This window comes from Homo sapiens, chromosome 8 (genome assembly GCF_000001405.40).
Source record: "Homo sapiens chromosome 8, GRCh38.p14 Primary Assembly".
NCBI lineage: Eukaryota > Metazoa > Chordata > Mammalia > Primates > Hominidae > Homo > Homo sapiens.
Genome location: NC_000008.11, coordinates 58,247,374 through 58,319,462, shown reverse-complemented (window position 1 = coordinate 58,319,462; position 72,089 = coordinate 58,247,374). Strand labels below are relative to the sequence as shown.

At 38.9% G+C, this 72,089-nt stretch overlaps 1 long non-coding RNA gene across 1 annotated transcript, besides 1 other annotated feature; it reads left to right on the top strand.

The window, feature by feature from the left end:
- Nucleotides 1-47,361: 47,361 nt before the first annotated feature.
- On the top strand, nucleotides 47,362-63,692 carry LINC03133 (long intergenic non-protein coding RNA 3133). The gene is made up of 8 exons (NR_105005.1): nucleotides 47,362-47,593; nucleotides 47,916-48,182; nucleotides 58,710-58,938; nucleotides 59,439-59,715; nucleotides 60,187-60,414; nucleotides 61,618-61,676; nucleotides 62,295-62,369; nucleotides 63,370-63,692. It is a non-coding gene; the product is annotated as a long intergenic non-protein coding RNA 3133 (long non-coding RNA).
- Nucleotides 61,901-63,812: an enhancer, noted in NCBI's record as "VISTA enhancer hs1364". NCBI's record gives its function as "enhancer in: forebrain[6/8] | nose[4/8]" and the evidence as "EXISTENCE:transgenic organism evidence [ECO:0001131][PMID:17130149]".

Below are 72,089 nucleotides of genomic sequence, written 5' to 3'. Positions count from 1 at the left end.
CCGCTTAACATGGACCATCAGCCTGACCTTTAGGGTAAGTGGTTCCTGGCTTTCCTTTATAATTTAGTCACTTTTCAATTTTCCTCTTACCTAGATGTGACCCAGGCACCTCAGAGCCTGGAGAAGTCTCTGGCACATAGTAGATCTTTAAAAGATGCTGCTGGAGTGGATAAACTCCTGAGGATTGCTAATTTTACAGAGCAACCAGCAGTGACAATACAATTCTGAATCTTTCAATAAAATGGCAGAAAAAGCCAGGGAACATTATGTTTTCTTGTTTTTTAATCTCTGTAAACCTCCTTAAATCTTTTTAGAGTCAACACAGTATAATTTTTTTTAAAACAACAACAACGATAATAAGAACTACCATCGACTGTGTGCTTGGGAAATGCCTAATAAATAGCATTTTTCGTGTAGAATCTCATAAGTACAATCTCTAAGAGTAGGTGATACAATAAAAAACGTAAAACACTTTTGATATGTACAAAAGTTTGTTTTATCTTTTAGTAATTCAATTATAATTAAAACTATTATATTTAAATAAATTGTTGTTTTTACCCTTTGTTCATTTATTTATTGAATGTGCATTGAACATTTTATAAAGCCACTGACGTGGGCACACTAGTCCCTACCTTTAACAAACTTACAATCCAGTTGAGGAGGCAAGTCATGGGGCTCTGGAGCAGAGACAGCCCCTGGGCCCCACCTGGTGCGTGGACATCCAGTGTTCATCAAAACAATGCTGTGCAAACCCAGCTTCAGGACCCACATGGACCTTGGCGGCTCCTCGCAGCCTCACCTTTGAGTCATGAAGACTCCACTCAAACTGGCCTCCACCCGTCACTCGCACACAAAACTGCGGGCAGGTAATCGCACTTCCTCAGGCATCCGGAGGATGGCGCTGCTGCTCTGGAAATGGGAACACGCAGTGCAGGGCTCCTCCGGGGAAGGGCAGGCCGCGCTTAGGGGCCTTATCACATGCGCACCACGTGGCGGCCCCTAACCCTCTTCCCCTTCTTCCCCACCAACCCCAACCTCCCTTCTGCACCCGTGGACACACAGCGGTAGGGATTCCTTGCTGGCCACGCCATGCAGCCAGGAGTCCCAGAGGAGAAGGCAGGGACAGTCTCCCTGCCAGCATCCCTGTGCCTGCTGACCTCTGACATCCAGTCCATTTTTTTTAGGGCTACCCCTCTCCTGTGGCTGAATGGTGTGGTTTATAGACTTAGGTCCTGGTAGGCCTGAAACCCCAGGTTGGCAAATTTACACAGGAGAAGCGGAGTCCTCGGCGTGAGTACCTGGTGTCCTTTCTAAAGTGCACCCCCTTCTGTCAGCTTCTGTCCTTTAACCCAGTTTGACTTCTTCAAAGAATTTATCAAGCTAACATTTTATTATATATTTATTTGTTTCTTATGTTTTCTTTATGTGAATGTAAAGCCTATGACTTCAGTCATTTTCCTGATCAGGGAGCAATGCCTGGCATGTGGTAAGCACTCAGTAAATAGTTCTGAATGGAAGTGAATGCATGAATGTCCACCAGTTGACCCAATTCTCTCACACAAAACAATAGGGATAAGAATGCATATCTATTTTGCTCTCTGCTTTTCAGTCTTCATTTCTAACAGGCATTTTCACATATTATTTATTTTATGTGCTTTTCTTAGCTCTGCTATCTATTGGCTGTGTGACCTAAGCTAAGTTACTTTACTTCTGTGTGTCAGTTTTCTTATCCATAAAATGTAGATTACAGGGTTATTGCCAATGAAAGTGCCTAGAATAGTGCCTAAAGTGTGGCAACTACTTTGTTAAGTGATAGAGTTATTTTTCAAACAATTACTATATTATTCAATTTAAAATTAAAATTTAAATACTTAAAAGTATTCTATCATAAATATATTTACTTAATGAAGTACTTTTGTATGACTCTTAGGTTGTTTCCAAGTTGCTTCATGATCATAAATAATACTGTAATGTATTATTTATGTACATGAATTTTTTTCGTATCTGTATTTCCTTGGATCAGTGCCTACAAGTAGAATTGTGGCTACAACACTACACACTTCTGTTAGTCAGGGTGTGCTATCTGCTGTAACAAGTACACTAAAAATGGATAATGGTAAAATACAGCGAAAGTTTCTTACTCAGATTTCAATGTGGGTATTGCTAATTGCCCTCCTCTAAGCTGTACTGAGCTCTACCATCTTCAGGACATGGCCTCCGGGGTTATCACACTAATCTGCTTCAGGCCAGTGGAAGGAGGAACAGAGGTTGAGTGAGGAAGGCACATTCGTTATGCTCCTTGGCACAGAAAAGATGCTCCTCATATCCACTCTCATTCCACAGTGAGAACGATGCACATGGCCTTGCAGAGATGTCAGGGGAGCTAGGAAATGACTCTGGCTGGCTTAGCCACTCTACCCTATGGTAAAGGGAAGCATGAATTGTTGGTGGACTCATAGCTGTCTCACCCACAGCACATTTTTAATACTGTTGATAAATCATGTCAAATAATCATCAATCAACAAAAAATTATTATATCCACGTGGTACCCTAACGAGTCAAAATTCATATTTCTCAAAGCAGAGATGATGTAGTCAAATAAATATTTGTTAAAATTTGTAATATTTCTTTATGGTATTGCCCTCTTATATGAAATATACAAGTGTCAAACAATTAAATCCCTGTTTCCCTTAACGTTCTGAACCAAATTGAGAAATACACCCAAAAGTAAGGTGAGGATTGTAACATGGTAAATCCGGTGAGTTGAAGAGAGACTATGTTTGGGCCCAAAGTCAAAAGAGTGCTTTCAACTACTTCCTCTCCTTCCAATCTAGACTTGGAGGCTTGTTCCTGAAAAGAGTTATGTCTGAAGAGTGCCATTTGTGAGGGCACTTACCCAAAGGGCTGCCCTGAAAATGGCAGCCTAAGTTGTATTCATTAAGTCCAGGAAAGCAGAAGCCAAAAGAAATGGCTTCCAGGTCTATCCAAAGAAGGTGGGTCTGACTCCTGACCCAGGTATATTCATTGGCTAGGAGGAGGGGTAACTTAATAAAAAGGTGATGTACACCTTGAGGGTAGGACAGTATCCATAATGAGAGCCACTGGACTAGGCCAGGCATGAAGAAGGAATCTTGTGCCCAATTTTACCAATCATATAAATCATTACCCTTCCATTTGGAAGAATGAGATCTTAGAGGGTTATTAAAAATTTTTGAATTGGGAGACCATTAGGCTGGCGCAGCTCTGGCACTTTCAGTTCCTATGTGAGCAAGCTGAAGCCCAATGTAGACCATAAAACAAAACTAGAGACTTTACCAATCACAAACTGCTAACTAATTTCTAGTAGGTGCTTTCCATCCTAACCAATCCAATATGTTTTTTGTGTGTTTCTTCGACATGCAGCCTATTAAAACTTGCTGCCTTGCCGCTGCAGTGGAGGTCTCTGAACCTCTTCTGGTTCTGCATGTTGCCCAATTCATAAATCATTATGTGTTCAAATAAACTGTTAAATGTAGTTTGTCTAGATTTTTTTTAAAGGCGTGGATGCTTCCTCTCTAATACCTTGTGAACATGTAGAAGTCCCAATTCTATTAGCCAAGATGGAGGTAGGCTCCCTGTTCTGCTCACACTAATCCCTCTGGAAAAAGAAAGGGCACTGTCTCAAGGCTCAGGCTCTAAGAAAATAGCAGATCTCAGTTTCCCACATTGAATTGTTGAGAACTTAGTCATATGGCCGCACATAGCTGAGAGAGAGAGGCTGCGTAATATACCTTAGCTATTACTGCAGGGAGGACCACCGAGTTCTTGGCTCTTGTATAAATAGAAATTAACACCAGTCTAAACGTAAATTTTTCTCAGGGAAGTTTTAATAGGCTTGTGGCTCGAGTCAGGGAAAGAGGTCCTGACTCCCTGAAGGGCTTGGCTCTGGTCATTTTAAGGAAGTTGAGGTGGGAAAAGGAGCGACATGCAGGCCTGTAGAGGCAGATAACCTTTAGCACCTGTGCAGTTTGATAACATGTCTTTTCATGGGTCACATGTCTCATAGCATGTTAATCTCCACCCCTGTGTGTGATTTTTAGTATTATAATGGGATTATAATGCAGAAAAACTCAGTGAAAGGTCAGTGCTGGAGTCCATCCTGTCTTGAGTCGGCTGGATCCGGTCCGGTTCTTATCGGGAATGCCAGAGTCTCGCTTCGGTAACCTTGGAAGATGGTCAGGTTCAGGGATGTTTGACTCTTGCTTTAGCAACCTTGAGGGGCATTAGTCAAGGAGATAAATGGTTAGACTCTTCCTCTGATGGTTAGAAATTTAGCATAATCAGCAATGTTAGGAAGGGACAGCTTTCTGCTATGTGACTTGGGTCATCTTGGGAAGGGAGGAGGGAGTATACCAGATGTATGAGGCCATGGGATCTCGGTGCCTGTGTCTCTTCTTTGCCAGGGCTGAGTGTCTTCTCTATACTATCTTGGCCACATGCTCAAAGGTGAGAACAGATTTTGGTGGATGCTCATCTGCTTCATCCATCTCCTTAACCTCAATACCATCCTTACTCCTATCTCATTGATTTACCCTTCAGAGTTTCCCTTCAGCAAATTCTGCCCACTCAAGATTGGCACTGTAGTGAGAAGAAAGACAGCATTGCTCTTGAATCTTAGAGTAGCTTCAGTATCGCTTCAAGATTGGGGATGGTGTAAACCGGAGGATGCTGCGGCGTGTTGAGTCCCTGGTGTATCTACTAGATTGGAAGGTGTGGACTGTGTTTGGCAGGCCTGTTAGTCCTTTCCTGTTTTTCTATCTCTTTAACTTACAGGTGTGTGGTCTGGAAATGCTCAGTGCCATAAGTCAGTTGCCTCACGATTCATCTGTGGCCTATTTGTCAGCCATGAAAATTCCTGGAAGAACTGAGAAGTGGTCATTTACTTACTAGCACATTCTAATGTATGCATTGATAATGATTTAGATGAAACCTGTGGTAATTAAGAATTTATTAAAAGCTGGGCAGTCAATTCCAACCAGAATTCTTGGCATGACTAGGGAATTCCTGAGAAACTTGTAAACAGAATATGGCCTTTGCTCTCAAGTAGCTTAGAATCTAAGTCAAATGAATGGTATATGGAAAGTGTGGAAAAATAGCCTGTTTTATAAATTATAAAGCACATAATCTGCCCCTACCTGAAGGTCTCAAATAAGGCTAATTTGTTTGTACTTTTCTATTTTAACTGGGAACAATAGCCATGAAAAATTGTATGCCCTTGAGCATTTCAACCACTCACACAGATGTCTCCAAAGATAAGATTTTATTTTGGGCAGAGGATGACTGAATGATTTGTAAGCCTCAGGCCCATGTTCAGTAGGATAAGCTAAAAGTGCTAGATATATTTTAAACTGTGAAATAAACTTTTATGATTTTAATTTGGAATCATCCCCCAAGCTTATTCCAAATATCTCCATCATGAAAATTAAATATTTCATCTATGAGTAAAGTTACTTCCTAAATGTAATTTCTTCTAAAAACATAAATCTCATACTCAGCACACTTTTCAAAGCTATTTAAAATGGTAAATCCTCTCAAACATCAAACAATGCTCACAGGCATGTTGTCATTGACTGTCCCAATTACAACCTTATGCTTCATCAGTAAGGACCAAATCTATCTTACTTCTGCCAGAGAACAGGTTGTGGTGAACTCATTCACAGATGCTGCTGATGAAACACTGGGTTAACTGTGACTTGTGTTGTGTGTGGGCAGCTCTACTGTGTGTCTTCAGACTCCAGAGCCAATCTAAAGGCACAAACCAGGGTGGAGCAAGAGTCAGGGGCACAGTGAAAAAAATGCAATCCCATGAAGCCTCTGCTTCCCGTTAAGACCCAGAGTGCTTTGTTCTGACACTCAGGACTAGAAAATGCCTCTATCTATGGTCGTACTTGACTTTGAAGCCATGTCAGAATATTTTAAGAAAGCGTGTTCAGTGGGAAGAAGGAAACTTTTGGAGTGTGTCAAAGGATAGACTAATGGTATAACTTAGGATGACATGGAACATATTTGGCCCACAGTTTTCCAAATATTTAATGCAATTAGTGTTTCAAAAGATGTCTTGTTTGTACACAAGAAAACTATTTGATATTTTTCTTGAGTAATTAAATTACATTATACTTATGTAGCATGTAACAATATATTGAATCTTTTGTTCCATTATCCAAAATTACTTACTGAATTTTAGAAAATGAATTAGTATTGGACTATTAAAAATTTGAGCAATATTGCAGCCCTCCTTAACAAACTTTGGTCACTTTTCAAATAATAGTGTTATCTGTGCCATATATGTACTCAATTTTGAATTATTTCTAGGGCGCTGTTAACACATGAGAAATATGGGATTTACATAAGTTGAATTACATAACATTACAATTGGTGACCATGTAGTTTACTATTCAGTCTGGGATACTTTTGAGAGTAAAAGGGGACAGAGTAATAATTATACTGAGACAATAGACATACACTGAGACTGTCCTGTTCCATCTGGAACAGGAGTCACCCTTTACTCTTTGTGTCAAATTACTTTGTCTGCATGTATGAGATGACTGACTTGGGTTAGACCAGGGGTCTGTAAACTATAGCCCACAGGCCAAATCCAGCTTGATGCACATTTTTGTAAATAAAGTTTTATTGGAACACAGCCACATCCATTTGTTTGCATATTTTCTGTGGCTGCTTTTGCCCTATACTGGCGGAGGTGAGTTATTACAACACAGACTGCTTGGCCCCCAAAAGCCAAAATATGTACTATCTGGCTCTTCACAGGAACAATTTTTCCTGTCCCTGGATTAGATAATATCTAAGAGCCCATGCACCTCTAACATTTTGTGATTATCATTCTTGTTACTTTAACTCATATATTGTTTGTCGAATAAAGAAATAGCCACATTTAGCAGATTTTACTTCAAGATTGCTAGGATAAGCCTTGGTGCAAAGCAGCTGTGAGATATGTAAGCCCAGAAGTTAACCTGGTGTGGATTTGCTGATTTTTTTCTGGGAAGCTGTGGTGAGGCACAGTGCGTGGGATGAAAGGTAGATGTGGATCTGAGAGTTGAGGGTAGAACTCTCAGAGTCCTGGAAGAAGATAACCTAAACAACTGGGCTCAGAAGGATCCCATGATCTCAAGGGCTCTGATAAGTATGTCTCTCTCATAAAATGTTAGAGCTGCATAGGCTCTTAGATACTATTTAATAGAGGGACAGGCAAAATTGTTCCTGTAAAGAGCCAGATAGTACATATTTTGGCTTTTGGGGGCCAAGCAGTCTCTGTTGTAATGACTCACAAGTAAGTCCTAGGGCCACTAGGGTACCTGGCAGTCATTCATCAAACTTAGTCTCTTATCAGGCCATGTAGATTAAAAAATCCTATATGTCATGAAAACACATGGACACAAGGAAAGGAACAACACACAGCAGGGCCTGTCAGGGGGTCAGGGGTAGGGAAAACATCAGGATAAATAACTAATGCATGTCGGGCTTAATTCCTAGGTGATGGGTTGATAGATGCAGCAAACCACCATGGCATATGTTTACCTATGTAACAAACCTGCATGTCCTGCACATGTATCCCAGAATTTTAAATTAAATTAAATGAAAAAAAACAAGAATAAAAAAGATCCTATATGCCGTGCTCATTGATTTAAATTCAAAAACCTTTTCTTTGTTCTAAAACTTTGTGTTTGAGTTCTAATCTTCTGAATGCACTTAAATAATGGGATTATTTTTCCAAGTCTGAGCCTTGAATAACTCAGTGTCACGGAGGTAGGTTTGTATGTGCGTCGGTAGCAGATCATGTAGATCCTTGTATAGGCTTTGGCTTTACTCTGAGTGAGATGGGGAGCCACTGCATGGGTTCATATGGAGAAGTAACACATCTGACTTATGTTTTAAAATGCTAAACACAGCCAGTATGTGGCAACCAGAATGAATGGAATCAAGATCAGAAGCAGGTAAGGGAGAAAGTTATTCAAGAAGCCAGGTCAGAAATGATATCAAATTGGATGAGGGAGGTGGCAGCTGAGATTATAAAAGCAGGTACATTCCAGGTATTTTTGGGAGGTTAATTTGATAGGTGCAGAGTGATATGGGGGTGTAAGTGCAGAGGAGAGTCAAAGATGACTCCAAGGCTTTGGGCCTGAGCAACTTCTTCCATGGGGCTGCCATTTACTGAGATGGATAGAATTTCAGGTATCCTCCATGTTTAAAGGAAAGAAATATCAGAACCTCTGTTTTGGAAATGTCAAGTGTAAGATGCCTACTGGACATCTAAACATTGGAGATGTTGAGAAAATAATTGGATATATGAGTTCAAGTTGCAGGATAGAACTCTGACTGACCTGGAATGAATGTATTCCAGTGGAATAAATATGGAATGAATGTATATTCATTCCAGGTCAGTCAGACTTCTACTCTGATTGATATGTGTGTATATACACACACATATATTTCAAGGAATCAGCATAAATGATATTTATGAGCATGAGACTAAAGATCACAAAAAGAGTAAGTGTAGGTAGAAGTTGGAGACCTAAGCCCTCAAGGCAGAATCCAGAAAAGGTGATTAATGCACAGTGGCGGGTGAGGGAGGAGGAATATCAGGCATTGTGGAAGCAAGGGAAGAACTGTTATCAGTAGGAAGCTGTGATCTGTCTCAAATGCTACTGATGGGTCCGGTAACGTGAGAACTGGAAAATGACCACTGGATTTAGCTGGGAAGTCACTGATGATGACAAGAGCAGTTTCGGTGACACAGTATGGATGAAAGTCTGATGCGGGTGGGTTTAAGACAGAGTTGAAGGAGAGAAATGGAAGTCTTTGGGAGTAGACAATTATTTTGGCTCTCTAGCCAAAGACCACTAAGAAACACTATAGCTGAGCAAGTTGGGTTCATTGCTCAGTGAAAGGGGAAGATGACACATCAGGCAGAACAGTGGCATCTCAGAAAGAGATGGGGACTTGGGGAAGGTTTGTAGAAGAGAATCTTTGTTCTGGATTGGAAGCTGTCCAGAAGCAGGGATAACTCTATGACTGACTATCTTAAATGTTAACAACAGAGCAGGAAGACTAGAGTGAGTCAAAGCCATAATTAGTAAAGAAGTAGTGGTCACTCATATTAGGAAAGAGGGTGTTTGGCAGTTTTGTGGTTTGCACAGTGACCTTGTTGTTTTTATCTATGCTTAGACAAAATTGTGAAGTGGTCTTGTTTTTTGATTCACTTCGTCATGGTCACAGAGTGACCTTGTCTGATGTGATGTTCTGTGACATTGTTTATGTTCAAAGGGGGAACAGCAAGGTCTAGCTGTGAGTGATGGTTAGTGGACCATCACTGAGCAAGGGCTCAGCGGGACTCAGCAGGAAGGGCTGAAAATAACTGAATGTTATTGTGATCCTTTTCTTGCTAAAAAAATGCACATGCTTGGTTTTGTTTTGCTTTCTGTGTCATCTTTTCAACTGTCAGGTTTCATGTTTGGGGGATTAACATTTACTGAGGACATGGCTTTGCAAGTTTCATAAATTGAGTCTACATGTTGTGCAACAGGCTCATTAGCTTTCTTTGGTCATAGAAGAAAAGATATTTGCTTCAAATTGATCAATAAAACATCTGAGAATATTTACTTAAATATATCAAGGTCCAAAATCTTTGGTTGTGTGCTCTTCTAAAACCGTGTTCTCCACTTTCTTCCTTATTGCAATTCTTGCTTGTGAGAGATGTGCTACATTTCCTGTGTGAGTGGTAAGTAAAGGCACTTAGGCTGTGGGTTAGTTTCTATTAGCTGTACTAAATGTTATTGAATATTGAATAGTTTCTTAAAATGGTTTTTATTAAATTAACTGGTGATACCATCACATTAATAGTAATTCTGGAAATAGAAAAGTTTTTATTTTCTTAATATATTTTTGTGCGTTTGGTGAGAGAATGTAAAAACTATATTCAAAAAGTAAGAAAGTATAAATTTGCATAAAATTAATTCCATGGAAGGCTTAATTTTGTCTCTCACAGTTTAAGTGATTTTTTTTTCCAGCAGTTTTCTGGTTAGTTGAACCAAAAGAAGCTACCATAACAACTGTGGTTATTACCACCGATATAATGGTGGTACCAGTATAAAGGTACAATGAAATTTTACAAAAATGAAAAATTCACAATGTGAAAACAAAGTATCCTTCATACTTTGTTTAAAGTACAAACAAATCTAGTTGCCAGGTGCCCTAGTGACCCTAGGACTTGTCAGAGCCCTTGAGATCAGGGAATCCTTCTGAGCCCAGTTGTTTAAGTTATCTTCTTCCAGGACTCTTGAGAGTTCCGCCCGCATATTTCATACTTGAAAGGCTCTTCTTCCAGCCATCTAGGACCCATTTCTAGATATATCTGTGGTTATCAGCTTCTTTTATAGCATTCGGAGATATTCAATGCTGCTACAAGAATTTACAAATGTATCCCTTTTCCTTTACACAAATAATCTGTGTTTGTACTTTCACTTAACAATATTTCTTGGGGGATTTTTCCATTACAACATACATAGAGCCAACTCATTCTTTTAGGCCGTTAGCAGTGATCAATTTTACAAATATATAAAGGTTATTTTAATAATCCCCTGTTACTGGAAAGTTAGGTAATTTTCAGTCTTTTCCTATCACAAATGATTCTTCATTGAATAATCTTATACATACACTATGTATCCAAGGGACAAATTTCCAGAGGTAAAATTTCTGAGTTAAAGGTCATTGACATTTTAAAAATTAGTAGCTATTATCAAATTTGTATGTATAGAAATTTTATCAATTGCCACTCCTACTAGCAGACTACGAGAATACCTGTTTCCCATACTACTACCTAAGTGCTATATGAACAAACCTTTTGGTTATTACCAATCTGTTGAAAGAAAAACATTAATCTAATTTTATTTTTCTTTTGGATTTCTAGGCTTTTTCTTCTTGCTATAAAACTGAATTGTTATGTTAGATATTGATATGGTTTGGCTCTGTGTCTCCACCCAAATCTCATCTTGTAGCTCCCATAATTCCCACACGTTGTGGGGGGTGGGAGATAATTGAATCATGGGGGTGGCTCTTTCCTGTGCTGTTCTCATGATAGCGAATAGGTCTCATGAGATCTGATGGTTTTAAAAATGGGAGTTTCTCTCCACAAGCTCTCTTTTTGCCTGCTGACATCCACGTAAGATGTGACTTGCTCCTTCTTGCCTTCTGCCATGATTGTGAGACCTCCCCAGCCATTGAACTGTAAGTCCAATAAACCTCTTTCTTTTGTAAATTGCCCAGTCTTGGGCATGTCTTTATGAGCAGCATGAAAATGGACCAATACAGTAAATTGGTACCAGGAGTGGGGCATTGCTGAAAAGATACCTGAAAATGTGGAAGTGACTTTGGAACTGGGTAACAGGAAGAGGTTGGAACAGTTTGGAGGACTCACAAGAATACAGGAAAATGTGGAAAAGTTTGGAACTCCCTAGAGACTTGTTGAATCGCTTTGACAAAAATGCTGATAGTGATATGAACAATAAGGTTCAGGCTGAGGTGGTCTCAGATGGAGAAGAGGAACTTGTTGGGAACTGGAGCAAAGGTAACACTTGTTATGTTTTAGCAAAGAGACTGGTGGCATTTTGCCCCTGCCCTAGAGATTTGTGGAACTTTGAACTTGAGAGAGATGATTTAGGGTATCTAGTGGAAGAAATTTCTAAGCAGCAAAGCATTCAAGAGTTGACTTGGGTGCTGTAAAAGGCATTCAGTTTTATAAGGGAAGCAGAGCATAAAAGTTAGAAAAATTTGCAGCCGGACAATGTGATAGAAAAAAAATCCCATTTTCTGAGGAGAAATTCAAGCTGGCTGCAGAAATTTGCAAAAGTAATGAGGAGCCAAATGTTAATCCCTGAGACAATGGGAAAAGTGTTTCCAGGGCATGTCAGAGGTCTTCACAGCAGCCCTTCTCATCACAGGCCTGGAGTCCTAGGAGGAAAAAGTGGTTTGGTAGGCCAGGCCCAGAGTCCCTGTGCTGTGTGCAGCCTAGGGACTTGATGCCCAGCATCCCAGCCCCTTCAGTCATGGCTGAAAGGGGCCGGCATAGAGCTTGGACCATGGCTTCAGAGGGTGCAAACCCCAAGCCTTGGCAGCTTTCACATGGTGTTAAGCCTGCAAGTGCACAGAACTCAAGAATTGGGGTGTAGGAACCACTGCCTAGATTTCAGAAGTTGTATGGAAACACCTGGATGTCCAGGCAGAAGTTTGCCACAGGGGTAGGGCCCTCATGGAGAACCTCTGCTAGGGCAGTGTAGAAGGAAAATGTGTGTTGGGAGCCCCCACACAGAATCCCTACTGGAGCACTGCCTAGTGGAGCTGTGAGAAGAGGGCCACCATCTCCAGACTCCAGGATGGTAGATCCACTGACAGCTTATGCCGTGTACCTAGAAAAGTCACAGGCACTTGATGCCAGCTTGCAAAGGCTGCCAGGAAGGAGGCTATACTCTGCAAAGCCACAGAGGTGTAGCTGCCCAAGACCATGGGAACCCACCTCTTGCATCAGCGTAACCTGGATGTGAGGCATGGAGTCAAAGGAGATCATTTTGGAGCTTTAAGATTTGACTGCCCCACTGGATTTCAGACTTGCATGGGGCCTGTAGCCCATTAGTAATTTTAGTTGAGTTTCTCCTATTCAAACTCATGGTAAGTTTTTCATTCATTCAGTTCTTTTCTTTCTTCTTTTAGTTGTGTTTCAGAATACTGTCATATAGATTTTGAACAATTCTTGTTAAGCATATCCCTATCCCTGTTGTGTTGGATCCCTTCTTCTGTTAGATTCTCTTGTTGTTGTTTTTATATATGATAGCTGTTTATTTCCATGTACTAATTTTGTACGCTGTCATCTTACTAAACTTTTTTATTATTTGCAATAATTTTTAAGTTATTCTCAAGTATTTTCTAGCTATACAGTTATATCACCTATGAATAATGATTATTTTATTTACTCTTTTCCAGTTGTTATACATATTAATTGCTTTCTTTTTTGATTGCTTTGGCTGGTACTTACCAGCTTGTTAAATAATAGTGGCAGGAGTAGACATCCTAGTCATGTTTCTGAATTTAAGGAAAATGTATTCACTATTCATAGATGTGCATGTGTGGGTGTGTATACACATACATATATCTATTTTAAGTAAATACCTATTTATATTAGATATTAAAAAAACCCTTGTTCCAATTTTTTTTAAAAAAGGATATCAAATATTTTTTGGATGTTAAATTTAATAAAATGTTTTTACAGCCTGCATCTATTGAGTTTATTCTTTTTTTTGAGACATGGTCTCACCCTGTTGCCCAGGCTGGAGCGCAGTGTCATGATTTCTGCTCACTGCAACTTTCACCTCCTGATTCTCCCACAATACTCCCATCTCAGCCTCCCAAGTAGCTGAGGTTACAAGTGTGTGCCACCATGCCTGGCTAATTTTTGTGTTTTTAGTAGAGACAGGATTTCACCATGTTGGCCAGGTTGGTCTCAAACTCTTGGCCTCAAGTGATCCTCCTGCCTCAGCCTCCCAAAGTGCTGGGATTATAAGAGTGAGCCACCGTGCCTGGCCCAAGTTTATTCTTAATGAAAATAATCCTTGTATTAGTAGCATAAACCCCACTTAATCAGATGCAATATTCTTTTACTTGTAAGCATGGATTCTGTTTGTTAAATATATTTTATAAGGTCTTTTTCATGAACATTTATAAGTGAGATTGATCTCTAGATTTATTTTCTAGTGTGGTTTTTATGGGTATCAAGATTTAAGAAAACATTTTGCTTAGAACAATTGGGAAGGTCTTCTTTATGTTATATGCAGGAACAGTTTAAAATCACATTAGAATTACCTGGAGAGTTTGCAGAATTCCCCTATGAAAACACCTGTGCCTGGTGCTTTTTAATAGAAAGAAGCCTCTAGATTATTTCCCTTATTTCTTCTATGAAAAATGATGTATTTATATTTTTGCTATATATCCTGAGATCAGTGATAGTAAATTATCTTCTTCCAGAAAAATATACATTCTGAATCTTAGAGTTTGGTTTTCTGAGTTTGTAATTGACGTTTGGTTTTATTGTATTATTGGCACGTATACTTAAAATGAAAGGGAATTCTCTTTACAGTATGTGTTTTAGTAACTAAAGCTATCTGATCATGTCATTTAAGTTTTTTAATGTCTTTGGTTTTATCTATCTGATAAAAATTAAAATCAAGGGAACTGATTAAAGACTCCCACTATTAATTTTTTCATCTATTTTTCATGCATTTTATCTGTTTCATTCATCTTATTGCTGTGTTGTCTGGCAAATAGGTACTCATAAACATCAGCTCTTTGTTGTGGGCTCTATGTTTCATCAAGTTAAATAGTATTTTAATTTTGTTGTTGTGTGAGTAAGTTTCATTGTCTTTCTGTTTTGTTCTCTGTAATTTTAATACTACTGCCAATATTATGACTTCTTAATTATTATAGCTTGAAAATAACTCTTCATATCTGGTAGAACAGTTTCCACCCTACCCTACCCATGTCAATAATTTTTCTTTGAAAATTTCTTCTCTCTTTTTGGTCATATGCTCTTCAGTGTAACTTTTGGGAGCAAATTGTCATGTTTCAAGATGTGTATATTGGAATTTTATTTAGAATTACATTATATCTATGAATCGCTTTGGGATCAATTGATAGCTTTACAATATTAGGTATTCCTGTCTATGAATACAGATCATCTCTTCAATTTGTTAAGTCTTCCTTAATGCCTTTCAGTAGCATTTTCTAACTTGCTATGTGTGGGTCTAGAGCATCTTTTTTTAGGTATATTCCTAGGTATTTTGTTAATATTCTTGCTATAATAAATAGTATCTTTCAAACTCATGTTTTCTAATTTGTTGTTGCTGATATGTAGAAACATGATTGACTCTTATACTGGCTTTTAATTTTTCCACTTTGCTGAGCTCTCCTCATATTTCTAAAGTACCATACTATCTACAAATAATTACATTTTTATTCCCTCTTCTAGACCATATGCCTTTTCCCCCTTTTTCTTGGCTTTGTGCTGGCTAGAACCTCTACTTCAAGCTGACTAGGAGTTATGTTAGTAGACATCCTTGTTGTATTCCTGATTTTAAGAGTTTGCTTATGATATTTTCTCATTTAAATAACACTTTTTAAAATAGTGTACTTTATCAGGTTAACAGGCTCTCAATTAATTAAACATTTTAGTTATGTATCGTTGTCAAATCCTTCAAATGCTTTCTTTTTGTCGGCTTTAACTGATTTTTAAAAATTCACTTTATAGACAATGATGAAATTAGTATATTTCAACTAAATCTATCTTTCTCGAACTTCTCTGCCACTGATTTTTAGTTGATATTATTTAATGTTTGCCTTTGTGTTTTAAAATATACTTATCCTACTTTTAACTTAGTCTTTTTATCTCTTTTGAACTTGTTATATTAAAGATGAGAAAGTCTGTATACTTAAACTACCTTCCGTGTTCTCTTTATTCTTTTACCAAATATTTTTATTTGTATTTATTCATCATCAGTCTTTTAACAGTCACATTTCATTTTGTAACTATAATCTTTTGATTTATTTCAGTATTCAGGTAATACTTACATTATATTACAGTTAAATAATCATATCCATTCCCTTTCCATCGTTTCTACTTTCACCTTTTAGCTGGCTGAAATATATCCTCTAGTACTTTTTCAAGAAGGGCCCTTTGCAAGTATGTTACCGCTTCCTTTTTTCTTTAAATCAGTGTTTAGCTGGGTGTAAAATTCTTGGTTTAAAGTTTTTTCCCTTAAGATAAAGTTAGTTTATCATAGTTTTAAATTTTAACAGTGGATATTATTCTGGAGAAATCTGAGGGTAGCCTGGATTTTTGCAATTATAGGTGTGAAACGGTCTTTCTGCCTAGATGATCAAAAGATTTTTGAGTATGTGTCTTATTCTTTATCCCCAGCATTTTATTTTGAAACATTCCAAAACTACAGACGATTTGTAAGAATAGCACAATGAATATCCATATATCCCTCACCTAGACTCACCAATTTTTAATATTTTTGTCACATTTGCTGTAATGTTTTTGCTGTCTATATATAGTGTCCACACATGCACTTTTTTTGGTTGAATCATTTGAAAGAAAATCAAAGATAGAAAACTATACCCGTAAGTACTTCAATATACACCTACTAAAAATAAGGATATTGTGCATAACCACAAGACTAATATAATGTTCAAGAAATTTAACATTAATGACAAAATATTTTCTAATAAACAGACTATTTGTAAAGATCTGTCAGGAAAGACATTTCAGATGCCTACTCTGTAATCTATCCTGGTGGCTAGCAACTTCTTTTAAGACAGTGAAGCTTCATATTTCAGATCTATGGCTCATTGAAAATTCTGATTCTCCTGAAAAATGTCTGTGTGGGAAATGACACACTCAGGACTTCATGTGAATTTAAAAGGTCCACAAAACCTCTGAGTCCATGTGTGAAAACACCTCTTGGGAGGAGGAGGGCCATGAACTCCAGCTGAAATTTTCTTAATGCCCCACCTAAATTCTTGCTTTTTGTTTATCTACCATTTCAAGATCATGGTACTTAGAAAAGATGGAGAGAAATTGCTCTTATATCCACCAACATTTTGTTCTCATGCTTCTTGCAGGGAATGTGGATTCTGCTGCTGCTGTTGCTTCTTTGCTTCTTCCCCTCCCGGCTTCTGCTTCTCTTCTTTTCCTTCCCTCTTCCTTTTTCCCATTTCCCTCTCCCTCCTCCTGCTCTCCTCCTTTCTTTCCCCTCCACCTCCTCCTCCTTCTCACTTTTCTTTTTCTCCTTTGTATAATTAATATATGGTTATACATAGTAAAATGCACAGATCTTAAAACTGTATAATTTGATGAGTTGACGAATATAAACAATAAGATCACCAAATCAGTATAGAGATGCAATGTTCATCATTTTAGAAAATAGAATCAATTTCGCACGTCTCCAGAGGCAACCACTATATTCATTTCCGCCCTTAGAGATTCTGTTTTTGTTTTCTCAAACTTCAGATAAATGGAATAATAGCATACGAACTCTTTTTTGTCTGGCTTCTTTAGCTTAACACAATATTTCTGAGATTCATTTATATTGTTATAAATATCAGAAAGTCATTTCTTTTTATTGCTGGATAGTATTTCATTGTATTAATAAAACACAATATGTTTAACCATTCTTCTGAGAATTTGAGTTGTTTCCAGTATTTTCATAGCTAATATTAATTAAGCTGCATTTGACTTCTTGTGTAAATATTTTTTGTGTGAATATATATTTTTATTTTGGGCAAGTAAATACCTAGGAATTGAATTGCTGAATCATAAGATAGGTATATTTAATTCTAAAAGAAACTGCCTAAAATGTTTTTCAAATACTATCAATACTCCCACCAAAAATGTATTATATTTCCTGTGACTCTGCTTCCTCTTCAACATTTGGTATTACAAATCTTTTAATTTTAGCCAGTCTAGTAGGTATGTCGTGTTATTTCCTTTTGGTTTAAACTTTCATTTCTTTTATGACTAACAAAATTGAGTGATATTTTATATGCTTATTTTGCATTTATATTATTTACTGAATTTTCTATTCCAGTCTTTTGCCCATTTTTATTGATCTTTTTGAATTTTATTTTTAGAAGTTATTTATATATTCTGAAGACAAATTATTTGATAGATACACATACATGATAAAAGTGTGTATATTTATATATGTGTGTGTATATTTATATATTTACTATATATTTATGTATATATGTATATTTATATGTAAATATTTATATATTTAATATTTACATATAAATATACATATATGAATACTTATATATACATATATAAATGCATATATAAATATACACACATTTATATACACACATGTATAAATTCATACATATACAAATACATATATAAATATACACACATGTATATAAATGTATACACGCATATACACCCATGTGTATAAATGTGTGTGTATATATATACACACACACGTATAAGTACATACATATACAAATATAAATATACACACATGTATATAAATGTGTGTTTATATATAGTTGTGTATATATATATACACACACACACAAACACATTTATAAATACAGTGGCTTCTCATGTATATACACACACATTTATCTCATATATACACACACATTTATCATTACAGTGTTTTCTCATTATTTCTGGATTCAACATTTGCAAGTTTTTCTACTTGCTAAAATTTATTTGCTACCCTCAAATGAATACTTAGGGCACTTTTGTGGTCTCTTGCAAGCATGCTCAGATTTGAAAATCTTGAGTTATCTGATGTGCACTTTTCCAACTTAAGTCAAAAAAGTGATGCTCTGCTTTCTTGTTTCAGCTCTCATACTGTCAACAAGTGTCCTGTTTTGTGCCTATGTAGTGCCAAATTTTGTATTTTTGCCCTTTTCGTTGATGATTTCACTGTTTATCATGACACACAGCATAGTGCTCTCTAGTGTTCCTAAGCACAAGAGGCTGTGATGTTCCCCATAGAGAAAATACATGTGTTAGATGAGTCTCATTCAGGCAGGAGTTACAGTGCTCTTGGCTGTGACTTCAGTGTTACTCAATGATATATATTAAGTAAGCTGTTCTTAAGGAAAAACATATAAAACAATGACATATATTGATCAGTTGGTGGAAATATTGTGACCAGAGGCTTGGGAACCTAACCCTGTACAAGTCCTCAACTAATGCTGTCTCCTTCAACATCATTTTGTTACAGACCACAGGCTCTCAGGCTACCCTTGTAATGGAAATTAACATAGGGTCCAACAGATTTCCCGGACAAGGCTTTTATCTCCTGGCTTGTGCTGGAGTGCAAGGGAATCAGCAGAGTCAGCAGAGGCACAAGGATATTCCAACTGGTTCCCTGAAAGCAGCCAGTAGGGATTTTTCATTAGGCAAAGCATGAGAATTGATATCAGGGGTAAGGTATGCAGGCTGGGCTGGGGGAAGCACGTGAGAGTTAGGGTATGCAGGTTAGCAAGTCTGGTTCCGATGTTTCTCTTGAGTAATGGGTCACCTGGTGGTCTGGCCAGAGCAACAAGGCTGTAAATCAGTTGTTCAGCATTCCTTCCAAAGTGAGCACACTCTGCAACCTTTGTTCAGTATTTGGATCTCCTAAGGCCAGTTTCTGGAATTCTTTAAGTGGAAGGCATGGTTAAATATTATGACAGCACAGAAGACTAGCTATTTTCTTTGTGTGGTTAAAGCTTCAGGGCTAGCAGGTATAGTATAGGCGAGGTAGTGGTGTGGGTTTTGTGAGGAAAAGAAGGAAAAAAGAAAAAATACGTGAAGGAGGAGCTACATCCCTCTCCTGTTCTATCTCAGTTTCATTATAATGTTGATAAAAAAAATTGCTTCCTCCCTGGGACCACTGTCTGTGTGGAGTTTGCATGTTCCCCTCACATCTGTGTGGGTTTTCTCTGGGCATTCAGTTTCCTCTACATCTCAAAGCTGTGCGCTTAGGTGAACTGGCATGTCCACACAGTCCCAGTGTGAATGCGCTTGTGTGTGTGAGTGTGAGTATGTGTGTGTGTGTGAGTCCGCCCTGAAATGGGATGATGGGATGGCATCATGTCCAGGCTGGTTCCCACCTTGCACCCTGAGCTGCCAGTGTTACTGGAAAGGGTCCCAATTCAGACCCCAAGAGAGGGTTCTTGGACCTTCTGTAAGAAAGAATTCAGAATAAGTCCATACAGTAAAGGAATAGAAGAATGGCTACTCCATAGGTAGAGCAGTGGCATGGGGTGCTCAACTGGGTATATTTACAGTTATTTTTTGGTTAAATACTAAACAAGAGGTGAATTTTTAAAGAGTTTTCTGGGTAAGGGGTGGGCAATTCTCGAAACTGAGGGGTCCTCCCCTTTTTGACCATATAGGGTAACTTCTGGACATTGCCATGCCATTTGTAAACTGTCATGGTGCTGGTGGGAGTGTCTTTTAGCATGCTAATACATTATAATTAGCGTAAAATGAACAGCGAGGACGACCAAAGTCCACTTTCATTGCCATCTTGGTTTTGATGCGTTGAATATGAATTCTAAATTTCTCTTCAAAGAATTAGTATGTCAGTATGTTCAATTCTTTGCCTTCTACTTTTAACTTCCTCATGAAGCAACCTTTTTCAATTGCCTACCCCACCCTGACCCATCCCGATCACCTGCTCCACCCTAACTCATTCTGATCACCTGCTCCACCCTAGCTCATTTGGATTACCTGCTACCTGCTCTGCCCTGACTCCCGCCAAAGCGCTCACCCCGTCATTCTCTTTAAATTAGCCAATGGGAATTAGTTTAGCCTGTGCGGTCTAATCCTAGCCAACAGGGGAACGACACAGCAGCAGGGGCCCTGTGTGTCAGGGATAAGAATCCTTTCCCCTCTCTTGTCCAAATGTGTGACCACCATTGCTCCATCGGTGAGAGTGCACCCTTCTATAGAAGTACCTTGCCTTGCTGAAAATTAAAAAGAAAATTTTATATTCGAGTGCTATTTCTTTTGCGGCACCTTAACTTTATTTATAACAGGTGGATTTTAGCCAGCTTCTTTACCAAATCCTGTTTTATCAGCAGGGTTCTTGTGACCTGTATCTTGTGCTGACCTCCTATCTCATCGCATAGACTAAGAATACCTAACCTCCTGGGAGTATAGCCAAGTAGGTCTCAGCCTCATTGTACCCAGCCCCTATTCGTGTTGGAGACACCAGGATAGACTCTGCCCATCTGCAACCCTAAACTGGAACAAGTGAGTTAGAAAATGAATTAATGACTACAAATGATTGTGAAATAAATTTTCGTAAGTAGATGATGATCATCCAAATGCAGAACAATAAACAACGCAAGCCAACAGTGCTGTGAGCCACCATGTTTGCAATGGTTTTTGAACTGCATGATGGGAGGCGTTGCTCCTGCTAATTTTCACTTTGCAAACATTTATTTCTCGATTTAACTCACCACCGCTGTGACTATTGTTGCTTACTGCTTCACTAAAAATTGGGTAAGTCATTATCTTACTTGTTTTTATTAATATTTCTTAAATGTATGAATTGCTCACATTTATTTCAAAGGTTAATATTAGAAATATTTTGGGTCTTTATTTAGAAGTTTGGTGATGTTTTTGTGACTAGAAATATGTCATAGGAGTGAAACTCTTGTTTGTATCCATTAGCCTACAGTAGAATTGGTTTCGGTGTATGATTTTGTTTACAGTCCCAGTTTCCAAGAACTGTGAACCCAAAATATCCGAGACAGGTCTCAACCAATTTAGAAAGTTTATTTTGCCAAGTTTAAGGATGCGCTCATGACACAGCCTCAGGGAGTCCTGACGATATGTTCCCAAGCTGGTCAAGGCACAGCTTGGTTTTATACATTTTAAGGAGACATGAGACATCAGTCAATATACATTGGTTCGGTTGGGAAAGGCAGGAAAACTGGAAGTGGGGGAGGGAGCTTCCAGGTCATAGGTAGATAAGAGACAGATGGTTACATTCTTTTGAGTTTCTGAGAAGCCTTTTACTGAATAGACAATTTACATGCGAGAAGAGGGTAAATAGTCACTTATGCCTTAGTCTGGCTTAGTGATACATACTTGTCTCACAGGAGCCTCAGAGGAGTGACTGAGTTCTGTCTGTCCTTTGTCTGCAAGGAATTTCCTTGTGGGCAAATTGTGAGGGAGGTAAGTAGCTTTTTTTTGTCTTTGTAGCGATCTTATTTAGGAATAAAATGGGAGGCCGGTTTGCCTGACATGGTTCCCAGCTTGACTTTTCCTTGGCTTTGTGATTTGGGGGTCTCCAGATTTATTTTCCTTTCACGGAAACTGTGGAAGACTTACTGTATTCCCCTTAACAGTTCAGTGTTCATTAATCCAGTGTTTATGGTGACTTTATAGAACAGAACTACTCTGAATAATGACAATTAACTATATATATCTTTGTCTACCTATCTTTTATCTATCTAAATTTTCTACCAGTCTGTGGCCTGCCTTTTCATTAGCTTACTGGTAACTTTTGAGGAGCAAAAGATTTTTCATTATAAGAAGTACCATTGATTATTTTAAAATCAGTATTACTCTTTGCAATTTATCTAAGAAATCAAATCTTTGCCTATTTTTAATTTTCAAAGATATTCCCCTCTGCTTTCATCTAAGATTTTTATAATTTTAGTTTTACATTTGTATCACCAACCGAGTTAATTTTTGTGTATGGCGTGAGGAATGGGTCATGACACATATGGATGTGACCCTCCCAGCTTTTTATGCCATTTATGGAAAATACTTTTGTTTCCCCATTGAATTTCATGGGTGCTTTTGTTGAAAAGCAATTGACTACATTCGTGTAGGATTATTTCTGATTCAATATTGTTCTGTTCATCTTTTTTTAAATGCTTATGCCAGTAGATTACTATTATAATTACTCTACCTTTCTAATTAAGTCTCAACATCAACTTCTGTGAGCCCTTAAACTTTGCTCTTCATCATCAAGATTGTTTTGGTTATTCTGTATCTTTCCAATTTCCATGTAAATTTCAGTATCAGCTTGTCAATTGCTACAAAAACATTTACTGGAGTTTTCATTGGAATTGCATTGAATATATGGTTCACTTTGGGAGGAACTTATATCTTTACATGATTTATTCTTCCAGCCTATAGACATGATATAACTCTCCATTTGTTCTCCATTTTTAGAATTCTTTTCATGTTTTCCCCTGCAATGTTTGTAATATTCAGTGCATAGTTCTTGCTCATCTTGATGTAGGATTTGCCTTCTCAGTCACTTTGCAAGCCAGGGACCCGAGCTGGCAATGCCCTGCCCAGGCCTTCCTCGGCCATGCTAGTGTGCCCCAGATCACCTGTGTTATAGCTTGTACCCACATTTAGCGGTCCTGAGCTCTTTTATTGCACCCAAGAAGAATGAGGATATGCTGGACATTGAAGGGTAAGAAAGGTGGAGAAGAATGTTATTGAGTGAAGGAACAGCTCTCAGTGGAGAAGGGATGAGGGGGTGTTTCCCCAGCCCTGCAGTTAGGTGGCTCTCTCCTCCTGGTGTGGTTGGGTCCAGGGCTTTTTAGGGCTTCAGAGTAGGGGAGGGGCAGGCTGTAGATAGTATTGGAAGAGGCAGCATTTGATTGGTTAAAGGGCATGGAACAGAAGTTCTCACTCTTGGTTGTGGGTTTCCTCCAGGACCGGCAGTGAGGTCTTTCAGCCTTCAGGCTGTTATTGGCTTGAAGGTGGGGTTTCACGGGGACCCGGCCCTATCTGCCAAGGCATTTGGCTGCCTCCTGTCACTATCAGTCTGTTGTTGAATGTATTCCAAATGGCTATACCAATCAATACAAAAAAGTAACAACCAATGTCAGAATAGTAAAAAGACATCATTATCAGACTCTCGATTTATTAAGTAGTTAAAAAATTTTGATAAGCAAATATAAATACATTCTTAGAAACATACAACTTACAAAAATACAAAAGAAAATTAAAAATACAAATATTTGTATGTCTATTAAAGCAATTGAGTCTGTAATTAAAAATAGTTTTGTAACAGCCCAGTGGGTTCATCTTGCTGGCTGCCTAAACAGAGCCAATTTATCAAGACAGGGGAATTGCAATAGAGAAAGAGTAATTCACCCAGAGCCAGCTGTGCAGGAGACTGGAGTTTTATTATTACTCAAATCAGTCTCCCTGAAAACTCTGGGATCAGAGTTTTTAAGTCTAATTTGGTGGGTAGGGGACCAGTTTATCAGGGGTGCTGTTTGTTTGGTTTGGGGATAAAATCATAGGGAGTCTAAGCTACTCTCTTATGCAGAGTTAGTTCCTGGGTAGGGGCCAAAGAACTGGTTGGCAGGTCCAAGTGGGGCCGTTCAGTGGTTAGAAACGCAAAACTTAAATGGACATTTCAAAAGGCTGATCTTAGTTTCACAATAGTGATGTTACCTTCAAGAGTCTCTGTCACCCAGGCTGGAATGCAATGGTGTGATCTCAGCTCACTGCAACCTCTGCCTCCCGGGTTCGAGCAATTCTCCTGCCTCAGCCTCCCGGGTAGCTGGGACTACAGGCGGGTGCCACCACACCTGGCCAATTTTTGCCTTTTTAGTACAGACAGGATTTCACCATGTGGCTAGGCTGGTCACAAACTCCTGACCTCAGGTGATCCGCCCATCTCGGGCTCCCAAAATGCTGGGATTACAGGCATGAGCCACCGGACCTGGCCTAGGAAGGTGCGAATCTTATGACCTCTGGAATAATGGCTGGTAATATTTAGAATTCCAGCCTCTCTCATTCTAACTTGGTGGCTGGTGGCCTTTCATTTGTCTTACAAGAACAGTTTAACTTCAAACTGTAAACTAATTTCCGTCCCAAGGCTAGTTCAGCCTACACCCAGGAATGAACAAGGACAGTTTAGAGGTTTAAAGCAAGATGGGGTCAATTAGGTCTGATATCTTTCACTGTCATAATTTTCTCAGTTATGATTTTGCAAAGGTGGTTTCAGTTTTACAAGGCAAACTCTAGGCCAGAGGCTGTATTGGTGAATTCTGTCACTTATTAAAAGAATAATGCCAATTTAAAAAATAAATTCTTCCAGAAAACAGAAGAAAGAGAACTTCCCAACATATTATGCGAGGTCAGCATAATGCAGACACTAAAAATGGACAACACTTTATCATAAAAAAAGTTACAAGTCAATACCACTGATGAGTAGTGATGCAAAATGCTAGTCAAAATATAATCTAGTCCAGGCATGGTGGCTCATGCTGTAATCTCAGCACTCTAGAAGGCTGAGGCAAGAGGGTTGCTTGAGCCCAGGAGTTTGAGACCAGCCTGGGCAAAATAAGGAGACTCTGTCTCTACAAAAAAATTAAAAATAAAAAATTAGCTGGGAGTGGTGGTGCATACCTGTGGTCCCAACTACTTGGGGGGCTGAAGTAAGAGGATTGCTTGAGCCCAGGAGGTTGAGGAGGAAGTGAGCCAAGATCGCACCATTGTACTCCAGCCTGGGTGACAGAGCAAGACCCTGTCTCAAAACAAAAACAAAGCAAAAACAAAATGGAATCTAACAATCTATAAAAAATAAAAATGTGGCCAGGTGTGGTGGCTCATGCCTGTAATCCCAGCACTTTGGGAGGCCAAGGTGGGTAAATCACTTGAGGTCAGGAGTTTGAGACCAGCTTGGCCAACGTGGTGAAACCTATCTCTACTAAAAATACAAAAACAAATTAGCCAGGCATGGTGGTGTGCACCTGTAATCCCAGATACTCGGGAGGCTGAGACAGGAGAATCCACTTGAACCCAGGCGGCAGAGGTTGCAGGGAGCTGAGACCAAGCCACTGCACTCCAGCCTGGGCGACAGAGCAAGACTCTGTCACACACACACAAAAAATAAAATAAATACATAAAAAGAAAAATACATTAAAATAAAATTGGATTTGTTTCTAAAAATGCAAGGTTAATTTCATATTTAAAAATAAAATTCACCTCATAAAAAATATAATGAGAAAAAATTATATGATTATTTCAGTAGATGCAGAAAATACATTTGTTAAAATTCAACATCCAGTCATAATAAAGCCTATTAGCAAACTAGGTAAAGCAGGGAGCACCACTAACTCAAATCTTTGAATAAAAGAACTTCATTGTGGCATGTTAAAAGCTTTCTCTTTGAACCATGATGAAACACAAGTATGACTCAGTATGATCACTTTTAAAAACATTGTATATTGGTGATTCTAACCTGTGTGGTAAGGCAAATAAACAACTTAATTAATGAAATAAAAGTATAATGACTGGAAGGGAAAAATTAACTATTATTTATTCACAGATTACATATAAAAAGAACCTTAAAAATTAAAGAGAATCAAAGGAAATTAAAAAGAATCTGCAGATAAATCATTAGAATTAATAGATAATTTAAACAAGATTATAATTATATAAAGTCAATATACAGAATTAATTTCTGTTTAATGGTAACAAACAATAAGAAAAAAACATCAAAAGATGCCACTTGCAGTAGCATAACATACTAAATACTTTGGAGTAAAACTAACAAAATATGTGTAACACCTTTATGCAGAAACTGATTATTGGGGAAAAAGGAAAAAGTACTTATTTTTTTTTTAGGAATTCTATTTGTGTGAAAGATTCAATATTTAAATAAGTCATTTATTACTAAACTGATCTATACAGTCAAAGCAATTTTAATCAAAACCATTGTGCATGTGTATTTGTGTGCATGTGTAATTTGATGAGCTGGTTCTAAACTTTATATGGAAGTGTAAAGGGCCAAGAATAGTCCAATTATGACTGAAAAAGAACAAGGTAGGAGGACCTATGTTACTGGAAATCAAGAATTTTTACAAAGCCGCGGCAGTTAGAACAGGGTGAAGTTCTAACTGTGTGGATCACAGATAGCCTCACAGATCAATGGAAGAGAACACAGAGCTCAGAGGTCCCCCATGTATGATATGCACATGGGATTCATGACTAAGTGGAACTACAATATACCATGCTGCTCCCGCCTCTAAGAAGTAAGCACAGTGTCTGGTAGGCCTTGGCAGGTTCTAAAGACAGCATATTTCACATCTAATAAAACCGTTCCATCCTGCACACAAGGGGACACAGAGGGGGTCATCTCTGAAGAGCCAAAAGAGCAGAGGCCTCAGAAGCAGACATCCATGCTAAAGGACACATAGCCTTGCCACTTGGGTCATATGACCTAGCTGACTTGGCCTATCATAGTGAAGTCATTGGAGTCATTACCATAAATGAACCATAGTGAAGTCATTGGAGTCGTTACCATAAATGCTGTGTGGCATTTATGGTAATACTCACAGAGAAAATCACTACACAGATGCCTAGGAGTCTAGGTCAAGGCTGTGTCATATGCAGCAGAGAATTATAGGCCTTTTGATAAACAGCTCCAGGCTTGATACTGGGCTCAGGTTAAGATAGAGTACCTGACTGCTGGCAGTAACTGGCTGTGTTCCCCGAGGCTGCATAAGTAGGAAGCCCTGGCCCCATGTCATATGCCCCTGCCATACCATCGCCTCTCCCTAGTGCTCACCTGCCACCCAGTGAGATCCCTAAGAGCAGCTGATGGAGAAGGAAGAATCCCAAGGTTTGTTCATGGGTGCATTGGCTTGGAATGTGTGCGTAAGAAGAAAATGGATGGTGCTATATTGGCCAGCACTCAGGGATAGCCCAGAAAGGTGGCCATGGGAGAACCTCCCACCACAGGCAGAACATCCAGGCAGGCACCTGTCATCTGCTATTCTATTTTATTTTATTTTATTTTTTCTGAGACAAGATCTCACTCTGTCTCCCAGACTGGAGTGCAGTGGCACTATCATGGCTCTTTGCAGCCTCAACCTCCTGGGCTCAAGTGACCCTCACACCTTAGCCCCACAATTAGCTGGAATTATAGGCATGTGCTACCATGACCAGCTTATTTCTCTTTTAATTTTTTTGTGGAGACTGGATCTCACTATGTTGCTCAGGCTGGTCTTGAACCCCTGGGCTCATGCTCGTCTGCTTTTTGTGGAGTGAAAAACTGTCTGAACTTGTAAAACACATATGGACTCAGGAGCCATGGCAAATGGCCTAGCCAGCTGGTCAGGGACTGAGAGAAAAAAGATTAGAAGGTTGCAACTCATTTTGCTTTTCTTATTCCAATAGAGAATTTTATACTTTTATTTGTTTCACCATCAGGTCAACACAACTCAAAGCCCTCTTCTACTTAAAATAACTTCAGTGGAAAAAAAGACTTAAGAGTTGACTTTGTAATAACAATCCCCAGATTGTTTTTAGCCAGATTATTATAATTGTCAAATAAATATTATTAAAGAAAGCCAATTTACATTTACTGCTTCATCACATCAGATACTCATAATGCTCTATGAATCTCCTGTGTTATTTTCAATAACAAGATTATGCATGTGAGAAGAATAGACTTTTTCTTGTCCTCTGATGTCCTCTGGCTAGTCTCCAGAAGCAGAGGATATCTTGCTATTTATCTCTGTGACAAGGTAAATGCTCTAATCAAATACTCCTCTGAGCAGTCATGAGTATTTGTTCTCTGGTGGCTTTATAAGCAATGCATCAGAAAAATTTACTTATAAAGCAGGAACATTAAATTTTGGTTTATTACATAGCTTTTGGAAGCTAGAATATAAAATGTAAAATGAAGGAAAGGAAATAATGATATGTTGTTAAAACAACACTCAGTGTTTCATATTTTTACAATAAATTATCACCTTGATCTGTATGTTAATAACTAATAGTTTCTGATATTTGGAGTTTTTGTATCAGGAACATTTCTTGGCCTAGACCTGCACTGTCTGGCACCCACTAGCTGCCTGTGGCTACTCTGCACTTGAAACGTAACTTGTCTGAATTGGGTTGTGCTGTAAGTGTAAAATACAAACTGGATTTCAATGACAAAGTATAAACAAAAATGTAAAATATTATATTAATACTTTTTGTATCCATTACTTTGGAATAATATTTTAGATATATTGGGTTAAATAACATATATTATGCAATGTAATTTGATGTGTTTCTTTTTACTTTTTAAATGTGGCTACTAGAAAATTTAAAATGGCATATGTACCTCCCACCTGTGGCCTGCATTATAGTTCTATTGAACAGTGCTGGTTTAAAGTAATATGGTTAGAAAAATTGTCAGGATATCTGAACACATGGGTTCCATGAATAGTCTCTTAATTACAGATAATGGTAGGAGTTTGCATTAGAATCCTAGGTTCTGGAAACTCTAAAGGGTGTCCAGTATTTGTTTGGAGCTGCATAAGATCTGTGTTATTGAATAAGTGCCTATAATTGACATTAATTGTATTGTCAGTAGAGTAAACAAAAGCATAATGTATACTCCTGCACACATGGAGTTCCAATTATGATACTGTTAATCAACAGAGTATACATTCTTTTCAGGACCACACACCTATTCCAAAATTGACCACATAGTTGGAAGTAAAGCACTCCTCAGCAAATGTAAAAGAATAGAAATTATAACAAACTGTCTCTCAGACCACAGTGCAATCAAACTAGAACTCAGGATTAAGAAACTCACTCAAAACCGCTGAACTACATGGAAACTGAACAACCTGCTCCTGAATGACTGACTGCTGGGTACATAACAAAATGAAGGCAGAAATAAAGATGTTCTTTGAAATCAGCGAGAATAAAGACACAACATACCAGAATCTCTGGGACACATTCAAAGCAGTGTGTAGAGGGAAATTCATAGCACTAAATGCCCACAAGAGAAAGCAGGAAAGATCTAAAATTAACACCCTAACATCACAATTAAAAGAACTAGAGAAGCAAGAGCCAACACATTCAAAAGCTAGCAGAAGGCAAGAAATAACTAAGATAGAGCAGAACTGAAGGAAATAGAGACACAAAAAACCCTTCAAAAAAATCAGTGAATCCAGGAGCTGGTTTTTTTAAAAGATCAACAAAATTGATAGACCGCTAGCAAGACTAATAAAGAAGAAAAGAGAGAAGAATCAAGTAGACGCAATAAAAAATGATAAAGAGGATATCACCACCGATCCCACAGAAATACAAACTACCATCAGAGAATACTGTAACACCTCTATGCAAATAAACTAGAAAATCTAGAAGAAATGGATAAATTCCTCGACACATACACCCTCCCAAGACTAAACCAGGAAGAAGTTGAATCTCTGAATAGACCAATAACAGGCTCTGAAATTGAGACAATAATTAATAGCTTACCAACCAAAAAAAGTTCAGGACCAGATGGATTCACAGCTGAATTCTACCAGAGGTACAAGGAGGAGCTGGTACCATTCCTTCTGAAACTGTTCCAATCAATAGAAAAAGAGGGAATCCTCCCTAACTCATTTTATGAGGCCAGCATCTTCCTGATACCAAAGCCTGGCAGAGACACAACAAAGAAAGAGAATTTTAGACCAATATCCTTGATGAACATTGATGCAAAATCAATACAATACTGGCAAACCGAATCCAGCAGCACATCAAAAAGCTTATCCACCATGATCAAGTGCGCTTCATCCCTGGGATGCAAGGCTGTTTCAACATATGCAAATCAATAAACGTAATCCAGCACATAAACAGAACCAAAGACAAAAACCACATGATTATCTCAATAGATGCAGAAAAGGCCTTTGACAAAATTCAACAACCTTCATGCTTAAAAACTCTCAATAAATTAGGTATTGATGGGACATATCTCAAAATAATAAGAGCTATCTATGACAAATCCACAGCCAATATCATACTGAATGGGCAAAAACTGGAAGCATTCCCTTTGAAAACTGGCACAAGACAGGGATGCCCTCTCTCACTACTCCTATTCAACATAGTGTTGGAAGTTCTGGCCAGGGCAATCAGGCAGGAGAAGGAAATAAAGGGTATTCAATTAGGAAAAGAGAAAGTCAAATTGTCCCTGTTTGCAGATGACATGATTGTATATCTAGAAAACCCCATTGTCTCAGCCCAAAATCTCCTTAAGCTGACAGGCAACTTCAGCAAAGTCTCAGGATACAAAATCAATGTGCAAAAATCACAAGCATTCTTATACACCAATAACAGACAAACAGAGAGCCAAATCATGAGTGAACTGCCATTCACAATTGCTTCAAAGAGAATAAAACACCTAGGAATCCAACTTACAAGGGATGTGAAGGACCTCTTCAAGGAGAACTACAAACCACTGTTCAAGGAAATAAAAGAGGATACAAACAAATGGAAGAACCTTCCATGCTCATGGGTAGGAAGAATCAATATCATGAAAATGGCCATACTGCCCAAGGTAATTTATAGATTCAATGCCATCCCCATCAAGCTACCAATGACTTGCTTCACAGAATTGGAAAAAACTACTTTAAAGTTCATGTGGAACCAAAAAAGAGCCCACATTGCCAAGTCAATCCTAAGCCAAAAGAACAAAGCTGGAGGCATCACGCTACCTGACTTCTAACTATACCACAAGGCTACAGTAACCAAAACAGCATGGCACTGGTACCAAAACAGAGATATAGACCAATGGAACAGAACAGAGCCCTCAGAAATAATGCCGTGAATCTACAACTATCTGATCTTTGACAAACCTGAGAAAAACAAGAAATGGGGAAAGGATTCCCTATTTACTAAATGGTGCTGGGAAAACTGGCTAGCCATATGTAGAAAGCTGAAACTGGATCCTTCCTTACACCTTATACAAAAATTAATTCAAGATAGATTAAAGACTTAAATGTTAGACCTAAAACCATTAAAACCCTAGATGAAAACCTAGGCATTACCATTCAGGACATAGGCATGGGCAAGGACTTCATGTCTAAAACACCGAAAGCAATAGCAACATAAGCCAAAATTGACAAATGGGAGCTAATTAAACTAAAGAGCTTCTGCACAGCAAAAGAAACTACCATCAGAGTGAACAGGCAACCTACAGAATGGGAAAAAAATTCTTGCAATCTACTCATCTGACAAAGGGCTAATATCCAGAATCTACAATGAACACAAACAAATGTACAGGAAAAAAACAAACAACCCCATCAAAAAGTGGGAGAAGGATATGAACAGACACTTCTCAAAAGAAGACATTTATGCACCCAAAAGACACATGAAAAAATGCTCGTCATCACTGGCCATCAGAGATATGCAAATCAAAACCACAATGAGATACCATCTCACACCAGTTAGAATGGCGATCATTAAAAAGTCAGGAAACAACAGGTGCTGGAGAGGATGTGGAGAAATAGGAACACTTTTATACTGTTGGTGGGACTGTAAACTAGTTCAACCAGTGTGGAAATAAGTGTGGTGATTCCTCAGGGACCTAGAACCAGAAATACCATTTGACCCAGCCATCCCATTACTGGGTATATACCCAACGGATTATAAATCATGCTGCTGTAAAGACACATGCATACAGATGTTTATTGCGGCACTATTCACAATAGCAAAGACTTGGAACCAACTCAAATGTCCAACAATGATAGACTGGATTAAGAAAATGCGGCACATATATACCATGGAATACTATGCAGCCATAAAAAATGATGAGTTCATGTCCTTTGTAGGGACATGGATGAAGCTGGAAACCATCATTCTCAGCAAACTATCGCAAGGACAAAAAACCAAACACCGCATGTTCTCACTCATAGGTGGGAATTGAACAATGAGAACACATGGACACAGGAAGGGGAACATCACACTCTGGGGACTGTTGTGGGGTTGGGGCAGGGTGAAGGGATAGCATTAGGAGATTTACCTAATGTTAAATGACGAGTTAATGGGTGCAGCACACCAACATGGCACATGTATACATATGTAACAAACCTGCACGTTGTTCACATGCACCCTAAAGCTTAAAGTATAATAATAATTAAAAAAAACAAATTGTGATACTGTTTTTTCACCACATCTCCTGCCCGTCTTAAGTATTAACTCAAATTTTTATAATGATCACAGTTTGTATCTTTATTCTTTCATTCACATGCCAGAACCACCACTGTGTTAAGTGAGATTTATGGGAAGGGCTGAAGGGTAGTCAGTGAATAGGACAAAAGCAACAACCAAAAAGTGAAGCATGTAGCTCTAGTTCAACTGTAGATAATATAGAAACATAACTATCACCCAGGCACCCATCTAGAGAGCTAGAGTTCTCTTCTACTCTTCGCCTTCCTACCCTCCATAGTCAACATGCCTTCTATTCTGGCTCCTAAATAACTCTCACACCTGTTTCTTCTTCCTCACATCCATGGCTACTGCCTTGGCAAACCCCCTTATGACCTTTCCTGTTGCAGTGCCCATGGCTTGGATCCCTAATCCAATTTACTTTGACTCCTACTACTCATTCTTCAAATATGAACCAACTGGTTGTTTTTTTCCTAAATGGCAGTCTGTTCAACTCTTTTAAAAGTTCTGCAAAAATCCAGACTGCCCACATGATAAAGAGCATAGTGCTTAGAAAGCATTCAAGGCTTTTCCTTCTGGCCACCTTACACCACATTCTCCTCTGTGTAAACACGTTGGATCATTCTGTGCTCCCCTGATGTGCTGTGTCTGCCTAAACCACTGAACCTGTGGCCTAAGCCTTTGAACACTGGTATGTTTGCCAGGGATGCCCTCCCTTTTCTAACTACCTTCCACCTGGTCAATCCTATCATTCTGGAGGCGTTATGGACTGATTGTGTCCCCTACAAAAGCATATGATAAAGTCCTAACTCCCAGTGGGACTCTATTCAGAGATGGGGCCTTTAGAAGGTAATTAGGTTAAATAAGGTCATAAGGGAGGGGCCCTAATCTGATAGGTTAGTGTCCTTATGTGCAGAGACACCAGAGAGTTTGCTCCCCACCTCTTTCTAGCTATGTGAGGACACAGCAAGAAGGTGACCACATGCAAGCTAGGATGAGAGGCCTCACTAGAACCCAACCATACTGGCCCCCTGATCTCAGACTTCCAGCCTCCAGGACCATGAGAAAACAAATGTCTGTCATTTAAGCTTCCCAGTCTACAGTATTTGGTTATGGCAGTCTGTGTTGACTAATGCTGAAAGCTCTGCTCAAAACTCAGTCCCTGGAGAGTGTGCTCCAATGTCTGAGGCTGGGTGCCTTTTTTCTGCTTACACAGAATCCCTGATACTTTAATCAGGGTCCACACCGTATTGTTGTTGCTCTTATGTTTATCTTCTGTACAACTCTGTGAACTCTTTGAGGGCACAGAAAGCCTTGTATTCATCTTTGTTTTAACCCTTCAGCACTCAGTTTGTTTAATATTGCAAGAGGTGCAGGGTAGAGGTGATATTTTGTTGGTTGAGCATATAGGAGTGTTTTGTAAAGCTCTTCCAAAGCAAATAAATAGTGTTGGGGAGAACAAGTGTTTTCCTGGGTTCTCGTAAGTAATTTCCAGCTTGAAGCCATCTGGACAGAAGGAGCAACAGGAATCCTGCTCCAGGCAGCTGGTGTGGCTGGGGAGACCACAGTGAGCCCTGTTTCATGGGAAAGGTACCAGCCACCACACTTAGTTAATGGTTAATGCTCTCACGGAGGTGAATGTGGTGGGGTGGTGGGGGTGTTATCAAAATGAGGCATTCATGAAAAACAGATTTGCTCTCTTGTCCTGTGACCACAGATGCAAAAGATTAATGGCAAGCGAATAAGAAGGAATCTCTAGTTGTCAAAACACTTAAACCAATCCCTCAAAGAAACACCAGGGATTGTGTATTTCAGATGGCTTGGTTTCTACAAGCACTACTACAGTGGTTCAGGTTTCACACTTTCCCATTGCAAAAGTAGCAGGGGCCAGTTTTCACATGTTTCACCAGGGCTGTATCATTCATTTCTTCTCTCAGATTAGTTTTCTGAACTAAGTCAATTCTTTGCTATTTCACAGGAGCCCAGGTAGCAGAATATAATATAGTATATGCTCTTTATCTGTCTTTTCCTCTCCATTTGTGGCTAATTTTCCAGGTAGGTGGTGTTAAGTTGATTGTACAAATTAGACCTGGCAGATTTTGAGGGTGTCGTGGAGAGTTTTTGGGGTGGAGGGTAAGCATCTGAGGGGGACTGCTCAGTAGCCTACTGGAAGAGTTAAAAGCCATAGTTTATTCATCAGAATACATGGAATTGGATATAGAAAGTTCTGGGTTAGAATTCTGACTACTATTTACTTGCTGTGTGATCTTTGATAAGGTGCTTGACTTCTCTATGCCTGACTGCCTGTAAAAATGAAAAATAATGGTGCTTACCTTGTAGTGTTGCAAAGATGAGAGACAATATGCATAAAGCACTTGGTGAATGTGAGCACTCAATAAATGTGAACTATCATTAACAACTTCCCTGTGTGTTCATCGTCCTTGGAAGCCATTTACCTCTGTTGGCAAGGAAGAATTAAAGATGACTAAGGCATATTGGAATTCTGGGACAGTAAAGGACCTTAGGAGGCTGCTATTTTCATCTAGATTAGTGTCCAAATCAATCATGATGGATAGTTTTGATTCTGTTTTAATATCTCTGGAAATGGAGACTTTAACACTTTGTAAGGAACCTATTCTAGTGTTTCATCATCATAATGGTTAAGAAGTTCTTCCTTATAAGCAGCAGAAATCTATCTGGTTTTAATGCGAGCTCATTTCCTCACATTCAGCCCTTAGGGGAAAAGGAGAAAAGCTGTTGAGTCTCTCAGTTGAGAAAATCTTTACGTGCTGAATACCAGAATCATCACTCCTTTTCAGTTTCTCCCTGAGGCTAAATGACCACAGGGCCTGTAATAGTTCCTCATGGATACAGTTGCCACTGCTTTGCCATCTTTGATCCTTTTATTTGAGGCAAGTTTATTGCTTGGCATGTGGTTAAAAATCTGTCCTACACTTGGCAGAGCCAAACTATTACAGAATATAAGGGAAAAATGCATTCTCAAGCCTACAAAATATTAAAATTATTTTGATGGTATGCTAACAAATCCCAGGCTCATCATTATAAGCAGGAGATTTAGAAAGGATCCTGGCATCTTCTGTGATGAATCTTACTAATGTAGCATGGTGAGTAAGACATGAATTCTGGAATCACAGACTTAGGGTTGGAACTCCAGCTCCTCAGCTTGCTAAATATTTACTTCCCCCAAGCCTCAGTTTTCTCCTCTATACAAAGGGACAACACAAGTACTAACCTCATATGGGGTTCCCAAGGTGACCACGTGTTCCATTTATCCACGCATTGCTCATTAGCCCCAAGCTCCAGGCACGCTCTGCTGCAATGAATGACATTCTTCCACATCTCTCCTTCACAGTGAGCCCAGGGTCACTTTCCTCAGGAGAGCATGTGGAGGGATCCTGCAGGAGGAAACGTTCCCTGCTGCACAGTGCATCAGTTGGGTAAGGGTGAGGAATCTATGCAGCTCCACCTCAGTCTCATGGCCAGAATCTCAGCCTGGCCTGGTGGCCTTTCCATGCCCTACCAATATGGAGACCAGTGCCCTGAAGGCCGCCTGCCACACTGCACCTGATTCCTTCTGCAGGCCTGTGCATGGCTCCATCACAGACAGCCTTCCCTCTGAACACCCACACTGCTCGTAATTGCCTGTGCTCCAGAGGGCTGCTTTCTGCTTGCTGGGTCACAGCATATCAGCCCTAGTCAGGACAAACCAGCAAATTGTTCCCACTATTCAAGGACTGAACTGTGCTTTCTGCAGCAAGGTGTGAACCCCACAGCCCTTTTGAGTCTGTCCTTCCTTTTGTATTTTACCTAAGCTCTGGGGTACCATGCAGAGTGTCTTTGTAACTTGTAGTCACTCTTTTTTATTAGAGTTTAATGGTTTTTTAAATTGAACTTCTCCTGTTTAATTCCCCATATGGATTATCTCTCCTGATTGGACCCAGACTGATAAAATAGAAAAGCACCCCCTTGAGTCTCTGACTGCAGGAGGTGCCATGGACTGAAGGTCAGCCCAGCTGTGGTGCTGACACATCCCAGTGTCCATGCCAAGGCCCTGCTTCCCGAGGCTCCTCCCAGCCAGTAATGGGGCATGGCAGGGATAATAAGGCAGCTTGTTTTTGGGTGATGTGGGTGTCTATGATAGGCAACCTTGACTCGAGGACTCCTGATAGGCTTTCTTAAAAATTTGCAGTGTATTCTAAGACTTTTCCCACCCAACCTTCCTTTTTTCCCAATCTTGTCCACAGCAGTTGGACCTGCATTACCACCTCTCCCAGCTACCCCCGCCATTTTCCCTCAAATCTTTTCTCCCATAAATCTCACACAGATTTCACCCCATAGTGAGTCAGCTTTCCGGAGGACCCAAGCAAATACAGTTGCTACAGGAATTTATTCAGATAAAGCAAACAGTAGGTGCTTGTAAATGTTGGCTATGAAGTTGCTGAGGATGATGATCATTAGCCAAGGTTCAGAATCCCTGCCTACCAGGGTGTCAATGCTGAGTGACAAATCTTGGTTTTGTTTTTTGGTGAGGAAGTAATAACTCCTGTGCTGGATAAGCCCCTCAATGGCCTTGACAACTAAGCTCTTTCTCCTCTTGTCACTTTTACCTCTCAAGAATGTGCTGGGACAGCCACATCCTGAGATAAAGAAGAACAACACAGGCTCCGTTCCAATTCCTTAGAACTGGATGTTGTCCTGCGGTGCTTATTTGTCCAGCAAGTCCAGTTGCTCCTGCACATGAAACCCAGATCAGATCATGCTTTTGGGGTCCCTCAGCTGCAGTGCAGCATAAGACACACACAGTGGCCGGATGTGGTGGCTCACGCCTGTAATCCCAGCACTTTGGGAGGCCAAGGTGGGTGGATCACTGAGGTCAGGAGTTCAAGACCAGCCTGGCCAACATGGTGAAACCCTGTCTCTACTAAAAATACAAAAAATTAGCTGAGCATAGTGGTGACGGGCACCTGTAATCTCAGCTACTTGGGAGGCTGAGGCAGGAGAATCACTTGAACCCAGGAGGCAGAGGTTGCAGTGAGCCAAGATCATGCCATTGCACTCCAGAACAAGAGCGAAAACTCCATTCCCTCTCCCCGCCCCCAAAAAAAGACACACAAAGTGAGACTCAATCCACCCAGGGCAGTCTTCCTGAGCCTTGGGGGACTGGCTTGCCATAAATCCTAGGCTTCTATTGTCCCTTGCTGACTTTCTGTAAGTAATAAAGTTGCTCTGCTTAACACGTGTGAGTTTTCTGTCTCACTGGACCCATGCAAGTGGATTGATACTGATATATGATATTGGCAAGGTGTTTAGCATCTTCTTCTGGGACTGATATTGATGCACAGTGAACCTGCTTCATGTATTGTTCTTCTGATTACTATCCATCAGGGACACAGATGTGCTGTTTGATCACTCCCTAAGGGGTGACATTTCTAAAACTTTAAATTCATCTTCCTTCTCTGAATCTGACAATAAGCACAGTGCCAGCAAAAATCCCCAATTAGCAATTTGGAATTCTGTGTTTGGGTGTCTGTACTCATTAACATTTTATTCTAATAAATTGAAGAAATATGTAGTAACGTGGCAAGATATCAGCTTTGTATGCCACAGGCCACTCTTTTCATCTCATAAGCCTTTTCTAATTTTTGCACCTGTAATTCAAACCTAGCAGAGGTAGCATAAAAAGATATACAGGTTCTGATCCACTCTTAGGCTCCTATAATCTTGATCTGGCATCCCTAGATGCTAAGGAATTAGTGTTTTTCTATTACTATAACTGGCGAGAAAAAAATGTTAGTTGTTCATAACATTTTTAAAATTGGCTTTAAAAATCACCTATTTCAATGATTGTAATTCAGTTAATGGAATCTTTCCTCATCTTTGGAAACTGTATACTGATCTGAGAATCCCTTTTGCATGTGATGGAAAGAGTTTGTCCTACCACAGGGGAGGAAAAATAGCAGATAAGAAATCTGAGACAGGTGGTTTCATCCTGTTTAATGTGAGTTTGATACATGACACTGACTAGTTTATCATTCCCAAGACTTCTCCTCCTTTGGCTCTAAAATACTCTTCAAGGACCTAGGCCACTAAAGGATGTGCAATAGCTCTCCCTGCCCAATGCTGACATGATTTGTTGTATTTACCACCACTGCACAATATTCGGCATGCAGTGCTTTGGTGGCCTGTGTGTGTGATGTATGGTATGCCATGAATAACTGGTGCCAATTTTCAACTAAGGAACCGATTGCAAAAACTTTTACTGCAAGTGAATGAGGAACACTTTTATAAGGTTTGATTCATTTGATGCATTTGGAACTTTCCACATCAATTCAGAGGCAGAGCCAGAAAATGTGGCTAAACATTTTGGCTGATTCAATCACAGCCTAAGTGTCGTGATTGGCAATATATAATCTGTAACCTTTGATTCAAACAGCAAAAATTTAACCTCAGAGAGGTAACCTGAAGGGGGTGTGCTGTTAGGATAATTTATTCTTTCAGTTATATTCTTGTTTCAGCAGAAGAAATGAATTTGGTAATTGGGAATATTTCTAAACTTGTATGCTTAGACACATACACCATTAACATAAATGCTTCTTTACACTCAGGCCCTGGAAATAGTAGCTGTGATTAATATGCTCATCCATATGCTTTTTTTATAGCCTTTAAATGCAAAAGATGATTTTTAAAGAATTAAGCATGGATTGGAATTCATTCTGTAATCACATGAACAAATGGCATTTTAAAGGATATAACAGAAAAACATTGCACTAAGCAGAAATGGAAGCTAGGAAATTGATTTCTTATGACAAAGAGAAGCTTTTTGCCTCCTCATTTCAATGAAATAGGAAAAGGATCCTAAAATATGCAATATAATCAGGCTCCTTCTTGTCTTTGGCTGGAAGCCAAAACTATAGTTTTACATTGTCGCATGAGACTCTCCTCTCATCCTCTGCTCCCATCCTGCCCCTGTCCAAACCCACCCCGTGGTGATCCCCTCTCTCCCTGGCAGAAGCATGTTGGGCTTTGCAGGGACACCCCCTCCCCATGGCTTAACATGACTAGCACACAGCTACAGATGTTTCCAAGCCACACAGGAAACTGCTACCCTCTGGAAATTTACACTCTCTTCAGTTAGCTCAGCCTATGGGGAGCTCAGTGGGGGAAAAGAGTGGCTCAGTGATTCTCAAGTGCCTCTCAGAAGCCCACAAATGGACTTGTGCTGAAACATAGTTTAGATGGGCAAACCACATATTAAAAATGGAGTTAACAGAGTCATCCAGTAATATATTCCCAAACATATTCTTTCACAACTTATTTTATGCTTGGATAAGCCTGTGTGCTAGTTTGCTGTTAGGATGACATATTCATGCATTGCTCATTTCTAAAACATAATAAATTATAAAAGATACGTGTTCTTAGAAAGGTGTGAGTTAAAAGAAAAAAAGCTGAAAAGAAGTTTCTCAATTTAGATGGATAATATATTACAAATGGGGAATGTGTTTTTAAGGGATATTATTTTTGTCATATCCTGATATGAGAATGTATGTGATTTTTTGCTACATGGAGTGGGAAGGGACAGGCCAGACCTCACAGGAGAACACAGGAACAGACAGAAGTTGGAAACAAGGATCCAGCTACATGTGTGCAAATTCTAATCTGGGTTTGCAGAGAATAGTATCAGCTAAAAGTTTGTCAGAAGGTTTCGGCTGAGCCCTGCTCCCAGGTCTAGATGAGCTCTCTTTGTACCCTGTGGCCCTCATTTTATGACAGTCGTTGTGTTTGTCATTACCTGCCCAATATCAGTCATCCCTGGCAGATTGTAGTCCTCATGAAGGCAGGGCTCTGATTTGCCTGTTGCTGAATACTCACAACTAACATCTGCCCCCACATTGTAGGTGCTCAATCCATGCTGAATAAATGACATTAATATCAGTTTGGAGAGACTAGTGGCAATCAGTAGGGGAGGAGAGCAGAAGGACAGAGGAGAAGCAAGTTGCCTGCCCTCAGACAGGCCATGTGGTGGTAGCAGCCACCTGGGGCCTCTGGGAGGAAGCTACCCAAAGCACAGCCAGAAGTCCTTGCCCTGGGGATGTCTGGAGCTCCAGATGCAGGCAGGGGCTGCCTCCAGGCTGTGTCAATGTGATGGTCCAAGGCAAGGCCAAGTTTACAAGTGGAGTTTAAGGAGGTCTGGCTATGAGGGAATAAGGAACATGGAAGCTGGGATCCGAGCTTAAGTTGATGCTCTGCCTATAATGAGAAAACTTACCTATAATGAAAAAATTAGTGTTGCCACACTAATTATCAACTGATAGCAACAGTGATCTGTTTCCTCTGCTATGAGTCATGTCCCCATCCCTTATGATAACAAATGGGTCAGTTAGCCACTCCAGTTTCAAATTGCTCCATGGAAAAATGTTTACAGTAAAGCCTTTCTAGCCAAATAAAACAATAGCTTATTGTCTATTATCAAGACCATGTACAACGTGAAAAGAAAAATTACATATGGGAAAATAAACCATTAACCATGCTTGACTCAAGCATTCTTTTGAAGCCCCAAATGGGTCTGAGGTCAGTTCTTGCAGGGTCACCTTGGGAAAGTTGCCTTCTTTATCTCTATCTCCCATCTTCAAGTGCAAAGTTAAACCTTGGAATGCATCCTGAGAACCTCAGGGGTAAAGAAGCAAGACTGTGAAAGCATGCACAGCCCAAAGGTTGAGCCATATTCCCAAGGACCTGTGCAGGGGAGATCAGGCCCTGGCAGGACAGAGCACCTTCTGGCCTTGCTCTTCTGTGTACCGTTGACCTCTGCCATTCAGCCAGAGAGGAGCTGAGGAGAAAAGGCCCATTGCAGGCAAAGACAGAGGGGCATGGAGCCTATTCCTGTGCTCCTGGGTGCCTCCTTCCACAGCGACTTCTCTGAACCCATCTCAATCCTTGCCCCGTGTGGGCTCCCCTTCAGCGTCCAGGGGCTTGCAGCTTTTTGCTTGCCAACCTCGCTCTCCCTTTGGGACATTCTGCTTCTCATTCCTGCGCCAGGAACAATGCTGCTGTGAGTTGGATGAGAACGTGTTTGGGAAGAGGGTCCTAAATCAATGATGCTTCATGTCAGCACAAAAGTCACGTAACACTTTTTAGCCACTCTGCACCTCCTGGGAGCCCCCAGTTTTTTTTCAATGGGCTAGAACGATGTATCTAAGCCCCAGCCTGGAATACTCTCCTGTTTTGTTGTGTAGCAGACCCCTTAGCCTTCCTCAGCTCAGCTGTCATCTCCCTAGAAAAAGAAAGGTGGTGGGTGGTGATCTGAGTCTTGGGATGCTTGGCCGGCATTGCTGTTGGTGGTTGGTGATCCTGGCCCATGGAACTCTGCCCATCTTTCAGTGGACCCTGCAGTTCTGGCCACTGGGCACGTCAGTGCTCAGAGACACTTTCCCTCTTTCCCAAGTTCCACAAATATTGATGAAACCTTGCTACATGCCAGGCTCTATGGTAAATCTTAGTCATATTGTTTGAAGAACAGCAGCTGGGTCCCAGTTTCACACAATACCAGCAAGGACCCCATCTTTGCTATTTTAGCCCTGTAGATTCAAGGGGACAGATGAAAATGAGATTAATGTCTTGGTACTTTGATAAATGGAAGCTTGGATTTGATTTCTTTTCTTTCTTTTTTTTTTTTTGTTGTTTGTTTGTTTTAGAAAAAGAAAGGATTAGATATTTCTCACAACCAGAGCTGTGGGGTAAAACACATGCCTGCCAGAAATGTGAACTTTGTGAGGGCAGGACTTGCTCAGAGGACTTTCTCAAGTCCATGGCTGTTGTCCTATCACCAGAGAAGAGCCTGGGCCCCAGTAGGCCTCCAGGAGGTAATGTTTGAATGAATGAATGATGCAACATGTATTGAGAATTTGCTAAGTACCAGGCAGTATTGAAATCACTTTGCCATAGTAGTTCACGAAACCCTCACCAAAGTCCTCGGTGGGAGATGCTGTCATCACCCCATTTTGTAGAGGAGGGTCCCCTCCATTTGATAGAGGAAGAGGGAGACCCAACTAACATTCTTGAGATCCCATCAGCCTGACACAGCCAGGAGGCAGAGCTAGGTTGCCTGGTTTTGGCCACCTGATGTTGCCTCTGAGAAGGGGAGACTCCCCGAGGGTTCAGGATTTATTTTCCCATTCATTTGTTCACTCACTTATTCCACAAATATTGATGAACTCCTTCTATGTGCCAGACTCTATGGTAAGCCTTGATGAAACAGTTTGAAGAGCAGCTGGGTCCCAGTTTCACCAAGCACCAACAGATACCCTGTCTTCTCTGTGTCCTAGGCCTGGACAGCGCCCTGCACTTTGGTTGGCCATCTCCTATCTCTTCTCTTCAGGGACTCTCGCTTATTTATGCTCTTATTTTTGGTTATTTTACTGAAGGTTTTACCTCTTTTATATATTCATATACACACTCTTTAATTCTCCCCCTTCCTTTCCAATTTGTGCTCAGATACCTGAGGAAAAATCTCTTTCCAACACTTTTACCGAGAGCTGATACACATAAGGAGATCAATGGTGATGCACTCTTGTCAAGGGGCAAGAAATCCATATAAAATAAAGGGGAACAATACTTCAAAGTCCCTGTAATTTAATAAACAGATTATATTTTATTAATACTGTTTTACTAGCTCTGATTAATTTCTTCCTAGTTCAAGAACCAGCCTTCAAGATAAATAGTAATAATCTCAAATACAAATTTATTTTTTTTCTATTTTGTCCTATTTTTGTTCCATTTAAAATACACAGTATTTTGGTGACTCTGTGACTGGTCAAGGGTTTTAGGGCTCACCAAGTGTCATTTATTACATTTGTTGAATGGAAAAATATGTTTTAAATTTGAAACGCATGCCAGTAGCTAGCAGGATTTTTAACTCATTACAGAATAAATGTCGAAATTTATTTGGAAAGTCATGGTTATAAATCTACAAAATACTGGCACTTTCATGGTATTTTAAAATATCTTTCTTTCATGTATTAGTTCTTCTGTTTTCACATTCCGTGGACTTCCTCAGGCTCCCCATCCTAACAGCTGGGGCAACAGTAAGCTGTGGGAGAACATAACATTCTAGAATACGGTTTTATTTTTTTTTGAAATTTCAAAATGCAGTCTGCCAAAGAATGTCCCTAATGCCCTCCAAAAAGCAACAGCTGGCTGTGGGCTAGACTTTCTGAATTAATTCGAACCTGTATCCAACAAACCTAGTGTACAGAATTTTCTAGCTTTTTTTGTGTTTCTGTCTTGCAAATAGATACTTAGGAACTCTATACATTTTTGTTCTTTCAAAGTTGAAAGAATAAGCGGAATTTTTGAGTCTCAGAATGCCCACCAAGACATAGCTTTTATTTAACAAACAATTTAAGACAGGAGAGACACTGAAACAACAAAAGCTTATCTTCTGGAGTTGTCATCATTCCTTCTTTCCAGATGGATCCCAAAATATTTGCCAGGAATACTGCTTTATTTATGACTTAGAATAGGAATACATAGAGAACCATAACAATTGTCACTGCACTCAAACTATTTTCTGCAATTACCAACGGAAATAACAAAAACACTAGGAAACACATTTTCATCAAAATAGCAGATTTTTTTCTTTGTGAGCTGTAATTAGTCCCTGTGCCAATTTCCATTATCTGAATTGCATGCTAGATGATAGGCATTTTTTTTTCTTTCTTCTTTTTTTTTTGGTGAGAGGAAAATGAATGTATTAGCTCATAAACACATCCTGACCAGATTACAAATTAATTCCTCTGGAATTTATCAGTAAATAAGCAGTCTTTCCAAAAAAGAAGTCTATTTGTCCAGAAATGTTTACTTGGAAACATTAGTGTCCACTCTTCACATATCTACTTATATTTTTTGTGTATGTCTTAGCCCCTGCAATATCATGAAGAATTATACCTTCTCTCAATGTAATACACATGCCTTGCATGGTAACAGTAGTCATTTCAGGTAAATTAATTATTCCATTGCATGGCCAAGTGCGGTATAATCCCAGCACTTCGGGAGGCCGCAGTGGGTGGATCACTTGAGGCCAGAAGTTTGAGACCAGCATGGCCAACATGGTGAAACTCCGTCTCTACTAAAAATACAAGAAAATTAGCCAGCCATGGTGGTGCGTGCCTGTAATCTCAGCTACTCGAGAGGCTGAGGCACGAGAATCATTTGAACCCAGGAGGCAGAAGTTGCAGTGAGCCAATATCACACCACAGCACTCCAGCACAGGTGACAGAGCGAGACTCCGTTTCAAAGAAAAAAAAGAAAAAAAATTATTCCATTCCAGTAAACTAGAATATATAATCAATGTGGAAATTTTTGATTCCTTTCAAAATGTGTACACAAATGCTGATACTCCAGTCACACTTTTTACACTTTACTTTTTTTCACTTAAAAACACTGTACATTATGGCAATTGCTCCAAGTCAGTGTATATAGAATTGCTGTCTGCACAGTATTCCATTATTTGGAGAAACCACTGATACATCTAACCAATTTCTTACTGAGGGATGTTTATTATGTTGCCTGTTCTTGCTATGGCAAACCACGCTTCAAAGACTATTCTTTTCCATATTATTTTATACATGAATGAGTATATCTGCAGGCTAACTTCTTAACAGCCCTCCAGCAGCGATTCACACCCTTCTCTCACATGGAAATCACGCAGGCATCTGAGAAATACTAATGGCTGGGTTCCACCTCAAAGATTCAGATTGTCGCCTGGGCATTGGGAACTTTAAAGGTCTTCAGGTGATGCTAAGGGTTGAAAACCTTTGCCTTCAAGAGCCATCAGCTGCCCAGGTCCTGGCTCTGCCAAGAAGGATCTGTGTATCTCTGCCCTGCAAAAGCCAGGGAGCTCCCTCACTGAACTGTTGTCCACCTGACAAGTAAGAACCCGTGTGTCGTGGTAATTTTTTTTTTTGAGGCAGAGTCTCACTCTGTCACCCAGGCTGGAGTGCAGTGGTATGATCTCGTCTCACTGCAACCTCCGCCTCCTGGGTTCAAGCGATTGTCCTGCCTTAGCCTCTTGAGTAGCTGGGACTACAGGCACGTGCCACCATGCCTGGCTAATTTTTCTATTTTTATTTTAGTAGAGACGGGGTTTTGCCATGTTGGCCAGGCTGGTCTCAAACTCCTGACCTCTGGTGATCTAGCCACCTCAGCCTCCTGAAGTGTTGGGATTACAGACGTGAGCCACTGTGCCCGGCTGTGTCATGGTAATTCTAAATTGCATTTCTCTTATGACAAATGCAGTTGAAAATATTATATGTCTAAGACCATTCACACTTGCTTTTTTTGTGAGCTATTTCTTATTTGGGTCATTATACTGTTGTTCTTTCTCTTTATAAATTAAAGAAATTAGCTCCTTGTGGAAGGAAGTTTTGTTTGTTCATTTTTGTTTCATTTGTCATTGTCTTAACTTTTTTTGTGACATTTTTCTCTATGAGAAATAGTTTTATGTTATCAAGTTTATCAAAAAGTCCTGGCTTCTGAGTTGTGCATCAGACTGAGAAAGATCCTCCTTAGTCTGAGATTATTAGTATTTTTTTAATTTTATGACTTCTTCTAGAATTTTAAAGGTTTCATTTTTGACATTTAAACTTTTACTCATCGAAAACTGTGACATTTATTTTGGCATCAGTTGTGTGGTATGGATCCAACTTTATTATTTTTTCTAGATGCTCAAACACCATAAACTGAATTATTAATCCTCTCATTGATTTGAAATGCTACTTTCATCATATACTAAATTACTATATATACCAGTTCCATACTATTTTTTATTATATTAGAGAACAATGATAGAAATTTGTAATATGTTATAATAAATTATCCCTTATTACTCTTGCTTTTTAGAAATGTTCTGGTTTTTATGCTTTATAGTTTTCATTATTAATTTTAGAACCAGCTTTTCTAGTTCCAGAACAATCCTATTGTATTTTTATGGGGGATTATGTTGAATTCACTTAATTAGAACTGAGCACACATTCCATCATGGCCCACCTCCCGCTGACTTCTACCCTCATTTCTGTTTTCCCCCTTTTACTGAAAATTCCAGCTCTAACAGTATCCTTGAAGTTCTACAGACACATCATGTTCCATCTTTATCTTTCAATCAGCTGAGAGGCTTGGAGATAGGCTCACGGAACCCTCCCCTCTCCCAGCACCCTTCCCAGGTCGATGCCTACCCTCCCACTATCAGCTTAGATCTTCTCAGAAGACTTGGCAATTCCCCAAGGGCACCCTAACACATTGTGTTGCAACTGCCCGTTCACTGGTGTGAGAGAGGAAGGTCAAAATGTGCGTGCTCAGACTCAGGGGCAAAAAAATCATCAAGTGAAACTTTTTCTGTAAAGGACCTCATGTTATTTTAAAATTCTCATGTCACCTACAAATGGGTGGAAGAAAACCCTTGAAATTGCTATCCCGTGTATCACTTTTAATTTAAAAAATCTTGAAAATATTTAGTCAATTCAAAGCTCCATCTCCCTTCAGAGCTGCCTCTGGTCTCTCAGGGTTCTTCTCTTCAGGATCTCCTTGTCTCCCACAAGGCATCTGAGCCTAGGAGCACTTTGTGGTTGTAGCAAAAGGGGTCTCTGTTCTGAATCCTGCCTCTTCTGGGCATCCTTTGTTGTCCCTTGAGGTGTGGCTGGTGCCTTCTGCATGGTTTGAGCCTTGTGCTGGGGCTCAGTGCTGACTGTGCCCACACAATGCCCTTTGTGAGGTTTCTGCTCTCTGTGGCCTTCTTGTCCCAACCTCAGGCCTCCACATGTGACTTCTGCACCTCATCTCTGGGATGGTTTCAGTGGGTCCTAGATTGCTTTCTGTGCTCCCTGGGACAGTTGGTGGCACTCTGTGAGACTACTCTGAGGTACCCTTACAAGCTACTCTTAATTTTCCCCGCTGTTCTGCTTGTTGGACATGGCATCATGCTGCAATGTTAACAGTCTTTCAAAGCTAAGCGCGGAGGATGTGATTCCATCCCTGGCAGTTCTTAGATTCCCTGTAAGTGCCCAGGCTTCTTCACTCTCTGATCTTGGTCAGGTTACTTAACTTTCTCTTCCTGAATTTCCTCAGCTGTAAAATAGGAATGAAAGCGGTACTGAAATCATTGTGCCATTCTGCAGATTAATTGCCAGCACTCAATAAATATTTGCTCTTTTATTATTATAATTATTCTACTGCCTCCACTTTTAAGTGTAAGCAAGGATTACCTACAGAAGCTTCACCACCCAAGTCCTTATTAATTGATTTGTTATCTTTACTGATTTCTTTCAGCAAGTGAAAAAGATAGCACTTTTAAAAAACTTCCTTTCTTCTGTTGTAGTTGGATTACAGAAGTGATTTTTAAAGACACTATTAATAGAGGTATTTTATCTTGGTACAAAATTATTTAAAAAATAGACTTAAACAGAGACTTCCACTTATGGGTATAATAGACTAAGACCCTGTTGGATGATTTCTTCACCCTGCATACAACAACTGTGAGACTGCACGTAATCATATGATAGTACTGGAGACTGAAGAGAAGATGACAGGATCTAATGGGGGAGTCCATGCTTGCTTGAAGGAGGAGAGATATGGATCTGGACAAGTAAGTTTTCAACTCCACTGCTTTTAGCCTGGGCTAAGTGTTGTCTTCATGGCTCAGACAGCAGTGGCAGTGGTCCATTAGGAAAACTTAATTTTTCTGGTCTGAGAAATCAAAATGAAGCCAGAAAATTGTAAATGTTGGAGAGAGAGTGGGGTAATATTAGAAGGGAAAGAGGCAGAGAGGGGATCCCTGGTCCTGTCCATCATCAGAGAGGGGATCCCTGGTCCTGTCCATCATATCACTGACTGAATCCAGAAGCATATGGCATGGAAAAGACACAAAGCAGCTCTGGTAAAGATCTGAACTGAAACTGAACTGCTGTCAAAAATCAATATTCAGTTGAAGACCAACTAAGAATATTACCTGCAAAAAGAAAAAAAAATGCTCTATCAGATAAAAATAACAGTATCTAGGATCTGTTAACATCCATGATACTAACGTTCTGTCCAAAATTATCCAACATGTAAAGATCCAAGAAAATGGAAAATATTCTAAGGAGAAAAAAACATTAATTGTGTTCAAGCTAGAGATGAACCAGATGCTGGAACTGACAGATAAAGAAATTAAGACAGCTGTTATAACAATAGTCAATGAAATAAAACAGAACATGATTTCAGTGAATAGAAATCTTGGCAGAGAAGTTGGAAATGTCAGCAGAAAATTAAAAACAATAAAATAGGAAACAACTGGAAGTTATAGAACTAAAATTTATAATTATGATAAAAAGTCGGTGGAAAAACTTAATGGTCAAATAGAACAGAGAAAGAGTAAGTGAACTCAAATATAGAGCAATAAAGATTGTCCAAGGTGAAAAACCTGATTATGGGAAATTAACAGTGTCCTGTTAGACTGGATAAAACAAGAAAACATACATATAATAGGAATGCCAGAAGGAGATGAGAGAATGATGTAGAACAATATTTTTTAAAGAAATAATAGCTGAACATTTCCCAAATTTGGTGAAAGATAAAAATGTTTAAATACTAGATGCTGCACAAACAATACTCACAATGAACGCAAACAAGCTAAAGCTAAGGCACATCATATTAAAGTGTTGACAGCCAAATATAAAGAGTAAATACTGAAAACTAACATATTAAATACAAAGAAACAATGGTAATTAACAGCCACTTTCTTATCAGAAATCATGAAAGACAGAAAAGACGAGAATAATATTTTGAAAACGCTGAAAGAAAACAACTGCCAATGTATAATTCTATATCCAGTAACAATATTTTTTAAGAATGAAGGCTCCAGAGCAGCAGCACACTTATACACACTTATACTCTCTCAGACTTCACTGGGTAGCCTAGCACATGGCCAGACATTGTTTCAGAGATAATAGAGAGGTGTCTTGGAACTCTCCTTATGATGATGTTCCAATTCCACGGGGCATTCTGTTATTGGGATTGTCATGGGTGAAGGGCTAAATGCACTATTCAGGACGACCAACCTAAAATAAGAGAAGAGATAGGACTGTATATGTAAGTAAAGGAAAGATGAAGGAATGCACAGACCTGGAATTGAGGACATCAAAGTGACAGCACTGAAAAATCACATGAAAAATGTATTAATGGGGAGAATCACATAATTGAATCAAACAACTGCAAAAATCAGTTGCAGGCTGGAATTCTAAGTAGAGGGTAAATCAGCTTGAAAGTAAAAAGAAATGTCCAGTTAAGATTTACTCTCACTTAGGAACATTTGTGTTTATGGTGTATTCTCTTCCTACTTAAAATTTAATACATGATTGTTGGCTGCTTGTATGTATTCTTTTGAGAAGTGTCTGTTCATGTCTTTTGCTTATTTCTAATGAGGTTATTTGTTTTTTGCTTGTTCAAGTGTTTAAGTTCCTGAAAGACTCTGGATATTAGATCTCTGTTGGAGGCATAGTTTGTGAATATTTCCTCCCATTCTGTAGGGTGTCTGTTTACTCTGGTGATAGTTTTTGTTGTTGTTGTTGTTTGTTTGTTTGTTTTGCTGTGCAGAAGCTCTCTAATTAGGTCCCACTTGTCAATTTTTGTTTTTATTAAAATTGCTTTTTTGAGGACTTAGTCATAAATTCTTTCCCAAGGCCAATGTCCAGAATGCTGTTTCCTACATTTTCTTCTAGGATTGTCATAGTTTAAGTCAAGCTTGTCCAGCCTGTGGCCTAGGATGGCTTTGAATGTGGCCCAACACAAATTTGTAAATGTTCTTAAAACATTATGAGTTTTTTTGCATTTTTTTTAAGTTCATCAGCTATCATTAGTGTTAGTGTATTTTATATGTAGTCCAAGACAATTCTTCTTCCAATGTGGCCCATGGAAGACAAAAGATTGGACACTCCTGGTTTAAGGTCTTACATTTATATCTGTCATCCATTCTGAGTTAATTTTTGTATATGGTGAAAAGTAGGGGTCCAGTTTCATTCTCCTGCATATGGCTAGCCAGCTATCTCAGCACTATGTATTGAATAGGGAGCCCTTTTCCCACTGCTTGTTTTTGTCAATTTTTCCCAAAGATTAGAGGCTATAAGTGTGAGGCTTTATTTCTTGGTTCTCTTTTCTGTTCTATTGGTCCACATGTCTGTTTTTGGACCAGTACCATGATGTTTTGGTTATTGTAGCCTTAGAGTTAGAAGTAGAGTGACGTCATTGCTTGGCTATTCAGGCTCTTTTTTGTTTCCAAATGAATTTTATAATGTTTTTTTTCCAATTCTGTGAAAAGTGATGATAGTTTGATAGGAATAGCATTAAATCTGTAGATTGTTTTGGGCAATATGGTCATTTTAATAATATTGATTATTCCAGTCCATGAGCATCGAATGTTTTTCCATTTGTTTGTGTCATCTATGATTTCTTTTAGCTGTAGTTCTCCTTTTAGAGATCTTTCACCTCCTTGGTTAGATGCATTCCTACAAATTTTTTTGTGGCTATTATAAATGGGTTGTATTCTTGATTTGGTTGTCAGCTTGAATGCTGTTGATGTATAGAAATGCTACTGATTTTTTGTATCCTGAAAGTTTACTGAAGTTGTTTATCAGTTGCAGTAGCCTTTTGGCAAAGTGTTTAGTGGTTTCAAGGTATAGAATCATATTGTCTGTGAAGAGAGATAGTTTGACTTCTTCTGAAGTCAAAAAGCAACAGATGTTGGCAAGGCTGTGGAGAAAGAAAACACTTAAACACTGTTGGTAAGAATGTAAATTAGTTCAGCCACTATGGAAAGCAGTTTGGAGGTTTCTCAAAGGACTTAAAACAGAACTGCCATTCAACCCAGCAATCCCATTACTGGGTATATAGCCAAAAGAAAACAAGTCATTTTACCAAAAAGACACATACACTCACATGTTCATTACAGCACTATTCACAACAGCAAAGACATGCAATCAATCTAGCGGCTCATCAACAGTTGATTAGATAAAGAAAATGTGGTGCATGTACACCATGAAATACTACACAGCCATAAAAGAGAATAAAATATTGTGCTTTGCAGCACCATGGATATAGCTGGAGGCCATTATCCTAAGCAAATTAATACAGGAACAGAAAACCAGATACCACATGTTCGCACTTACAAGCGGGAGCTAGACATTGGGTATTCCTGGACAAAAAGATGGCAACAATAGACACTGGGACTACTGGGGAGGGGAGAGGAAAGGAAATGTTGAAAAACTGTTGGGTACTATGCTCAGTGTCTGGGTGATGGGATCATTCATACACCAAACCTCAGTATTACACAATATTACCTAGATAACGAACCTGCATATGTACCCCCTGAGTCTAAAATAAAAGTTTAAAAAATCCTAAAAATGCCAAAAGATTTATAAAAACAACAACAAAAAGACATTACATGGGGTTTCCAAATTGATCTCTTAAAAATCAGAAGTGGGAGGAGGGTGAGTATCAAACAACTACCTATTGGGTACTATGCTTATTACCTGGGTAATGAAGTAATCTGTACACCAAACCGTCATGATACACAATTTTCCTATGTAACAAACGTGCATATGTACCCCCTTAACCTAAAATAAAAGTTGGAAAGAAAAAAGTTTAAAAAATTAAAATTAAGAAAATAAAAAACTTGGTACTAACTGAAACATGTGTATATAAAATGCTACAATTTTTATTTCTGATAACAAAACAGTTAATATTTAGAAAATTGTATTTCATCATTTGTAATAAAATGGAACATTCTTAAAGCTGTTAGAAATAAGATTTAATAAATACTATATAAACATACAGACTAAGAAAACACAGGCATATCTCATTTTGTTGCACTTTGCTTTACTGAAATTCTCACATACTGTATTTTTTGCAAATCAGAGGTTTGTGGCAACCCTTCTTCGAGCAAGTCTGTTGGTACCATTTTTCACAGTGTGTGCTTACTTCATGTCTCTGTGTCAGATTTTGGTAATTCTAAAAATTTTTCAAACATTTTCACTATTATTATTTCTGTTATGGTGATATATAATCAGTGATCTTTGATGTTACCATTGTAATTGTTTTGGGGCACTATGAACCATCCCCATATAAGGCAGTGAACTTATCTGTCAATGATGTGTGTGTTCCTACTTCTCCATCTCTCTTCCTCTCCCCGGGCCTCTCCATTCCAAAAGACGCAAGAATATTAAACTAGGCTAATTAATTATTCGACATTGACCTCTGAGTGTTTAAGTAAAAGAAAGAGCTGCATTTCTCTCACTTTATGTCAAAAACTAGAAATGATTAAGCTCAGTGAGGAAGGCATGTCGAAAGCTGACATAGACCAAAAGCTAAGCCTTTTGTGCCAAATGAAGCTACTCAATAATGTCTGAGAGAGTATGAATGTACTGATGTTCTGGGGCTTCACTTTTTTTTTTTTTTTTTTTTTTTTGAGACAGGGTCTCACTCTGTCACCCAGGCTGGAGTGCAGGGGCACCATTTCAGCTCACCGCAACCTCCACCTCCCGGGTTCAAGTTATTCACATGCTTCCGCCTCCTGAGGAGCTGGGAATGCAGGTGTGTGCCACCAAGCCTGGCTAATTTTTCTTGTATTTTTAGTAGAGACAGGGTTTCACCATGCTGGCCAGGCTGGTCTTGAACTCTTGACCTCAGGTGATCCACCCGTCTCGGCCTCTCTAAGTGCTGGGATTACGGGCGTGAGCCACCATGCCCAGCTGGGGCTTCATTCTTAAAAGATATTGACATTGAATATAAAATTCTGTGTCCACAGTTTTTTCTTTCAGCATTTCCAAAAGATTGTTCTCCCTTTTTCTGTCCTTACAGTTTCTGATAAGAAGGTGGCTGTTAATAATCCTTCTTTCTCTGTATGTGATATGTTAGTTAGCCAAGTTGGGAATGCAAAGGAAAAGTTCCTTTGTTTTGTTTTGTTGCTTGAGGCAGTTTCACTTTGTTGCCCACGCTGAAGTACAGTGGTATGATCATAGCTCACTGCAGCCTCGAACTTCTGGACTCAAACAATCCTCCTGCCTCAGCCTCTCAAGTAGCTGGGACTACAGGCACATGCCAGCACACCCAGATGATTTTTTAAAAACTTTTTTGTAGAGTCCAAGGTCTTGCTGTGTTGCCCAGGCTGGTTTCAAACTCCTGACCTCAAGTGATCCTCCCACCTCAACCTCCCAAATTGCTGGGATTACAGGTGTGAGCCATCACACTCAGCCCTGGAAAAGTTTTTGATGGAAATTAAAATTCCTACCTCAGTGAAAACACAAATGATAAGAAAGTGAAACACCTTTATTGCTGACATGAAGGAAGTTTTTGTGGTCTGAATAGAAGATCAAACTGACCACAACCTTCCCTTAAGTCAAAGCCTAACCCAGAACAAGGCCCTATCTCTCTTCAATTATATGAAGACTGAGAGAAGTTTAAAAGGCTCCGAAAAAAATTTAAAACTAGCAGAGGTTGGTTCATGAGGTTTAAGGATGGAAGCTGTCTTCATAACATGAAGTGTAAGGTGAAGTGGCAAGTGTTGATGGAGAAGCTACAGAAGATCTAGCTAAGAGAAGTGATGAAGGTGGCTACACTAAAAAGCATATTTTCTATGTAGATGAAACAGCCTTTTATTGGAAGAAGATGCTATGTAGGACTTTTTTACACACAGAGAAGTCAATGCCCAGCCTCAAATCTTAAAAGAACAAGATGACTCCGTTGAAAGCGGAGAAAGAGATCACATTAACAAAACTTTTATTACAGCATAATTGTTATAATTGTTCTATTAATTATTAGCTATTGTTAATCTTTTACTGAGCCTATGACAAATTAAACTTTATCATAGTTACGTATGTATAGGAAAAACACAGTAGACATAGGTTGTAGGCATATCCATGGTTTTCGGCATCCAGCAGGGGTAACAGAGCATATTGACTGTGGATATGTGTAGATCACAAACGTTGAGTAGACGTTTGTTAGGGACAAAGGCCAAAACTTGAATAATGACACAAGGATGGCTTCGGTTGTGTAGAACTGCATGTCAGTGCTAGAGGCTAAACTCTGAGAACTCCATCCTTCCAGCAGGAGGAATGAGAAAGAGAGTGGGGGGGTCAGAGATAGTAGGAGAAATCCCAGATTGCAGAGAGCTGGAGAAAAGCATCGCCTAATTCTGTGTATAAACTGGCATAAGTTCCAGAGTTACCCCTGAGCAATGTATGTGTGGATTGGACCAAAGACACATAGCAACAAGTTCAAGAACTGAACTCCATAGAAACCACTGCCAAGTCCCAGACTAACCTTTTATATGGTGCATATGCTGGGAAGACCCAAACAGCGTAGCAAAGACTTTGAATTGGAACCATCACAGATAGAAGCCAAGCTAGAATTTTTTGGATGACTTCCTGTTATCCAGAGTAACATTCTCCAGAGTAGGGTGGTGAATGACCAAGTGCTGTCTTCATCAGACCAGGTGCAAGGCCAGGATGCTTTCTCCCACGGCTCTTGTTCACATCATCCTGGAAGTCTCAGCAACTGAAACAAAGCAAGGAAAACAATTAAAAGGCATATAAATTGGGAAGGAAGAAATAAAACTGTATCCATTAGATTGGACATCTAAATGTCCAATCATGTAGACATGATTGTCTGCAAAGAAAATCCCATGGAATCTATAAAAAGCTCTCGGGACAAATAATTGAGTTTAGTGGGTCACAGAATATAAGGTTATTATACAATAACAATCATGTTTCTACCTATTAGCTGGAATAACTGGAAATCAAATTTGAAAAAGTAGTATTATTTACAATTATATCAAAAAATGAAACATTTAGGTATAAATCTAACAAAATATATACTGTATTTATATGCTGAAAACAGCAAAGTACTGATGAAAGAGATAGATGAAAATCTAAATAAATGAAGAGATATAACCTGTTTGTGTATTGAAACAATGATAGCGTGCCAATTTTTCCCCAAATAATCTATTGATTCAATGTAACTCCATTCAGAATCCCAGAAGGATTCCCTGTACATATTTACCAGCTGAGTCTAAAATTTATATAGAAAACCAAAGGTATTAGAATAACCAAAACAATTTTGACAGAGCAATCAAGTTGAAGGACACATGCTGCCCTATTTCAAGACTTACTCTAAAGCTATAGTAATCAAAATAATATGGTTTGGTGAAAGGATAGACAGATAGAGCAATAGAACACAATAAAGAGTCCAAAGATATATCCAGACAAATGTGGTTAATTGATTTTTACAAGGGTGCCAAGACATTTCACTGGAAAAAGAATAGATTTTCCAACAAATTGTGCCAAAACAATTGAACATCCATAGGCATAAAAGTAACCTAGAATTATATCCTGGAGCTTACACAAAAATTAACTCAAAATGAATCATAGACCTAAATGCAAAATGTGAAACTATAAAACTTTCAGAAGACAATAGAGGGAGAAATCTTTGTGACCTTGGATTAGACAAAGTGTTCTTAGATATGACACCAAAAGCAGGATGCATACAAGAAAAACTTAGTAAACTGGACATCATCCAAATTAAAGTCCTTGGCTCTGTGAAAGACACTCTTAAGAGAATGAAAGGGACAGGTTACAGACTGAGAAAATGTATCTAAATCACATATCTGACAAAGCATGTATATCCAGAATATATAAAGGACTTTCAAACCTCCTCAATATGAAAAAGTCTAGTCCATTAAATAATGAACAAATGATTTAAAAAGACAGTTCACCAAAGAAAATATAGGGTAGGCAAATAAGCACATAAAATATCCTCAAGATATTATTTAATCCTCAGTAACTTGCAAATTAAAACCACAATGATGTAGCACTACACACATACAAAAATACCTACAATAATAAATAGTGACAATATAAATGCTGGTGAGTGTGCAGAGTAACCGGAAAACTAGTACATTTCTGGGGGGAATGCAAAATGGTATAGCTGCTTTGGAAAATAGTTTGGGCATTTCTTAAGAAATGGAATATGTACTTACTATGATTCAGCAATCCTACTCTCAGGCATCAACCCAAAATAAATGAAAATATTCACATAAATATCTGTAGGTGAGGATTTACTTATAATCCCCTCAAATTGGAAACAGTCTAAATGTCCTTCAGCTGGTCTGTGGATAAATAAGTTGCAGTAGACCCAAGCAATGTAACACACTCAAGAATATGCAACACGTTTGCAAAGGCAAAATTATAGAGATGCAGAATAGCTCAGTGGCAATTAGAGAGAAGGTTTCACCGCAATGGGGTGGTAAGATGAATTTTTTATATAATGGTGTAACTGTCTTATGGTGGTGGTTACAAAAATTTATGCATTTGTGAAAACTCACAGAACTGTACACCAAAAAGGGTGAATTTTATTATAGAAAATTCAATAGGAGATGAGAGAGTATCTGCATTATGATTGAGTAAAAAAATGTCCATATGTTAAGCTTACCATGGTATGGCTTACAGACATTCATTGTACCATTCTATCTGAAGTATCCTAAAAATTTCCAAAAATGTTAAGAAATAGTCAAAATAGGAAGAACATGTCATGTGCCAAAAGTAAGTAAAGATAATTTTAAGTCTTGGCTCCAGATTTTATACCTATTTTGGAATTATTCTGAAGTCTGTATACATAGTATAATGGTACACTGCTGTCCTCTGTATTCTGTCTTATTTATGGCAATTTCTGTATTTCAGTATCTGAGATATAAAGTATGTGAATAATCTAGAATGACCACTGACATTGTCATCAAGTAATATGAAGATTCATGGCTTCAGAAATTGATTTAATATGTGGTCTTTGCCACTGAAAAACTATTTTTTTCTTAGAGAATGCCATCGAAATAGAGCTTTGTCTAAATAATGAAAAGTCAGGAATTTAAAACACTCACTTCCTATAACAACCTCAGAAATTTCCCCATGTTTACCTACTGCTTATGTACTTAGTTAAAAATAATCATTTCAAAATTACTTCAGTGGAGTCAAATAGTCATTTGAAAATTCTGCGTCAGCTGTAAGCTAGTTCGTCTGAAGGTGAGCATGAAAGTTGTGAGGGAGAGGGTGAAACTCCAATGCTCTTCTTCTGGTCTCCTCACCATGATGCACCTGGGTAAATTAGAGAGCGGTTTTGTAGACTCACAAATTCTCCTCAGGTCACTGCACAAACAAAAGAATGGCATTGCTATACACACTTCAAGATGAACCCAGAAGGTCCCCACTGGAGGACTGTAGAGAAGCCATCTCTAACAACGGCAGAACAACCATCTATACATTGCCTTCCAGGTCCTGTTTGCTGCTGGAAAGATGAAATGTGGCCCAGGAAATTCTGTAGTAATACAAGCACAGAGTAATCTTACTGTGATCCTTCTCCTTTGTGAAAGAAGGACAATTCTTTCTTGTATGTGTGTCTGTGTATGATTGTTTTTTGTATGTACATACATAAAGTATATATACTATACATAGTTTATATAGACACACTTCCACTATACATCAACCTAGACCAATTAAAAATAGTTTTAACATTTACTGAGCATTTGCTATTACTAAGCACTGGTCTAGCACTTTGTATTAACTCATTTAACCTTCACACAAACCATTATTCCCATTTATAGATGAAGACATTGACAGTCTGGTAAATAACTTGAACCAGTCCACATAGATGATAATTGGTTATGCCAAGACTTGAAACCAGGCAGTCTTCTTCCAAGCCTTCACTCTATTTTTTTTTTTTTTTTTGAGACAGGCTGTGCTCTCTTGCCCAGGCTGGAGTGCAGTGGTGCAATCAGGGGTTGGCGCAGCCTCTACCTCCTGGGCTCAAGCGATCCTCCTGCCTCAGTCTCCTGACTTGCTGGGACCACAGGTGCATGCCACCATGCCTGGCCATTTATATATATATATGAGATGGAGTTTCACCATGTTGTCCAGGCTGGTCTTGAACTCCTAGGTTCAAATGATTCTCCCACTTCTGCCTCTGAAAGTGCTGGGGTTGCAGGTGTGAGCCACCATGCCAGCCAAGCCTTCACTTTTAACTGCCACTCTGCTTAGGTTCAATATGCGTTTCAGTTTAGAAACCTCCCCCTCTCTCTTTCCCACCTACCTTCAAGCATGACTATAGGACAGAGAGGAGACTGAGAAACACAAGAAGCACCAGAGTGGTTGAAAGGAGCTGAAGGTTCAGACAGCAACCTGGACACTAAGGGTCCAAAGCCAAGCCCAAGGTCAAGTAGCTGGACAGAGAAACAGCTGCAAGCACAGACTTGGATCCTGACCTGATTTTCTGCAGAAGCAAGTCCCTGTTTAGCCTTCTACTGCCTCCTTTTAGAATGAAGCCAGGTATATATAAAAAAAAAAGAGGTACAGTTGAGGCTGGAATGTAAGATTTGAGATGGGGGAGGTAGGTGAAGAGAGAAGACAGTAAGTCTGTAAAGACAGTGGATGCAAGAATATGGCAGGGCTAGCTAATTTGGACTTCATGCTAGAGGAAGTAAGAGACTAGCAAGTTCAAGCAACGTACTTATAGTAACCCAGCAAGTTAGTGCAGAGCCAGCACTGTTTACTAAAATCTCCTCCCTGTCTGCCCATTGGGTATTCTTTCCATGAAGGCAGGCTGCTTCTTAATTAGTCTTTTCAGGCTCCAAAGGCCAATCAAAATTATATATGGAAATTTAAACTTGTATCACTGAAATGTTCCCTATAGAGCTGTTGTGCTACATAAAAAACATATGTAAAATGTATAAAGTAAAATACTACCAGCTCTAGAAATAATTTCTAACCCTTGAACACATACATGTACTATGTCCTAATGTGCTGGCCACTTGTTGTTTTGTTCCCAGACCAGTCCTTTCCATCATGGGCTCCTGTGGAAAATGACCCCAGCTCAGCTCAGTAGTTGATGGGACATCTGATTCAGGTTGGACCCAGCCCAGACATCTGATTCAAACAATATTCTTCTCCAGGAATTTTGTAACCAGCACTGGTAAAGGGAGGGAAGTGCTCCCCAGTGGGGAGAGCTGCAGAATGTGAGACTTGGAAACCAAAGGCCGCCATGTTTTCTGTCTCATGATGGAATCCAATCTTCTTTGGCGGGGAAAATAAATGAAGCCAACACCAGTAGGTATAAGAGAGATACAGAGTTGTAGCTGTGTCAAAACTCTGTTTCCCCTTGTTCTTGAAGTCCATATATGTGTTTGCCCTGTCTATGATTCAGTTTGATTGTATGCCCTGCCCTTTTCTTTGATCATATGGGATGCCCCAATGTGGTCTTTTTAGCAAATTCCCCTCTTTTATTGCCAACTACATAGAGCTGTTTTAGTTCCTTGGTGTATGTATTCAATTGTATTATTGTCACTATTTTTCACTCCTTCCTTTGAACAAAATATTTATTTATACACTTCACCATATGACTTGCCTTCTTTCTGATACGGAATGCACATCCCTGCTCCATTGACTTTGAGCTTAGCCATATGATTCATGTAGGTCAAATGTCATGTCAGAAATGATGGGGTGGCAGTTTGAGCAGAATCTTCAAGAAGCAGTATGCATTTCTACCACTATTCTTGCATTTCTCCCCTCCCTCATAAGGACAACATATATCAAGCAGGGGCCATTGCTCCAGCCTGACTCCAGGAATCAGCAGACAGCGCAGCCTCATTCTCCACCTGCTCCCTGCAGTACAGCCTCAGAACCACACAGTTGCAGCCAACCAGCTCCTGACATGGAACTTGAGCAACAAATGCCCTTTGTTTTTGCAAGTCCCTGAGATTTGGAAGTTGTTACACAGCATTCTCTCAGCCAGAAGTGACTGACATGGTATCATTGCAGTCTTGATCAATTTGCCCTATGCAAAGTGTTTTTATATGCCATGAATTTCTGAAGATAGAACTACTGTTATTCCCCATGCAGCAGCTGAGGAAACTGAGTCTTAGAATGTATAAACAACTTTCCCAAGGCTACTGAAAGTGATGGGAATCAAATATATCTTTGCCTAACTCCAGATCCCATGCTTTTGAAGATATTTATACTGCCTAAAGCTGTAACAGACTTTTCTAATAGTCATACATGGCATATTTAGTTGCTCTCCATGGGGAAATAATGACCTGACATGGAAAATATTGGTGTACTTTATTATGAGATTCTAATAAGCAACCATTATACATGTATATAATATATACATGCAACCTCTTAAGCTTATGCCATTCTGTATGGATGTTACTAGCTTGAAGAAATTCTAAAGAGTAGGGATATTAAAAATACTGAGCCAATAAAGTAGGATAATTTTTTTATTGTAGTCAATTTTCATTTATAATATTAAATTCTTGCACTCCCTTTCAAATGGACTCTGGGCTTTTTTTTCAGATAGAAAACTTTCCACACATGTTTAAAATGTTATACAATTTACAAAATTCGATTTGCATGTATTTTTTCAGAAATTATGTAAAGGTGAATTACGTCTGTAACAGGCTGAATAACTATGTCCACAGGGGAGGATTTATGGCAATTAACAGGTGGCATTAAGAAAATAATTGATGATTCAATAGCATTTCTAACTATTATTTTTGAAAGAGTTTTAGACATTTTAACAAGCAGTTTCAAGGGTAATTGTTACTGTTTTTATTTTTAGAAACATGGCACAGTCTAAGTAACAATTTGCTCTGCTATCTACATATTTGCCTAATTTTACAAGTGGTGAAATTTATCTGTCCTGGCTAGAGTTGTTTGTTGGCAGCATGTTGGGATTTAGGGAAGGAGGAGGAGGGAAAGGGAAAATTTGCCCAGGACAGAGCCCCTACACAATGCATTGGCTTGATGCCTGGCTCTCTCCACGCCCATTCATCTATGTGCTTCTTGGAATGAAAGCACAAACAACATGTCAAATGACTTTATATTGTGCTGATAGAAAGGCAGAATTCTGAAACTATATTTAGAATCCTCCACTCTTAAAATCTTTTTCCCAAGTATCAATTCTTTTCTGTTTATACCTCCTAAAGACTCTCTGTCTGTTTTTTCCTATAGGTCACTGAGAGGCTGACCCAAGGACAAAAGTTTTTTTTTTCTTTTTTCAAAAAAAACATGTATCCTTTACCTCTTATTGGCTGAGAGGATAGCTTTTTGATTGGCCTTTCAAGCTTCTTGATCCATTAGGAATAAAATCTTCAATATGTATAAGGGAAGTGCTAGGACTTGGTGATAAAATAATGCAAGTGAGTGAAGGTCTTGAGTCAGCAATCAGAAGGGCCCTCCTTCTGGGTACAGGCTGAAAATGTAGGAGTTGGGAGTTCTGATACTATCTATCTATGATTGACCTTTGCAGCTGGTGGACCAAATAGATCTGGGAAAGACATTCTTCTCAGACAACTCTCTGCACAATCACTGTAACTTGCTGTGGTCTGTGATCAAACTTTAGGCAAACAGTAGACAATGGAAATGACTGCAGACGTGATCACATGGTCTTTGTGGGTTACAGAAACAGAAGGAGGCTGCTATTTGATTAAGAACTGTAGAAATCTAGCTGCAACCACAAATGCTAACAGTAGCAGGTGAAAGATATTAGCAAAGCATGCATGAATTTGAATAAGATATGGTCGGGAGATGGAACTTAAGCATTAACACAAAGCCTTCCTTATTCCTTCTGGCATCTCCATTTGGGTCAGTTTAGGACTGTGCCAATTTTTCTCAATGGAGCTTTTTAGGATCGCACAAAATTTTCAGTTCGAACAACAAAATCAGTGGTTGTAATTTACCATTTTCAAGGTCACCTATAGAAGGTATTTACTTTCTTCTTTTACTTGAAGTAGGCTCTGTATCCCTGTAAGCAGTTTCATAAGATTTGTCACATTTAATTAGCATTTAGAGTTGAGTTTTAGAAAAATAACAAAAAGATTTTGAAAAGATTACCTTCATTAAAAGTAATATATTAAAAATATATTGTAGAGACATTTTCAAATGGTAAATTTTCAGGTTCAGTCAGAAGCTTGTTTTCCCACAACAAGGAAAAACGGTATTATCGTCATGTGTAAGTGTGGCCCTTTTGTCTTAAAAGACACCAAAACAATTCTGTGTCTACTGCTCTAGTGTGGAGCCCATTAAATTCTCTTTCCAATGTTTTCTAGAAGGCTTTGTTTGAATCTATGTTTATATCTAACTAAGCTGTGGTCTCACATATCATTAGTCTTTTATTGACAATATCAGGCTTCAGGAAAAGTGATCACTCATCACATACACAGTACAACAGCTTAACTGAGGCTGACATAGGAAATATGCAAGGAAACTAGTTCAAGTACAGACAAGCCCATGCCTGTTCTATTAATGGGTGACATTTTAAACAATAGAGCTGTCAAACCCTACTTCGAATAAAGGGGCTTAATCATGGCAGGAATTAGTGCACACGACAGGTGATTATGTGTTGGAATTATGCCAGAACAGGACCAGCTGCAATGCTTCGAATTATTTGTAATCTCAGTAATTACAGCTTTGGGAAAAAAATTATTTGGGATTGGAGAACCCAGAATTGGTGAGAGAAGTAAACAAAAACTACATACAACGTTTTTATTTCCACAATAGAGGTCTCTACAAATGGGAAAAGTTCAACCCACATTATAAATTTAAGTCCATCCCTCTTCTCTGCAATTCAACACCACAGCAATATAATCATGCCTTTTTTTTCCCTTTCTCAAAGTCCAATTATAGTGTCTCCTTGCAAATAAAATAAGCTTTCAGCCATCTACTTACTAATTTGAGCTGAGAATTTTTTCTAAAATTATTTAGGCTGCAATATCTAAAGCCTCTCAGGAAAACATGAGAACCAGCTGGAAAGGCATTTTCCCATGTTCCCACTATTTTGCTATGATAAATACTGTATTTGATTACCTTCTGTTGAAGTTTATAAAAAGAGATCATTCTTTAATGCTGAGGCCATTTGCGGAGAGTGATCCAGTTGGAACCAGTGATTTCGAGAATTCCAGACGTGAGAGACTGGAAAGCAAATCAGAAAAAAGACAAGTGACGAAGTTTTACAGTCAGGAAACAAAATTCTGATCTTTTGTTCTTGTTTACTTTCTATGGCAATGAAGCAGAATGCAAAAATCGGATCTGTCTTAGTTGTTGACCTCTAATTTTATCTACTCATTGTTTTTCAATGGAAATAAAACCTAAGTCCTCCTATTTTCTTTATATCCATATGGTTATTACCACAAAATGTAATCTTGGCACCATAGATTTTTTTTTACACTTTTTTTTGTAACTTTTAATTTAGCAATAGTTTTAAACTTTCAGACATGTTGCAAAAATCGTGTTAGGAAATCACTTATCCCTTTACTCATATTCACCAGTTGTTTATATTTTGTCCCATTGATTTATTATTCTCTTACTAAATATTTATGTATACATATTTTCTGAACCTCTTGAGAGTAATGTAGAGACATTGGGCCCTTTTATTGCTAAATACTTCAGTGTATTTCTTAAGAACAAGGACATTATCTTACATAACCACAGTACAGTTTTCAAAATTGGGAAATTTAACATAGACACATTACCATTAGTCAAGTCACAGAGAAATTTTGCCAGTTATCCCAGAGTGGTGCTTTATAGCTAATTTTATTTTTTCATGCTGAATTGAATCCAGTATTACAATTATACTTTGCTGCCAGGCTGATTTAGCAACCTTTAACCCAAAACACTCCCCAAACTTAAAAGAATCTTTATGAACATTGCCAGTTTGAAGGAGAATTGGGTATTTATTTTACAGAATGTTCCTCATTTTGGGCATGGCTATTTCCTCATGATTAGATTCTTGTTATGTGTATTGTCAGGTATGCGGTGTGTCAGGCACACTGACGTGACACTGAGTCTCTTTCAACACACAGTATCAGGAGGCATATGGATCTGGTTTGTACCAATATCGATGATGTTAACTTTGATTCCTTAATTGAGATGATGTAGTCCATGATCCTCCACTGTAAAGCTACCATTTTTCTCTGTTATTAATATTCTGTGAGGGGGTACTTGGTGCCTCTGTAAATATCTTGTTTCTCATGACCTTTATTGAGTTTTAGCATCCACTGATGATTTTTTAAACTACACCATTCCCTCTACATTTGTTAGTTCATATTCTACTTTAAGGAAGAATTTTTCTATCTATCTTCCACTTATTTGCTCATTTCTTTACTCATTTATTTATGTTAGTACAGACACATAGATCCTTACTTTATTCAATAAGTTATCATTCATTGCATATTTTGATGCCCCAAATTCTCATATTGGATATGTAGATGCCTCTTCAAGCTAGCTGCTATATCTTTTTGATTAGTTGTTGTTATTTTGTTCTCCCTTACTGCATCAGTTGGGGTTCCACCAGAGGAAAAAGAACAGTAGGCGAGAGAGAGAGAGGGGGAGAGAGAGAGAGAGAGAGAGAGAGAGAGAGAGAGAGACAGAGAGAGAGAGAGAGAGAGAGAGAAAGAAATGTATTGCAAAGAATTGACTTACACTATTTGGAGCTGCCTAAGTAAATTGGAAACTGCGGGCACTCTGGCAGGCTGGGAACTCCTTGCAGAATCTGAAGCTGTAGTCCATAGGCGAATTTCTTCCTTTTCAGGGAATCTTAGAATTTAGTTTTGCTCATAAGGCATTTTAACTAATAGGATTTTCCAGGATGCCTCCTTTATTAAAGTCAACTAATTGTGTATTACACAGTACCTTTACTGCAACACCTAGGAAAGTGTTTGACTGAGTAATCTGGGATAGAGAGCCTAGTCCATTTGTCACATAAAACTGACCATTGTGCTTATTTTCTGACTCAAAGTTTTCCAGTCTTATCTTGTAGTTTCTCTGCCAGTTCTGGATTCAGACTTTCCTCCAAGAAGGTTGAGCTTCTTTAACTTAAGTTAGCTTCTTTAACTGGGCAATGGTATTTACAAACCAAGATATAGGTGCCAGATGTACTCATTGCTTTGGTGTTCCAATGGTTTATACGCCTTCTGAGCCGACAGAGGTAGGAAATATGCATATGTGTTGGGTTGTGTGTGTGGGTGTGTGTGTGTGCACCCATACATGCATCTGCACAGACAGGAAGAAGGATAAGGAGAAACGAAGACAAGGAGAAAAAGGACAAGAAGGAAGAGACAATAACAAAGTTTTACACAGAGTTAGAAATACAGGTTCGCCCGGGCGTGGTGGCTCACGCCTGTAATCCCAGCACTTTGGGAGGCCGAGGTGGTGGATCACGAGGTCAGGAGATCGAGATCATCCTGGCTAACATGGTGAAACCCCGTCTCTACTAAAAAATACAAAAAAAAAAAAAATTAGCTGGGCATGGTAGCGGGCACCTGTAGTCCCAGCTACTTGGGAGGCTGAGGCAGGAGAATGGCATGAACCCGGGAGACGGAGCTTGCAGTGAACCGAGATCGCGCCACTGCACTCCAGCCTGGGCGACAGAGCGAGACTCCATCTCAACAACAACAACAACAACAACAACAACAACAACAAAAGAAATACAGGTTCATACTGATAAATCCAATTCCATTACGATAAAACACCAGAGGATAAATTCTAGTCTTTGTCTTTCTATATTTGTAACTCCTTTATTCAGCAGTGAGAAACTTAACTTTCATCATTCTCAATATAGTCATCCATTTACTCATTCCTATAATAAACAGAAAGTAGTTTGCAAATTGCTAACAGTACCAGCATATAAAGCAAACTTAATCACTAGAGTTTAATTTTTGTTTATGGGAGGGTTTTTTTTAACATAAAATTTACCTATGATGATATACACATCTTAAGTGCACAATTTGATGAGTTTGATAAATGCATATACATGTATAATATTTTATCCATAAATAGAAAACTTCACCCCAGAAAGTTAAAAATAAAAGTAATTAAATGTGTTTTATTAAACATATTTTATAAAACGTATTATAAAGCATTTGTCACATTTATTTTTAACTATTTTACTTTTGGTGCCATTACAAATAATGTTTTCTAAGTTTCACTATTAAGAATGATGTTAGTTGTAGGGTTTCTATAACTACCTTTATTAGGTTGAGGATGTTCTATTCCTAGTTTGCTAAGTTTTTATCATGAATAGATGTTGAATTTTGTCAAATGCCTTCTCTTTAGTGAGATTATCATACTTTTCCTCTTTAGAATTTTATTATGAGGTATATATTGGTTTTCAAATCTTGAAGTAACCTTTTATTCCCAAGTTAACTCTTAGTTGCCTTGTTAAATATTGCTGGATTTTATTTGTCAAAATATGTTAAGAATATTTATTTCTATCTTCCTAAGGGATATCAGTCTATAAGTTCTTATGTTGTCTCTTCTGTGTGTTTTTTAATCATAGTAATACTGTACTAATAAAATAAGTTAATAAGTGTTCCCTTCTCTTTTATTTTCTGGAAACATTTGTATAGAAATTGTATTAGTGATAGTAGCAGTATCAGTTCTTAAGTGGTTGATAGGTTCACCATTGAAGCCACCTGGATTTGGGAATTGTGTATGTGTGTGCAAACTTTTTAACAACAAACTCAGTTTCTTTAATGGATACAAAGATCTCTAGATTATTTTCTCTTAATTGGGCATTAAAAATTTATGTCCTCTAACAAATTTTTCCTTTTATCAGATCTCAGAATTACTGGTGTTGTAGACACCCTTCAGAGGCTAATGTTTGCATACACACACACACACAGACACACAAACACCCCGAATGGGTATGAAAAGGTTATTATTCACATAATGAGACTTTCTGTGGAGAGCAAGTCTCCTAAGCAGGTTCGAAATAACTTGAGAGAACAAGGAGAGGTGACTGGCTTGGGGCACTTGTGGTAGGTAGGGGTGAGGCCTGTGTGAAGGTTTCCACGTGTGGGTGGTGCTTATGTGTTGAATCTCCTGCTGATGCCAAAGTAGAAAACACTCTGGCCTTTTTTTTTTTTTTTTTTTTTTTTTTGGCCAGCTTGCCCAGATGTGGAGTGGAAGGGGAGGAACTGAGCTTTAAAAGTTGATAGCAGTCAAGTATCAAAAAACAGTGTCAGACTCTGTATTAAAATTGGCACCAAGCTGTTCTTTATATTTTCTACTGTCTTGTTAATGTCTGTAGGATCAGTAGTTATTTCTCCTCTTTCATTTCTGATATTGATGATTCTCTCTACTCTTTGTTTTCTGATAATTCAAACTAAAGGTTAGTCATTTTTTTTCTGCAGAGAACCACCTTTTGATGTCATTGATTTTTCTCTATTGTTCTATTTTCTACTCTTATTTTTACTATTTCCTTATTTCTGCTTACTTTGCATTTAATTTTCTCTCTTATTCTAATTTACTGAAAAAGAAGTGTTGAAATTTTGTGTCATTTTGGACTTATCTATTTCTTCTTTTAGTTTGATCAGCTTTCACTCTACTTATTTTGAAGTTCTATTATCAATGTATAGATATTTAGAATTGTTATGTATTTTTAACCCCTTTATCATTATGAAAAGTCCCTCTTTATGCAAGACACTATTTCTTGTTCTGAAATTACTGTGTTTGATAGTAATATAACCATTACAACTTTCTTTTCATTAATGTTTGTGTGGCATATACCTTTTCATCCTTTAGATTATGTTTTTATATTTAAAGACAGTTTCTTGTGGATAGTGTATTATTCATTCTTGCTTTTAAAAGCTAATCTCAGTCTCTGCCTTTTAATTGGAGTGTTTAGACCATTTATATATAAGAAAATTATTGATATGATTTAGTTTAAAGCTACTATACTGCTGTTTTTATAACATTTGATTTTTTTCCTCTTATCCTCTTTTCTGTTTAATTTTGGATTGAAATAATGTTATGATCTCACTTTATCTACATCACATGTTATTTGCTATATTTCATTTTATATTTTTAGTGGTTCCTCTGAAGATTACAATATACAACTTTAACTTATCACTATCTACTTTCAAATAATGATATATCACTTCCTGTATAATATAAAAACTTTACAATAGTATACTTTTATTTCCTTCTACCCTATCCTTTGTGCCATTGTTATTAGATATTTTAATTCTATTTGTTATAGACCTCCAATACATTGTTTTTATTTTTGTTTGAGACATAAACTATCTTTTAAAGTAACCAAAAATAAGAAAAATGTATCTAATTCATTTAATCACAATTTTACCAGTTTCAGTCTTCTGTTAGTGCAAACAGTTCTGTCCATCTAGTCAATAGGTAAGCTGAGTTTAGATTTTGTTGTTATTACGTTTATCTTATGAAGCTTAGTTTAGCAGAATATGAAATTCTAGGTTGGAAATTTTTTTCTTTAAGAATGTTGCATACTGGCCCACAATCTCTTCTGGCTTGTAGGGTTTCCACTAAGAGGTCCACTGTTAGTCTGATGGGCTTCCCTTTGTAGGTGACCTGGCTTTCTCTCTGTCTGCCCTTAACATTTTTTTCATCATTTCGTGCTTAGATAATATGATGATTATGTGCCTTGGGGGTGATCTTCTCATGGAGTGTCTTACTAGGGTTCTCTGGATTTCCTGAATTTGAATGTTTGCCTGTCTTGCTATGTTGGGGAAGTTCTCCTGGATGATATCCTAAAGTGTGTTTTCCAACTTGATTCCATTCTCCCTGTCTCTTTCAGGTACCCCTGTCAGTCACAGGTTTTGTCTTTTAACATAATTCCATAGTTCTTGGAGGTTTTGTTCATTTTTATTCTTTTTTTTCTAATCTTGTCTGTCTGCCTTATTTCAGCAAGACAGTCTTTAAGCTCTGATATTCTTTCTTCTGCTTGGTTTATTCAGCTATTGAACTACTTGTGTGCATTGTGAAGTTCTTATGTTGTGTTTTTCAGCTCCATCAGGTCATTTACGTTCCTCTCTAAACTGATTATTCTGGTTAACAGCTTTTGTAATGTTTTATCATGGTTCTTAGCTTCCTTGCAGTGAGTTAGAGCATACTCCTTTAGCTCAGCAAAGTTCATTATTACCCATCTTCTGAAGCCTACTTCTGTCAATTCATTCATCTCAGCCTCAGCCCAGGTCTGTGCCCTTGTTGGAGACATGTTGTGATCATTTGGAGAATAGGCACTCTGTATTTTTTAGTTTTCAGCATTTTTGATTGATTCTTTCTCATCATCCTAGGTTCATCTACCTTTGATCTTTGCGGCTGCTGAACTTTGGATGGGGTTTTTTGGTCTCTTTTTTGGTGATGTTGTTGTTGTTGTTTTCTGTTTGTTTTTCGTTTAGCAGTCAGGCCCATCTTCCATAGAGCTGCTGCTGCAGTTTTGCTGGGGATCCACTCCAGACCCTATTCTCCTGGGTCCACTCCAGACCCTATTCTCCTGGGTCCCTCCCTTCCCTGGAGGTATCATCAGTAGAGGCTGCAGAACAGCAAAGATGGCAGCCTGTTCCTTCTCCGGAGCAGGGAGCTCTGTCCAAGAGGGGAACTGACCTGATGCTGCTGGAATGCTCCTATATGAAGTGTCTGGATACTCCTGTCGGGAGGTTTCACCCAGTCAGAAGGAGTGGGTTCAGGGACCTGCTTAAATAAGCAGTCTGACTGCCCCTTGGCAGAGTAGGTGTGGGCACTAGGGGGAGCTTCCCTTGCCAGGGCTGCCCTGACTCTCCAGAGCAAACATGCAGAAAAGACTAAGACCACTGATCCATGATACCACAGCAGCCCCTCCTCCTAGGGTCTCCTCTCAGGGATTTCAGAGTTCTGTCCATAAGCCCCCGGCTGATCATGCTGAAATTCCCACAGGGAGGCCCCGCCCAGTGAGGAGGGGTGGATTGAGGTCCTGCTTAAAGAAGCATCCCGGCCACGAACTGTCCCAGCCACATGCTGCACTGTGGGAAATTGCTCTGTGTCCAAACCACCCAGTCTTGCTGGCACCAGCGGTAGGAGAAAACGCCTGACTGGAGCCACAGTGATGGCGGCCACCCCTCCTCCAATGGAACTCGGTCTTCCTAGGCAGTCTCCAGTCAGCTATGCTGGCTGGCAGGGGTTCCAAGTCAGTGGGTTTTAGCTTGTGGGGTTCTGTTTGAGTGGGACCTGCTGAGTGAGGCCGCTTGGCTCCCTGGCTTCAACCCCCTTCCCACGGAAGTGGGAGGATCTCCTGCCTCACCAGAATTCACAGAGCGGGAGTATGCACAAACTCCTGTGACCCAGTGCCTGCTTGGGCGGCTGCCCACTGAAGCAGCCACCGTGAGCCTTCACAGCTCTGTGCTTGAGACCCAAGGCCCTGGTGGTGTGAGCTCATGAGTGGACCTCCTGATCCGTGGGTTGCAAGGATCCATGGGAAAAGGGTGATTTTCAGGGAGCGGTAGCACAATCCCTCACCGCCTCCCTTGGCTGGGGAAGGGAGCTCCCTTTGCCCCTTGCAGCTCCCAGGTAGGCCCTAGATCGGCCCGGAGTTTCCTCACTCTCTGTGGGTCGCACCAAATGCCTAGTCAGTCCCAATGAGAGAACCTTGGTACCTCAATTGAAGATGCAGAATTCACTCACCATTTTCATCCTTCTCGGTTAGAGCCACAGAGTGCAGCTATTTCCATCCGGCCATCTTGGCTGCTCCCATATTTGTGGATTTTAAGATATTTTATTATTATTGGCTTCTACATTAATTTTATTGTGGTCAGGAAAAATAGTTGGTAAAATTTCATTCTTCCTTTTAAATTTCATAAATTTCATCTTCTCATTTTATGGCCCAGTTATAGTCTACCTTGAGAAATATTTCATGTGTACTTGGAAATAATATGTATTTTGCACTTGTTGGGTGTTGATGCTCTATAAATATCAGGCAGGTTAAATTGTTTAATAGTGTTCTTCAGGTCTCCTAAATCTTTACTTATTATTCTGACCATCAATTGTTTAGAAACGTATAAAAATCTACTACTGTATGAGTTTGTTTATTTCTCCATTTAATTCTGTCAAAGTTTGCTTTTTATATAAGTTATTTATTGCACAAACGTTATGATCACTGTGTCTTTCTGATTAATTAAGCTTTTATCATTGTAAGCTGGCCTTCTTAATTGCTGGCAATAGTCCTTGTTTTTTTGTATTTATCTATTTTTGTCTTCTGGTATTAATATATCTACTCAGGTTTCTTGTGTTTACTGTTACTGTGCAAAATATGTCACTTTCCATTTTTTTTTTTACTTCCATACTGTTTGTGCCTTTATATTTAAGGTGCATCTCCCATAAATAGCCTTTTAAAATATTCAGTCTTGGTTATTTTAACATATTGTTAGGAGTGCTTAATTCATTTATATTTGATACAATTATTTACATGTTTAGATCTAAGTCTTTAATTTTGCCATGCATTTTCTCTTTATCTCATCATCTTTCTGATTATATATTCTTCCTTTTCTGCCTTCTCTTGCCTTATTGAATAATTTTTAGTATTTTATTGCAATTCCTCTATTGGCTTTGTAGCTATGCCTCTTTGCAGTGTGTGTGTGTCAGGGGGGGCGGGGTGGGGGTGTGGTGGTGTGCATTTGCCCTAGGGATTATGATATAGACCC